We start from the raw sequence: 72,089 nt of genomic DNA, 5'->3' as shown, positions 1-72,089 counted from the left end.
TCTATTTGCAGATGACATGATCTTACACACAGAAAACCCTACAGAATCCTCAACAAAACTACTGAAACTAATAGAAGACTTCAGCAGAGATCAGGATACAAGATAAACATACAAAAGTCAGTTGGAGTCCTCTACACCAACAAAAAGAACACTGAGGAGGAAATCACCAAATCAATACCATTTACAGTAGCCCCCAAGAAGATAAAATACTTAGGAGTTAATCTTACCAGAGACATAGAAGACTTATACAAAGAAAACTACAAGACACTACTGCAAGAAACCAAAAGACACCTACAGAAGTAGAAAAATATACCTTGCTCATGGATAGGAAGATTTAACATTGTAAAAATGTCTGTTCTACCAAAAACCATATATAGATACAACACAATTCCGATCCAAAATCTAACAGCATTTTTTAATGAGCTGGAGAAACAAATCACCAACTTCATATGGAAGGGAAAGAGGCCCCGGATAAATAAAACATTACTGAAAAAGAAGAACAAAGTGAAAGGCCTCACTCTACCTGATTTTAGAACCTATTATACCGCCACAGTAGTCAAAACAGCCTGGGACAACAACATACATAGAACGATGGAACAGAATTGAGAATCCAGACATAAATGCACCCACATATGAGCAGCTGATATTTGACAAAGGCCCAAAGTCAGTTAAATGGGGAAAAGACAGCCTTTAACACATGGTGCTGACATAATTGGATATCTATCTACAAACAAATGAAACAAGACCCATACCTCACACCATGCACAAAAAGAACTCAAAATGGATCAAAGACCTAAATATAAAATCTGAAACGATAAAGATCATGGAAGAAAAAACAGGGACAACATTAGGAGCCCTAATACATGGCATAAACAGTATACAAAACTTTACTAATAATGCAGAAGAGAAGCTAGATAACTGTGAGCTCCTAAAAATCAAACACCTATGCTCATCCAAAGACTTCACCAAAAGAGTGAAAGGATTACCTACAGACTGGGAAAAAATTTATAGCTATGACATTTCTGATCAGCAACTGATCTTTAAAATCTACATGGTACTACAAAAACTCAACTACAAAAAGACAAATAACCCAATTAAAAAATGGGCAAAGGATATGCACAGGCATTTCACTAAAGAAGACATTCAGGTAGCTAACAGATACATGAGGAAATGCTCACAATCATTAGCCATTAGAGAAATGCAAATCAAAACTACAATGAGATTCCATCTCACTCCAACAAGACTGGCATTAATCCAAAACACAAAACAATAAATGTTGCAGAGGTTGTGGAGCGATTGGGACACTTATACACTGCTGATGGGAATGTAAAATGGTACAACCACTTTGGAAATCAATTTGGTGCTTCCTTAAAAAGCTAGAAATAGAGCTACCATACAATCCAGCAATCCCAATCCTTGGAATATATCCTAGAGAAATAAGAGCCTTTACACAAACAGATATATGTACACCCATGTTCATTGCAGCACTGTTTACAATAGCAAAAAGATGGAAGCAACCAAGGTGCTTCCTTGAATGGATGAATAAATTACGGTATGTTCACACAATGGAATACTACGCATCGATAAAGAACAATGAGGAGTCCATGAAACATTTCATACCGTGGGGGAATCTGGAAGGCATTATGCTGAGTGAAATTAGTTGCAAAAGGACAAATATTGTATAAGACCACTATTATAAGAACTGGGGAAACAGTTTCAACAGAGAAGAAAATATTCTTTGATGGTTACAAGAGGGAGGAGAGAAGGAGGGAGAGGGATTTTCCCTAATTAGATAGCAGATAAGAACTATTTTAGGTGAAGGGAGAGACAACACACAATACGGGAGAGGTCAGCACAACTGGACTAAACCAAAAGCAAAGAAGTTTCCTGAAAGCTTCCAAACTCAGCGTAGCATGGGCGGGGGTTTGGGGACCATGGTTTCAGGGGACATCTAGGTCAATTGGTATAATAAAATCTATTAAGAAAACACTCTGCATCCCACTTGGAGAGTGGCATCTGGGGTCTTAAACACGAGAAAGTGATGGTCTAAGATGTCTCAATTGGTCTCAACCCACCTGGACCAAAGGAAAATGAAGAACACCAAAGACACTAGGTAATTATGAGCCAAAGAGACAGAAAGGGCCACATAAACTAGAGACTACATCATCCTGAGACCAGAATAACTAGGTGGTGCCTGGCTACAATGGGTGACTGTCCTGACAGGGAACACAACAGAGAACCCCTGAGGGAGCAGGAGACCAATGGGATGAAGACCCCAAATTCTTGTGAAAAGATCGGACTTAATAGTCTGACTGAGACTAGAAAGACCCCAGAGGTCATGGTCCCCAGACCTTCTGTTAGCCCAAGACAGGAACCATTCCCAAAGCCAACTCTTCAGGTAGGAATTGGACTGGACTATGGAATAGAAAATGATACTGATGAAGAGTGAGCATCTTGGATCAAGTAGACACATGAGACTATGTGAGAAGCTCCTGTCTGGAGGGGAGATGAGAAGACAGAGGGGGTCAGAAGATGGCCGAATGGACAAGAAAACAGAGAGTGGAGGGAAGGAGTATGCTGTCTCATTAGAGGGAGAGCAACTAGGAGTATATAGCAAGGTGTAAGTTTTTATATGAGAGACTGACTTGGTTTGTAAACTTTCACTTAAAGTACAATCAAAGAAAAAAAAGAAAATTGTAATTATAAGCATGGTAGCAACAATACAGGAGTCCATACTATAATCAGGAAAAGTTTTTGGGTTTATTCCCTTAACAGAGCCCTCAGTCCCTCAGAGTTGGGTAATAAAACCTCAGAGGATATGTTGATATCCTACAGGATGCAGATGTCACTGATGCCACCCTAAACTAATGACAATCATAAGGTGTTCTGTCCCAATTAGATAGAATCTATAGGTATAAGAATTAAGGAGTGAAAGTTGTTTGATTAGCCACACTTACACCGCTCCCAATGACCCAACTGATGAATTTGTATATCTGTTTACTACATTCTTGAAGAAATTCCCCACTGACAGCTGGTGCTGGTTGGAGGGAACTCTTCCTCCCAACATTTATTACTTAGGACAGGTTAGATTATATTGTGGTAATAAACTACTCCAAAATCTCCATGGCTTGAAACAAAGATTTAGTTCTCATTCCTGTGCCTCTTATTCGTGGCTGAGGCTCTGCTCCTACATTGTCATTCTCACTTCTCTACCCATGCTGACAGATTAGCCACTATCTGGAACATTCAATGGCAACGTGGAAGGAGAGCTCTGGAGTGTCTCATATTGGAAATTGAACACTTGACCTAGAAGCAGCACATGTCACTTCTGCTCACAACATTGGGCAGAACTGATCATGTGGCCTGCCAAGAAATGCAATACTACCATGTGTCTAGAAGCGGGCAAAATATTTAGTGAACGGTACTAATGAATCTCACACTACACAAATCAACTTGATGCCGTATCCAAGCATAACTGTCACAGCCAAAGAGTTAGTGGGGGATTTAGAATTAAAAATAATCATTTTTTCAAGGATAATTACATGATTTTCAAAGCAACCACTATCAGTTGACAAATATCTTAATTTAGCTCAACTTTTTATTGAAGGGATATGTTTGACATTCAAAATTTGGGGATCATTTTTCTCAACTGAACATCATGTAATATTTTTCTTCCTTTTAATATCAGGGAAAATAACTAAATTGAAGTTCTTTTGTAAACAGCTCATTAAATGAGCAAGCTATGTTTGGTCTTTGTTTTGTTTATTGGCTTGTTTGTTTTGCTTTTCTCATGTGAAGTTATTTCAGGAAATAGTTGTCCCTTCAAATAATTTTGCTACTTAAGCATAGTAGATCAGATTGAATAATCTAAATTTAGGGAGGCTAAGTAACAAAGATAAAATGCCAAATGTATAATTCTGCTTGTTTTGTTTAACATTAAACAATTCTCTTACTTTTAAGAGGAATGAGACAGCTGTTAAGACTTGAAAAAGCTTGTCAAGACTTTAAAAGCTTGTCATGCCTGATGATATTACCACACAGGTTTGCCTTTGATTTTTCTGTTTATACCTGTCAAAGGAACCAGCTTAAAAGACTGTTGCCTAAAGTGTCTAAGCTGTCCTGTGCACAGATGGAGCAAGAGAGTCTTTGTCATGCTGGGTAATATGCTTCCCTTTTCTTTTTCTATTGCTAGATTAAAAGGTACTTATTTAGGGGTAGGAAAAGTTCACTAAAATGAATGAAAAGTTCACTAAAATGAATGAAAAGTCCACTAATGTTGGTTTTGAGTGTCTTTATTCTGAGTTGGTTCTGGATCTGATCATAGAACTCCTGAGTAGTGGCATATGGCTTGGATAGTTTGTAAGGGGCCTGAAAGAAATGAGATGAGAGTACAAACCTCCAGAATGAAGTGTATGCTGTAAACTAACAGCCAACACATACAACTGTGTCCCCAATAACTAGAACTCATGTCCCAGAAACCAAGGGATGGGAATATGATTGGCTTCTCTCCTCATCACTCACAGTGACCCAACTTTGGAATTTAAATTTCCTACCCTTGCAGTCTTAGTCTTTGTTGAGTTCACAGAGGTCTGAGTTCACAGAGGTCTTAGTTCACAGGGAGAAATTCTTCTGCCAGAGTCCTAGTAAATGTTCTACTGAACTTGAAGTTGAAATTACCATTTGGTCTTTTTGGGCTCTTCGTGCCAATAGGCTGTTGTTGTTGTTGTGTGCCACCGAGTTTATTCTAACCAATAGCAACCCTATAGGACACAGTAGAACTGCCCCATAGGGTTTCCTGGGCAATCTTTACAGGAGCAGATCACCAGGTCTTTTTTCCCTCCAAGAGGCTGGTAAATTCAGACCTCTTACCTTTCAGTTAGCAGCCAATATACTAGCAGGTTAAAATATGTCTCTCTACTGATAAACTTAATTTACCCTTTTTACGATGATGAGCTAATGTTGCTGCTGCAGAATGGAGGGAGGGATAAATATATCTGGAACCCAGGGGATTAATCAGCATGTCTTTGTGTTTCTATGTTCAGTGGTAATGATGAATGGGTAAATGAAGCAACCATGGCCTGACAAGGGCAAGGCAGGTAACAGTTTAGACTCCTTGGGAATAAAAATCTAGCATACCCAGCATGCAAGCAACCTGGACTAGTCAAAAGTTAGAAAAGAGTTAGAAAACACTACAATGGGTAGTGAAGAGAAGATGAATATCAAATACAACCTTAAAACCAACTGCAACAGGAGAGATTATAGCTTAGTTCACTTATTCTCTGGCCTCAAACTATTGTACAGATTGCGCTAGCCAGTCACTATTTTAAAAGTAAACCCATGAATGACTGAACTTGTACTTCCCTTTTCTGGGATAAAGTGAAGGCATCTCATTTTTACAAAAATACATGTCACATATTCTGGTATGGAACCTAGATGTAACAGAGAGCACGAGTAGATATACATGGTGCAAGGGGTGGAATATATCCATCACTTTTTATACACCACTTTGGAGCCTCTTATCCTCACCTATCTCCTTGACCTCTGTCTACTTATTTCATTCAGTCCCCTGATGTGGCAACTTCTCTGTGTGGAGTATGGTCAGCCTCATGCAGGCACTACCAAGCAGTCCTTCACCCCATGCCTACGTCATTTATCTCTCACCTGTCACCTCTAAGCTTCCTTGTTAACATGAAATCCTAAGTTGCTGTGGAACTTGCTTAACGCCTATGCATGAGCAACACAGAAGTAGCGTCAGTTTGCCCCTGATGCAGCCGGTGTTTATGAATGGGAAATGGGAGCCATCAGATAAATCCTTTCCCCCTCCTCTTCTTAGACAGATTTTTCTAGGATGACATTGTTCATACTCCCTCTGACAGGAACGTGCCAGGATGATGAGCATTGTTACACTCGTTACAAAAATGGTGGCAATTTTGGTAAAACACCTCTGTCTCACTCCCCTTTCCTCATTCGTGCTTCCTTGAATTATATCCCTTAACAAAGTAATAGTATATAAGTTTTTGATTCAGGTTTTCCCTCCTGGGGGAACTTAGGTGAAAATAGTCTGTTTACTGTCTTTAACCTTCCACTCTAGAATGTACATTGATGCAGGCAGGCACTGCGTCTGTTTCCCCCCTTTTCCTCAGCTCAATTCCTGGCATGTAGTACACAGTTAAATATTTGTTGGATAAGTTCAACAAGTACTAACGCTGCATTAATTATATTAATGTAATTGAAAGGAAATGTTCTTTCAAGAATGAAAGAAACCGGAAGCAGAAATATTATTTGGGAATCCCTGGGCACTAATTCTACTTTTTAGGCTTGAATAGGGATGTTTCCTTGTTGACAATGAGTTTGATTCAAGAAGCCAGAGGATCTGATCTTTGTAAACATTCCCTTAAAGAATACACAGAATTATTAAACGTGGAATTTGTGTTTATTTTTAATTTTTTTCTCGAGCAGAAACATAATTCCTCAATCTAAAAGGGCAGATCCAGGGACATTCTAACTATTGCTAGCAGTGTCCCTGGCAGCTGTGACCCCAGTAGGACCCCTTCTGAAATATGCTGCTTCCACTGCTTCTCTGGGTGGGCACCCAAACTCTGATAAGTTTTTGCTTTGTAGGGTAAAAAAATCATGGGTTTAATATAACCATATATTACATATACTTCTATATGTATTAAAGCACAGATGAGATATCTTATTTCTCATCCATGACTGACCAAGATACTTTACAACTTAATTATATACTACCAAACACCTCATGGGATTTTGTTCCTTGGTTTGGAGGTTTAGGGTCACAGCTTCATGGGACATCCCAGTTAATTGGCCTAGTAACATATTTGGTGTTTCTGTTCTGTCTCCTAGTTCATTGCATAGTGCCTGGGCCATCCAAGGTACAACAATTGGTCTCTATTTGCCTGGAGCAACAGAGAAAGAAGGAGAGTCAGAAATAGGAGGAGGAATTGGAATGTGTGGCAAATTGCCTCCATGAACAACTGCCTCCTTTGCCATGAGACCAGAAGAACTAGATGGTGCCTAGTTACAATTAATGAACATTTTAATCAAAGTTTCTTTAGAAGAATCCTGATCATAAGGGGGAAAATGCAGAACAGAATTTCAATTCTCAAGGAATCCATGGAGGCTGGATAGTTCCCTGGAACTATTGCCCTGAGATAACCATTAAAGCTTAAACCAAAAACATCCCCTGAAGTCTTCTTGAAACCAAACAGTAGTTTAGCCTAGCTAGTAAAGAATGTCTGCCTAGAACATTGTGCTCTTTTAAGATCTATCTATATGGGATCAAATTGACAACAGCAACTCCAAAGACTAGATGGGAAACTTAGGAGGCAGTGAGTTTATGTTGGTGGAGGAGGAATAACTCAGAAAAGGAAGGTGAGAATGGTTGTACAACTCAAAGAATGTAATCAGTGTGACTGAGTTGTACTTGTACAAATTGTTGAATGTTCTACTGTGTGTATTCTCAACAACAAAAATAAGTTTATAAAATGAATTACATTAAGAAATGACCTAATTTTAACCTAGTTTTTTTCTTTTTTTTTTTTTTGACTAGAGCCTCTTGGTTATTCTTTATTATTATTACATGTTTGGTTTTTATTTGCTGATTTTTATTTTTTAAAGATTTTGTTCCTTTTGTCATAAGTGAATTGGTATACAATTTTTTCCCTATACTATTATTATCTTAATTGGAGTTCAGGATGTTATGCATATAAAATGAATTGTGAAGTTTTTGTATACATCTTATATTGTACAGTAGGTATGTCATTTGGGTGTCCATCAGAGCTTTTCTATCCTCCCCTATATACCTTTCATCTGTACCCAGGAGAGTTCTTCATACGTCAGAGATGCTTGAGCACCTGCTTCTCATTTTTTTTATGAAATGACGAATTGAACTCACAATGATTCAATGCTGCCGTTGAATTACTTTTCACTTTTATTCATCTCTAGGGAATTAGAGAATCTTAACAAAGAAGCAAAACAGTGCTAGTAGGTAACTATCTTAGTTTCCTCGGTCTGCCATAGCAAAATAAAATACCGCAAAGTGAATAGCTTTAAAAAAACATAAATTTACTGTCTCACAGTTCTGGAGGCTGAAGTCCAGATCAGGGTATTGGTCATGTGGATTCCTTCTGGGGGCTTTGAGAAAAGAACTGTTCTGTACTTCTCTCCTACCTTCTGGTGGCTGCCAGCAGTCCTTGATATATCTTCACACGACATCTTCTGCATGTGCGCCCCTATCTCTCTGTCCTCCCCTTTTTTAAGACAACACTCAGAGGGTATTAGGACAACCCTTCTCCAGGGTGACCTCCTTAACTGATAACATCTGCAAAGAAAAACCGTGTTTTCCCTAACAAGGTCACATTCACAGGTATAAGGGTTAGGATTCCAGCATATCTTTTTGAGGGGCACAATTCAATCCATAACAATAACTTTGGCATTAGTTCAAAGCCTTTATCATGTAGTTTGGGAAATGGAGGTCTATAGTGGAGAAGGGCTTTTCATGCCACATCAGAGAAATGCTTCGGCCTTGGACCCCCCACCCCTAGAATTGTGCTCATATTCTGTGACACCCTTTCCCAGGATTGCCTATACTTTTTGTGAATTCTAGCTCTCCTTCTCATTTCCTTAAGTCCCCAAATTAGTCTGAATCTTACTCTCTAGGTCATGCTATCTTTCAAAGTAAGTGATTCTGTTTAGTGAACTACTGGGAAGTACCATGGACAACAATATAGTGATCAGCAAGCAAGTCATGTTTATCTGTACTTGGCTGGTTATCACGTTTAATTTTGAATGAGTTATTTAATATCAAAAAGACTCAGTTTTTCACCTATTAAAAAAAAAAAAATTGCCGTTGAGTCAATTCCAACTTATAAAAACCCTATACGACAGAGTAGAACTGTCCCATAGGGTTTCCAAGGAATGGCTGGTGGATTCAAACTGCTAACTTTTTGGTTAGCAGCCAAGCTTTCAACCACTGCACCACCTGGGCTCCTTTACCTGTAAAAGAGGTATGAAAATAGCCACCCCACAGGGATTAAATGAGATGGTGAATTGTAAAACCCTCAACCCCTGACACGTGGTGTAATTAGTTCTCTATAAATATTGACTCTGTGGTAGTCCAGAGTCAGCTGGATATACTGGCCTGATGTTAATGGGGAGGTCTGGATCAAAGGGAAAGATTTGGGAATCATCTTCAATTTGCACAAAGACGATGACTAAAACCCGTGAGTGATTAAGGCAGTGGTTATGGACCTTGGCTGTACATTGAAATCACCCAGAGAGCATTAAAAAGCAAAACTTGATGTTTGGACCCTGTCACTGGAGATTCCAACTTAATTGGTTTACAAAGCTGCTGTTGTGTGCCAACGAGTCACATCCGACTCATAACAACCCTATAGGACATATAGGACAGAGTAGAACTGCCCCACAGGGTTTCCTAGGCTGTAATCTTTACAGGAGCAGATCACCAGGTCTTTTCTCCTGAGGAGTGGCTGGTGGGTTCAAACTGCCAACCTTTCTGTTAGCAGCCCAGCACTTAACCATTGAGTCACCAGGGCTCCTCTGTATACATTCAGCACATAGATTTTTCTAAACTTCATCCCTACTCACTGAAGCAATCTCAGTAGGGCTAAGAATTTTTACTTTGAATAAGTTCCTTAAGTAACTCTGCTCAGCGAAGTTCTGGATCTCCTGCTCTGGATGGATTCAAATTATGTACGCATGAACTTTCTCTTGAAACATTTACAGTCACAGCCAAGTAATACAGGGGCTACATCTTAACATATTTTTATTTTCCTTTAGAAAAACAAATAGCAGGGAACACAGTCCAAAAAGGTGTGAGGATACTTAAGCATACCCTACATTATGGACATGGTTTTAATTTTTTTTTTTATTTTTTAAACTTTTCTCTGTAGTGAAGAATGCAGTTAAAGTAGAAGTTTCTTTTTGAATTAGGAAATCTTTTTCTTTTAAATTAATTACTAGTTTTCTGTCAAGAGAACAATTGAGGCCTAGGAGTCACATTTAATTTTTTTTTTTAATTGCAAATTTCTGTCAATAATTCTTGGAGCTCTGGTGGCTCAGTGCTTAAGAGCTTGGTTGTTAACCAAAAGGACGACAGTTCAAATTCTCCAGCTGCTCCTTGAAAACCCTATAGGGCAGTTCTACTCTGCCCTATAGGGTCTCTATGAGTCAGATTTGATTCGATAGCAATAGGTTAGAGATAGAAACATTACTAAGGAAATGGAAAGAACTATAACAGGTATCTTCATTATACAGTAGTATTTTGAACTGCCACCACCTCTAATAGGCTTTGCTTACTTTTAAAAATGCTTAAAGCGAAGATTCCATTGTAAATTTACTAGTGCCACATGAGCTGAAAATTGACCAAAATAAAAGCCAACTACAGAATATTTCTTGCAAATAATTTAGGTTTTCAGACAAACTAAGCATATAGCTTTTCCTTTTGTTGTTGTTGTTGTTAGATGCCATCGAGTTGGTTCCAACTCATAGCCACCCTATGCACAACAGAACGAAACACTGCCTGGTCCTGAGCCATCCTTACAATCGTTGTTATGCTTGAGCTCATTGTTGCAGCCACTGTGTCAATCCACCTAGTTGAGGGTTTTCCTCTTTTCCGCTGACCCTGTACTCTGCCAAGCATGATGTCCTTCTCCAGGGACTGATCCCTCCTGACAACATGTCCAAAGTATGTAAGATGCCGTCTCGCCATTGTTGCTTCTAAGGAGCATTCTGGTTGTACTTCTTCTAAGACAGATTTGTTCGTTCTTTTGGCAGTCCAGGGTATATTCAATATTCTTTCCTTTATGTATTTGGAATATTAAAAAGTCCTTTTGTCTACTTTAGTTGGCTTGGTTAACACTGGTGTATGAACTATAATACTTTACTAAATCTGAAAGATTTAATTTCTTTTTCTCTTCCCAGTTCTCTTAAGCATTCATTACTATTGTCAAAATTCAATGGCCAGCGAGCTGTCTGGTGTAGTCTGTATTGCACAGTGTATAAGACCTGTAACTCTGATGTATATAAATGCATTGTGTGTATTCCTAAGGAGTACAGATGGTAACATGGATGTTAAGTCCTCATGGGAGGCACTTTGTTTACACTTCCACAATTTCTAAGTAACCTGGGGGCAATCAGCAATACACATCTTTGGGAGAAGAATGTTGCACCTCAAGATTACATTTCAATTTGTCATTTTTGTAGCATCTTCGAAAGCCTGGATTATACATTCAGCCAGGTTGGGAGTCAGCCAAAATAACTCCAGTTGTTGGTTGTTTTTTTTTTTCCCAAACCGGAAAACTAACTCAGTGAGGGTGATATTTTTCTGTGAGCTCCAATTAAACATGGACCTACCCTATATCATCCTGAGTCTCTGAATACAGATATTGTGTCCGGAAAACAAAGAGGAACTAGATACAAGTCACAAATTTGTTCTTATGCAACATCCAGAATATTATACAAACCATGAATATTCATAGCTCCTGGCAAGGAATTTCTGCTTAATACTGTGGAAGAAACAGAGTACGATCATTAAACAAGTGACCCAATTACAACGATATTTCCAACAATTCCTTGCAATTCATTATGAAGAATAAAACGGGGCACTGTGGAATACTGGATCAACTGTGGAAGATTTTCTAATATCAGATAAGATCAATCATCCTTGAGAAATAACTTAGCAAGCCTCATTTCAAGCTGGAAAGGATTTCCTATAGTTGAGACTCTTGAATAGTCTGGGAGAGAAATTCTGGTTTTAAGTCAATATCTGAGAGAATCTGGATGAGATACCCAGACATTTAACTAGCATTCTACAGTTAGGATACTAAGGCCTTGTAGTGTCTAGCTCACAATTTGATTCAGCATCCTAACTGGCATTTTTTTCTTCTCAACTCTGTTCCCTATCTGAAACTAACTGCTCAATGACACAGCTTCCTACAGAGGAAATTACATGGCTAGAGGTCATTCCTGCTAAGAAAACTCCCCCGAAGTCTAGCTTTATAACCTGGACAGGAAGATAAATTTATCTAGAGAGTTTTGACTTCATGATGTTCCTGAGTGTCTTTAAAATGCTGTCTGCTAAAAACTCTTTGGCCAGTAAGATGCCCAAAATATATGTGATACCTAAGAGGAATGCCAGCTAGTCTGTACAAAATAGTTCAAGGGCAAAAAAGAAACAGAGACAACATCCAGTCTGCCTAATCTTCTACCATTATTGCACCACAGAGAATTCTTGTTGTTGTTAGTCTTGAACACCTTATGTAAACACAGACCGGGAAGATAAAAAAAACTCCTAGCTGTCAAGTCAATTCCAACTCCTAGCAACCCTATAGGACAGAGTAGAACTGCTCCGTAGGGTTTCCAAGGAGCTGGTAGATTTGAACTGTCCACTTTCTGCTTAGCAGCTGTAGCGCACCACATAGCCCTCAACCACTGTGCCTCCAGGGCTCCAAACATAGACTAAAGTACAGTTCAATTTCAGATGATGTAGGAAGCCAGTGGTAGCAGTAAAAACAACAAGGAAACGCCATGGAAATAGGCCAAACTCCCACGTTGATAATCTTTACAAGGCTGGTCTGTTCTTATCGTAGTTCAAACGAATCAAGCTCTGACTTAGGAAAGGTGTAGCGAAAGAACCATGTTTTTCATTTGTCTAAAATGTATTCCTAAACTAGAACTGAGTGATTTTTGTTTTTGTTTTTTTTTTAACTTTAAAAAGGTGTATCGTGCTGTGTAACCTTTCCGTATTTCTTCACATATTTGAAGATGTGTGTGTGTGTGTGTTGCTGATAATCCATTATGTGACAATATTTTAGCTTATTCATTTTCTTATCAATGGGTGTTTGGGTTGTTTCTAGGGCTTTGCTATTATGAAAGTGCTGCTGTGAATACTCATACATGTTTCCTGTTGTAAGCTTTCTGTTGGCATACTTAGAGTAAAACCTAAATTGCAGGGAATACAAATATTCAGGTTTCAGAGACAACGCCAAACTTTCATCCAAAGTCATGGTATTGATTTTGTACCATAAGAGAAGCTGTGAACTAACATCCTCTCTAAAACGTGTCAGATCTTTTCTGAAAAGTAAAGGGTCTAAAATGATCTCATTGTGGTTTTGATTTGTATTTCTCTGATCACTAAATATGATGAACATCTCTTCCTGTGTATGTTTGAAAATGTTTCCTTTTCTATGAGAGAACTGTGTCTTTTTATCCAGTTTTCTCTTGGTACTTGGGCTTTTCTTACTGATTTTACAGGAATTCCTTAGACCTTCTTGGTGCCGATCCTTTGTTTATATCATGAATCTCTTTCCATTTGTAACTTTTCATTTTAAGGCACTTCTGGAAGAAAATCTGACTTAGTCAAATTTTCTAACTTTCCTCAGAGTGGACAGCTTTGTTTGGTTTTAAAAATCTCTGTTTAACCCAAGGCCTAAAATTTATTTACCCATAATTGCATTCCTACCTTAATCGACATATAGAAATTAACTAGAAGTATAAAGGACTTAAATGGGAAACAAGAGTTCTAAAGTTTTGCTTCACATTTAAGTCCTTAATACTTCCAGAGTTAATTTCTATATATGGATTAAGGTAGGAATCCAATTATCTTCCATGCACATAGTGATATTTTTTTCTAGCTTGACTTATGAACAGGCCCTTCTCTTAGTAAGTTATCTTGCTGAGTGTAGATAAATTTTGAAGGCTGTGTAGAGGAACTACCACACAGGATAGGGGTCCTAACAACTCAGGCTGGTAATCCTCATTATAATTAAAACTCATTTGAGTGACTAAACATAACCTCTATCCTGAAGCTCCACTAGGAGTATTTGCAGTCAGTCATATATCCCTTATGCCCTCTCTTTTCCCATCTGTTTTCTGGGTCCAAGAGTTGGGAGGCGGTTCTCTACCCATAATCATATTTGATATAAAAATAAGATGCTGCAGAGGAAAATTGAGGAACCTGGGCTATAGCAGTGTCAGTCTGCTAGTCCAGAGCAGTCCAAGAGGCTGTCTTATAGCTGTGTTTTTCTGCCCTGGGACATTCTTAGTTTTGTGGAATGCCTATGGTAATGTCAACGGACCTACTGTACCTTTAGGCTACACCTTGAATTCAGTTTCAAAGGGCACTTTAATGAAGCTAAATCCTTCACATTCATATCTGCACTAGAACTGCCCTCTTGTATTCTGTCCTGGAATGAGGAAGAGAAAGCATTGCTGAGCTTCATTTACATGTTTTTTTGTTTCTTTTTAAATAGCTTTGAGAGAGTCATATGAAAAAAGACCTCAAAGGGCTCTATATTTGTAAGAGGTATTAACTCTTCCAACAGGGACTAACTTTTAAAAAAAAAATTAGGGGAATAAAATTGAACATTTTGCGGTAAGACTCTCTTCATAATTGCATTAGAACGGTTTCTTCAAGAAGATGTCATGATGGAATTGGACATGTAAGGTTAACTGGTTGGTAGGGGTTGGGAGGGATGTCTGTGAGGTCAACTGCTTGGTGAGGTATGTGGTACTATCAGTGGATCCTGTTGTCATGAGCCCTATCCTGTGTACATCTTTTGCTGTTTTAAACTGGTCCCCTGGTCAGATGCTGTGTCATGTGGGATTCATGCCTGTAGATTAGCCATGCCCAACTATGCAGTAGACCCTAAAAGAATGATGCTGGCCAAGGCTATGTGGGCAAGAAAGGCAAACAGACACCAATAAGTATGTATCACTATGAACCACTGGCCTTGCCAGGAGAGAAGCAGCCCAATGTAAAGTAGACCACCAAGTGCCTCCTGGAGGAATAGTATCAGATCTGGGGTTCTGCACAGGAGTTTATTGCTGATAGACTGGATATAAGAGGCAGCAGTAGCTAGTCAGCCTCAGTCAGTTGGATCTTACATGTTAGTCTCCATTTCTCCTACTCCACTCGGGTATCCATTATGCCAATTCTAAGGTGACAACCAATGAAGGCTAGCTAATGTCAACTAGCAGAATCATTTGTCTGCTTAGTCGCTCAATACCTGTTTTGTGGCAGTTGATTTTGGGTGATACAAAAATGTTCACAACCTGGGCCCACTCGGATATGTCCATCCATTTGCCTCTACCCCAGAACTCCTTGCTTCTGATGTTCCAGTCTTTTTCTTTCTAGGCCACTGACAAGATAGCAGACCACTGGCCACTGCCCAGGAATTTATATTCTCACCTTGGGCCATTTTTTCTTTCACAGAAAGTGAATGATCAGGTGTAGTACTTGCAGTTCCACCCATCCGGAAGTCTTTACTTCTCTGCTCTTTCAATGCCATTCCTTTATTTGGCTACAGTGCAACTGCCGTCCATTTTAGGTCATGCCTAGCCAACCCATCTGTAAGTCAAGCTCTGGCTTTCTCCTCCTTTAGTTGGTTGTATGGGACCATTTCATGTGTCCATTGATGTGATCTGGAGAAGGAGAACTACACAAATGGCATGGTTGACATGAGAGTCAAGGCTACCTGCTTATGCAACTTACTTAGGGTCCTCCGGTCCTACTATATTTGATCCTAGATGAACAATTTCCATATTACAATGACAGATGCTAGGCCTAATTTTATGATTTGGTGGGTCTGACAGAACCCAGCTCATACTGGGCAGGATGCATGATCACTTCGTTCCCCATGACCAAATGTTCTGTTTCTACTACCCGTTGCTGTCAAGTCAATTTCAACTTAACCAAAACCAACCCAGTGCCATCGAGTCGAAGCGACCCTATAGGACAGAGTAGAACTGCCCCATAGGGTTTCCAAGGCTGTAATCTTTACAGAAGCAGACTGCCACATCTTTATCCCATGGAGTGGCTGGTAGGTTCCAATCGCCAACCTTTCAGTTAGCAGCTTAGTGCTTAACCACTGTGCCACCAGGGCTCTTTTTTGTCTCTATTAGGGCCTGATAAAACACCAGGAGCTATTTCTCAAAAGTTGTCAGTTTTCTGCTGTAGATGACATAACCTTGTTCCAAAATACCAGGTGCTCACATAGTGATTCTTCCACTGGGGCTTTTCCATAAGGTCCATCTTTTCCTCATCATGGACACCTCCAGGACCTCATTCCGCTGGATCCTAAGGCCTAAGTAGCAGGGCTGCTTGCACCACAGCCTGGACATGCTACAGAGCTCTTTCCTGTTCTGTCCACTCAAAGTTGGAAGCCCTCTTTCACAGCCAAGGAAAAAGAAGATCAGAGAGGGTAGGAGCCTCAGGGTTAAAAACAAACAAAATTGGGCTTAATTCCTGCCTCCTGGCTTTATCTCTTATAAGCTGAATGACCTTGGACTGTTTCTTACCACTTCTAGAAATCTCAGTTTCCTCACCTGCAAAGTGGGATTACTATCATTACTACCTTAAGGCGTGATTGTGAGAGTTACATCAGTAGCTTTCAATCAACCTTAAGTGCTTTATGTCAATTAACCATTTTTTTTTAGGTATTGAGCAAATAATTAATCTGGATAGTAAAGTCAATGTTAGTTTCCATAAATTCTAGAATTTGGAACTTTACCTTATTTTGAGCTGATCCATTTTAGGAACACAGTACATCATGAACAAGGGTCCTACAGATGGATCAGGGTTCAGAGGGGATTTCTATGGGAAGGGGAAGGTTTTCCTTTCCACGGAGCCCTCACATCCTTCAGGCTGCTTGGTGGGAGCAGGCCTGCAGGAAAACACAACAAGGGCAATTTTGAGATATAGTCATCTTGTCTCATTTCCCTTCATTGAGCTGATATTTTTTTCTAGGCCACTTTCTATTTTCATGATTGGTATCGTCATACCTTGCTAGGCATACAGCTCAATATTTATCTAGAATTATTAGTACAAGCAGTTTTAGCCACATTCCAGTTGCTAAAAGCTTAACTTGTAAGTTTCTCAGCCAAGGCCACTTCCATGAAATGATCAGTTTTTAGGATTTGCTTATTAAAATATGCACAGAAAACAGACTCTAAGTAGAAAGTGTAATACATTATCAGGTTAAAAATACTAATAAACTTCAACCAAAGCGTTCAAGCTAGGCAGCATAAACAACTTTTTATGCAGCTTATAAATCAAGATTGTTCTATTTCCTGATGTATAAAATATGCACAATAATACCTACCTCACAAGATGTCAGGATATTCATAAGAAGTATGCAATTATGTATATATACATATTTGTATCAAACCAAAAAACCAAACCCCTTACCATCAATTCAATTCCAACTCATGACGACCCTGTAGGACACAGTAGAACTGCCCCATAGGGTTTCCAAGGCTGTAAATCTTTCTCCCCTGGTGTGGCTGGTGGGTTTGAATCTCTGACCTTTTTGCTTAACAGCCAAGCACTTAGCCACTGTGCCACCAGGGATTTTATATCAAACATTAGCTGTTATTTGTGTTATTGATGTTGCTATCATTTTTGTTGATTTACCTCCCTTGGGGCTCAAATATCCTTTAATCATAAAAAGATTAGATATAATCTTCCATTCATAGAAATGAGAATTGTACACTCTTTCTTACCATTCCTTTGGAACTACAAAAAATTTGAGACCACAGGGCCTAACATCTCAGACTGCTTGAGAAGTTCCCAAATGGAGAAGCAGGCTTCTTTCTAAATAAAGATGTAACAGCCTTCTTCTCCATGAGCATTTTTGGAAAGGAAGAAGGAAGCAACAGTCATCTGTTCCTCATCTCTCTCTTCAGGATTTGGAGAAGCCTCTCTCGGATCTGCTTGGTACGGACAGCATAGACAATAGGATTGAGGATTGGAGGAATGAGAAGATAGAAGTTGGCCAGCAGGGTGTGGATTGGAGGAGACACATGGTGACCAAACCGGTGAATGAGAGAAGAAACAGCAATGGGAACATAGAAGATCAGGATGGCACAGATGTGAGAACCGCATGTCCCCAGGGTTTTAAGCCTGGCCTCAGGGGTGGCTAGCCCCATCACAGCCCTGAAAATCATTACATAGGAGGCAGCAATGGCTGCTGAGTCCAGGATTAGCACCAGAAACCAATGCTCAGCCCATGGACATTGTTGACCCTACTGTCACCACATGCCAAAGTAACTACAGCCATATGTTCACAGTAGGAGTGGGAGATTATCCGGGACTTGTAAATGGGCAGCTGCAGACGGATCATCAGAGGCAAGGGTCCAATGTAGAGTACCCCACGAAGGAGGGCAGCCAGTCCCAGACGACCCACCACCTCATGGGTAAGCACTGTGGTATGATGTAAGGGGTCGCGGATGGCCACATAGCGATCAAAAGCCATGGCAAGGAAGATGCCTGACTCGACAGTGGCGAAGCAGCGGATGAGGAACATTTGGGCCAAGCAGGCAGCCAGACCAATGTCACCAGCACCAAACCAGAAGATTCCCAGTAATTTAGGCATAGTAGAAGTGGACAGAACCAAGTCAATGACAGCCAACATGCACAGGAAAAAGTACATGGGCTGTTGCAAGCTGCACTCCACCCTTACCACTGCCAGAATGGTCACATTCCCCACTACAGCTACCAGGTACATGGAGCCAAAAGGAATGGAGAGCCAGAGGTGCTGAGACTCCAGCCCTGGGATGCCAGTGAGCTGGAAGGAGCTGGGTGCCCAACAGATATTATGAAAAGTGAGCATGGGTATACGCAAATGAATGTTCTCACTTATGCCCAAAAATGCAGCAGAACTTTTTTTTCTCTAGAAATAAAAGAGAAGCATATTTTACTGTTAGGTCCTATAATAAAGAATAGGATTATTGGATAGTTAAGATATTATGCAATGAGCCTTACTTTCTTGGTAGTAATTGCAAAAATAAAATAATAAAATAATAGCATAGTGTAAATTACTACGTTATAAAAAAATCAGAAAACCGAACCCGTTGCCATCGAGTCAATTCCCACTCATAGTAACCCTATAGAACAGAGTAGAACTGCCCCATAGAGCTTCCAAGGAGCGCCTGGTGGATTCGAACTGCTGAACCTTTGGTTAGTAGCCATAGGACTTAACCACTATGCAACCAGGATTTCTGAAATGTCCACAAAATTTCCCAAGCACAAGCCAAAATAAATATTTGAATGAATAAATGGATAAGTATCTTTTTGTAGTATGGCCCTCGAGGAATAACATTCTTGCATCAATGAGTGAATTAACCTAAGGCAGACAGATACCTATTTGGTTATTTACCTCCACAGGTAGGCTATGAGGTGGCTCTCACCATTGCATTGGAAGGTGTCAGAGTGTGGGCTCCTGGAGAGAAAAGGGGACACACTGAATCTGAGAGATAACAGGGTCAAAAGGACTCTTGGATGCTATGTAGACTCTATGGTAAATCGAAGGTTAAGCTTAGGGCCAGTATTAGCTATTGGATGAGCTGAAATAATGTCTAAACTGCAGACAAAAATCTCAAGGTAGAGGTGTGGGTTGGTGAAGATAGGACTTCACCAGCCAACATCAAGGTGATTTCTGAAAGGCTAAAGCTGATGACTGGAGCTCAGTTTATGCATGTCTGTTACCCAAAAGCAGTATCTCACAAGGATCTTCTCTCTTCATGGAGGTTCAGTATGAAGGTAAGATTCTAGAAATGGAGAGGTCCACGCCCAGCAGGAAAGGAGAGACATTCAGTGCAGAGTGGCATGAAGCCTAGGAGATACATATTTGGTCAAAGAAGAAATGACCTTGCTTACTCAGGGTCCAGAGCAACCAGCTAGAAGGGGATGCATATTAGAGAAAAGACACAAACAGGTTTTTTTGTTTTTTTTTTTTTCGTTATCTAAAAGATCACACCAGCATATGCTCCTAAGTATATTGTGGGAATATATATGAGGGCAGGAGTACATAAGTAGCTTTCTCTTCTACGTTTTAAACCTAATTAGGTTGAGTATAACAGAGTAGTCATTAGTTTGGGCTCTGGAATTCTCTAGTTTCAGATCCTGGCAATGGGGGAGGGGAGGTTAGGCAAATTGCTTTATCCCATTAGCCAAATACAACTAGCCTCACTTCACAAAAAACGTAACTGCTCTAGACTACAACTAATTTTTTTTTCTTTTTTTGGTCGTGGGATTAAATGAGAATGCAATGCCTGATACAAGGTAACACTAAGTGTTAGCTCTCATTATTCAATTGTTGAGGCTAATGTGTAAAACCAAAAATACATTCAGTAAACCTCAAAGAACTTTGGAATATCTATTTCTGTAGGGTGCCATGGTAGGGGAGAATGACTGCCCATGTAAGCCTGCTGTAGTGACTTTATCCCTCAGAATTTCTCTCCACGAGCTGGGCTCCCTTTCCATCTTAAGATTCTCACTGACTACTACAAATGGATATAGAAAGACCTTTGGTGGGAGATGTAAAAAGGGAAGATAAAAAGGCTGAATCATTGGGACTGGGAAAGAAAGGACTGCACAATATCCAGCCTGTAATAGAAAAGACCAGGCGAGGTCGGGTGGGAGGCTTAGCTGGTGGAAGCCTGACTTGGCTTCCTTGTCCTCTGTGCTGGTTACTCTCCATTTGCCCTTCTAGGTCCTTGCTCTGTGCCCCGAAAGCTGACTTTTACAGGCTACATCACCCATATTCCTGTTTTTCTCTGGTTCCCAGCTGAGTTCAACTAATGTGAAGCACAGCAGGAGATGACAGAGGTGGAAAAGACATATCAGGCATTTAGTCCCCAGTTCTATTCCTGCCATTTTCTACAAAAGTCTGCTGCTCGTAAAGAGTGACTCCTCCTGTGTTGTGGTAACTACACCTTCCCTTGCCTGAGATAGGTAGTGGCTACTCACTCATGTTCATCCCAGGTGCTTCATCATCCTTTGATTGTTTCCTTAACTTTGCCCATGCCTCTGTAGATAGTCCTTCCGTTAAAGCCTCTCCAATTGCCCCCTTGACTGTGCCATTTGTCCTTTCATGTGTATATCAGACAGGGCCCCATCAGTATACGTCTTTACCCAATATTGCTTTTTGCCAAGCTGACTGCTTCCTCAGCCCACATTCTTTGAGGTACCCATAATCTAAAAGGTGACAACTTCACAGAACTAATTTTAAAGTCAAAGAGCTATAGTGGCATGACAATCAAGGGCAGGATGGTCTTTTCCCTGATTATGGATTTCCAATTACAGGAAACTTGTCTACCTCACCTCTGCCTGTAATCAAATGGCTCTTGTAATTTGAGGAAGATGTTATACTAATCAAAATGTAATGAAGTAATCATATGGAGAATAATAATTTTGCTTTATTCCAGAAAGGAAAGAGTCCTTCAATGCAAAGATCAGCAGGACTTGCCAAATGGATTTTTCTTCTGTTCCCATGATTCTCCATGATCAGTTATCCTCTTCATCTGCTAAACTACTGAAATAGTTTCCACACTATCTTCCCTTCTGATGCCATTTGAGACCCAGTGGTCTCTTTCTAGGTTTGGGCAGAGAAGTCACATTGTAGGAAGAGTTCACAAGACCCAAATGTACAGATGAGGCTAAATGTATACCTACTTAATTATGGGCATTAGAGAAAGTGATTTCTCTGGTAGGCCAGCAGTCCTCTGATCCATCACAGCCTTTGTTAGATCCAAGCCAATTTCCTCTGTCCTCTCAACTGGCCTGGAACCCCGGAGAGGATGGATTTAATTTTGATTTCCTCTCCCTTGCTTTCTTTCCCTGTACCTGCCAATAGACAGAGCCGTTTTCCTGATGGATGTTTCATTTCCATCTCATCTCTTCCTCTTCCCATCCATCTCCAGGAAAATGTCACAAAACTGGAAAGGACTCCCAGGACTGAAGAGATGCGCTTCAGCTGCTAGATGTAGGTGGATGGAACTGAGCCCCATTCCTGCCCTCAGATCGTAACACTGTGAAAATATCTCCTTGATGTACATCTCCCTAGTCAGAAGCAGCTCCTTAAATATAATTGAAGGAGGCTGCTTCAGCTCCTATTTGGCAGCAGTGTAAGGGTGTAAAGACCCACTGTAAAACAACTCCCACCTGAGCTCTCTTTTCAAATACCTATGCCATGACTTCCCACAGCTTTTGCCATCTCTCACCCTGCTCACTACCTTCCAAAGAGTCTATTTTTCCATTTCCCAACTGCACCATGTTCTTTTGTCTCCAAGAATGAACCCTGTTCTTTCTTGGGATTGTAATGGCACACCATGTTCCTGTCTTCCACACCTGGCTCATCCAAGAAAAGTCTGCCTTGACCATTCATCTGTGTTCAGCACCCTCCCTTACTCTGCACATGTATCATGGTCTGAATTGCCTGCTTAATATATGTTTCCCCAAGGAGAATATAAGTTCCACGAGAGTAGGATTCATACTGTCTTGTTCTCTACTCTAAGTTCTATGTTAGCACAGTGCCTGCTTTGTTGAATGAGTTTAAAATATCGTGCCTATTTGAAGGACCTGGAGGTGTTTTGGAAACCCTGGTGGCATAGTGGTTAAGAGCTATGGCTGCTAACCAAAAGGTCGGCAGTTTGAATCCACGAGGTGCTCCTTGGAAACCCTATGAGGCAGTTCTACTCTGTCCTATAGGGTCGCTATGAGTCGGAATCGACTTGACAGCAATGGGTTTGGTTTTTTTGGTTTGGGAGGTGTTTTAGATGCGCTTTTTAGGCGTCGGTTAACTAGAGGCCTCTTCAGCTTCCTTGCTTGTAGATCTGTGGGGACTTCATCCTTTCTAACTTCTAAGAGAATTCCTTCTAAGATTGTCTTAGATTTATATAGGAGCAAGATCTAAAGTGGGCTCCCCCAGAGTCCCAGGTCTGTTCATCCTAATAGGCTGGGGATTCTTTCTGATGACCGCTGCTCCTTTTATAGATTCCCCTTTATAAGATGTCCTTACCTGGGCTGGATAATGTCATGGAGAAAGTGCCTGGGGCTACGAAAATGCTTCTAAGGCCAAGCACTTATAAGCATTCTGCTCAGGAGTCTAGGGAGTTCATCTGGACTCTCCACCTCCCTAATTCCCTCAATTAAAAAAAAAAAAAAATCCCTCAATAGAGAAAGAAAATAGCAGACTTTGTGCCAGAAGCTTGGGCACAAAATCTAACACTGAGCATAACTATTTCTGGCATGTCAGGGTTAGTCCAGAGTGGACTAAGGGAAAGTACAGACCTTTTAATTTAGTCATAATCCCTAGGGTCTGGACCCTGTGCTTTTTTCTTATAACCGACCTCCCAGAGGTTCGTATCTATTTTGAGGGCACCAAGTAGAAATCAGAAAGACCTTCCTAAGAAAGGGATGAAGAACCGCTTGGGCATCAGACACAAAGGACTAGAGCTCAGCCTGGTTGTAAATCTCTAACAAAGTTTGGTCTCTTTACACCATTTAGAGATGATGGTCAAGAGTCCTGAATTAACTTTAAGACAACCAATGATTGTTCCTTAAAAATTAGATACTCTGGTTTACATTGTATGGGAAGGACTCATGGACTTGTGAATAGAACACTGCATATCCTTTACATCTTTCCAAACTCTAGTTCCTTCACAACCTAACATCTCATTCCTCAAGAAGGAGAGAAGGCAAAACTGAGGAGATATATTTTATCTCTTAGTGTATCTTAATGGGATGTTCATGAGTCAGTGGGACATCAACATCAGGACATGTAGTAAGACATGGTTTTTGGAACTCCAAAGGCTTGAGTTTGAAAGCCAGTTTAATTACATACTCACTGCATGGTCTTGAGCAAGTTATTTCATCTCTATTACAATTGTTTCTTCAAATGTAAAACAGGAATGATAATACCTATCCCTTTGGAGAGTTGTTGTTTAACTGAGATACTGTATGTAAAGGGGCTAGTAGTAAGACTGAAACACATCAGGTGTTTAGTAAGTAGCATCATTATCAGCAGCATTCCAGCGTTATTTCTGTGCTATCAGGATTAGTTCTATCCTAAGCCTGGAAGACATATCCTGAACCATTCCTTTAGACCAGGGCCCAATATGGTCAGAACAGGGCTTAATGTAGTAGAATCAATATAGAAAGAATCTCTGTTTATCATGTACTCCTTTCAGCTGAACCTACTTCTTTGGAATCTCAGGAGAACCTGGAAACTTCCAGAAGTTTTCTACCTGCTCTCCAACTTAAAGTTTACATTCTGTGTAAAATTGCTGGTAGTTGCCAAAATAAACAGGACTCTTGCTTGCTTCCATGCCTGTGCACGTGCCATACCCTCAGCCAAGTGGAAAAAAGGAGGAAGGTCTTTCCACACAGATCCATACCTAGCTTTTGAAACTCAGTTTACTATTCACAGCATCCAGTTGACGGTTTCTGCCTTTGATAAACTTAAATAGGTGAGATATGTCTCTTTTTGTACCCGGTTGTTTTTCATAATATTAATAATTTATAAGTATTCAAGAAACCAATACACTTGTTGAATCAAATCCTGTTGTTTAAGGTTATAGTAAGGCCTTTCCTCTCAATAATTTGACTTTATGGACCAACTCTCTAAACAACTTTTTCTTCATTTTTTCCAATTTATGGATAAGTACACATATAAGAGGTACATAAGAACATTAAAGAAATACGTTCTCTAATGGAGAAAGTTAGTACTTTTAAACATATTAAATTAGCCAGAAGAGAAACAAGAAAGGAGAAGTAGAAGCAAACATTATCAGTGTCCATTCTAACACTGTCCAGAAGAGGGCGTCCTGGACCAAAGATGAGATGACAACCAATGGCAGACCAGGGTCTATAACACAGGAAAACATCCAGCTTCATGGTATTGGTGGAAACCCTGGTGACGTAGTGGTTAAGTGCTATGGCTGATAACCTAAATGGTCAGTAGTTCGAATCTGCCAGGCACTGCTTGGAAACTATGGGGCAGTTCTACTCTGTCCTAAAGGTTTTATTTTGTTTTGATGGCATTAAAATTTTTTTTTTATTAACTTTTATTGAGCTTCAAGTGAATGTTTACAAATCAAGTCAGACTGTCACATATAAGTTTATATACACCTTACTCCGTACTCCCACTTGCTCTCCCCCTAATGAGTCAGCCCTTCCACTCTCTCCTTTCGTAACAATTTTGACAGCTTCCAACTCTCTCCATCCTCCCATCCCCCCTCCAGACAGGAGATGCCAACACAGTCTCAAGTGACCACCTGATATAATTAGCTCACTCTTCATCAGCATCTCTCACCTACCCACTGTCCAGTCCCTTTCATGTCTGATGAGTTGTTTTCAGGGATGGTTCCTGTCCTGGGCCAACAGAAGGTTTGGGGACCATGACCGTCGGGATTCCTCTAGTCTCAGTCAGATCATTAAGTATGGTCTGTTTATGAGAATTTGGGGTCTGCATCCCACTGATCTCCTGCTCCCTCAGGGGTTCTCTGTTGTGCTCCCTGTCAGGGCAGTCATCGATTGTGGCTGGGCACCAACTAGTTCTTCTGGTCTCAGGGTGATGTAGGTCTCTGGTTCATGTGGCCCATTCTGTCTCTTGGGCTCTTAGTTGTTGTGTGTCCTTGGTGTTCTTCATTCTCCTTTGCTCCAGGTGGGTTGAGACCAATTGATGCATCTTAGATGGCCGCTTGTTAGCATTTAAGACCCCAGACGCCACATTTCAAAGTGGGATGCAGAATGTTTTCATAATAGAATTATTTTGCCAATTGACTTAGAAGTCCCCTTAAACCATGGTCCCCAAACCCCCGGCCTTGCTCCGCTGACCTTTGAAGCATTCAGTTTATCCCAGAAACTTCTTTGCTTTTGGTCCAGTCCAGTTGAGCTGACCTTCCAAGTATTGACTATTGTCCTTCCCTTCACCTAAAGCAGTTCTTATCTACTAACTAATCAGTAAAAAAACCCTCTCCCACCCTCCCTCCCTCTCCCCCCACAACCACAAAAGTGTGTGTTCTTCTCAGTTTCTACTATTTCTCAAGATCTTATAATAGTGGTCTTATACAATATTTGTCCTTTTGCCTCTGACTCATTTCGCGCAGCATAATGCCTTCCAGGTTCCTCCATGTTATGAAATGTTTCACAGATTCGTCACTGTTCTTTATCGATGCGTAGTATTCCATTGTGTGAATATACCACAATTTATTTAACCATTCATCCGTTGATGGACACCTTGGTTGCTTCCAGCTTTTTGCTATTGTAAACAGAGCTGCAATAAACATGGGTGTGCATGTATCTGTTTGTGTGAAGGCTCTTATTTCTCTAGGGTATATTCCGAGGAGTGGGATTTCTGGGTTGTGTGGTAGTTCTATTTCTAACTGTTTAAGATAACGCCAGATAGATTTCCAAAGTGGTTGTACCATTTTACATTCCCTCCAGCAGTGTATAAGAGTTCCAATCTCTCTGCAGCCTCTCCAACATTTATTATTTTGTGTTTTTTGGATTAATGCCAGCCTTGTTGGAGTGAGATGGAATCTCATCATGGTTTTAATTTGCATTTCTCTAATGGCTAATGATCGAGAGCATTTTCTCATGTATCTGTTAGCTGCCTGAATATCTTCTTTAGTGAAGTGTGTGTTCATATCCTTTGCCCACTTCTTGATTGGGTTGTTTGTCTTTTTGTGGTTGAGTTTTGACAGAATCATATAGATTTTAGTGATCAGGCGCTGGTCGGAGATGTCCTGGCTGAAAATTCTTTCCCAATCTGTAGGTGGTCTTTTTACTCTTTTGGTGAAGTCTTTAGATGAGCATAGGTGTTTGATTTTTAGGAGCTCCCAGTTATCGGGTTTCTCTTCGTCATTTTTGGTAATGTTTTGTATTCTGTTTATCCCTTGTATTAGGGCTCCTAAGGTCGTCCCTATTTTTTCTTCCATGATCTTTATCGTTTTAGTCTTTATGTTTAGGTCTTTGATCCACTTGGAGTTAGTTTTTGTGCATGGTGTGAGGTATGGGTCCTGTTTCCTTTTTTTGCAAATGGATATCCAGTTATGCCAGCACCATTTGTTAAAAAGACTATCTTTTCCCCAACTGACTGACACTGGGCCTTTGTCAAATATCAGCTGCTCATATGTGGATGGATTTATATCTGGGTTCTCAATTCTCTTCCACTGGTCTATGTGTCTGTTGTTGTACCAGTACCAGGCTGTTTTGACTACTGTGGTTGTATAATAGGTTCTGAAGTCAGGTAAGGTGAGGCCTCCCACTTTCTTCTTCTTTTTCAGTAATGCTTTGCTTATCCAAGGCTTCTTTCCCTTCCATATGAAGCTGGTGATTTGTTTCTCTATCACCTTAAAAAATGACATTGGAATTTGGATCGGAAGTGCATTGTATGTATAGATGGCTTTTGGTAGAATAGACATTTTTACTATGTTAAGTCTTCCTATCCATGAGCAAGGTATGTTTTTCCACTTAACTATGTCCTATTTAATTTCTTGTAGTAGAGCTTTGTAGTTTTCTTTGTATAGGTCTTTTACATCCTTGGTAAGATTTATTCCTAAGTATTTTATCTTCTTGGGGGCTACTGTGAATGGTATTGATTTGGTTATTTCCTCTTTGATGTTCTTTTTGTTGATGTACAGGAATCCAAGTGATTTTTGTATGTTTATCTTATAACCTGAGACTCTGCCAAACTCATCTATTAGTTTCAGTAGTTTTCTGGAGGATTCGTTGGGGTTTTCTGTGTATAAGATCATGTCATCTGCAAATAGAGATAATTTTACTTCCTCTTTGCCAATCCGGATGCCCTTTATTTCTTTGTCTAGCCTAATTGCTTTGGCTAGGACTTCTAGCACAATGTTGAATAAGAGCGGTGATAAAGGGCATCCTTGTCTGGTTCCCGTTCCCCAGGGAAATGCTTTCAGGCTCTCTCCATTTAGAGTGATGTTGGCTGTTGGCTTTGCATAGATGCCCTTTATTATGTTGAGGAATTTTCCTTCAATTCCTATTTTGGTGAGAGTTTTTATCATAAACGGGTGTTGGACTTTGTCAAATGCCTTTTCTGCATCAATTGATAAGATCATGCGCTTTTTGTCTTTTGTTTTATTTATATGGTGGATTACATTAATGGTTTTTCTGCATACCTGGTATAAATCCCACTTGGTTTCGGTGAATTATTTTTTTGATATGTTGTTGAATTCTATTGGCTAGAATTTTGTTGAGGATTTTTGCATCTATGTTCATGAGGGATATAGGTCTGTAATTTTCTTTTTTTTGTGATGTCTTTACCTGGTTTTGGTATCAGGGAGATGGTGGCTTCATAGAATGAGTTAGGTAGTATTCCGTCATTTTCTATGCTTTGAAGTACCTGTAGTAGTAGTGGTGTTAACTCTTCTCTGAAAGTTTGGTAGAACTCTGCAGTGAAGCCGTCCGGGCCAGGGCTTTTTTTTGTTGGGAGTTTTTTGATTACCATTTCAATATCTTTTTTGTTATGAGTCTATTTAGTTGTTCTACTTCTGAATGTGTTAGTTTAGGTAGGTAGTGCTTTTCCAGGAATTCATCCATTTCTTCTAGGTTTGCAAATTTGTTAGAGCACAATTTTTCGTAATAATCTGATATGATTCTTTTAATTTCTTTTGGGTCTGTTGTGATGTGGCCCTTCTCGTTTCTTATTCGGGTTATTTGTTTCCTGTGTTTCTTTAGTCATTCTAGCCAACGGTTTATCAATTTTGTTAATTTTTTCAAAGAACCAGCTTTTGGCTTTGCTAATTCTTTCAATTGTTTTTCTGTTCTCTAATTCATTTAGTTCAGCTCTAATTTTTATTATTTGTGTTCTTCTGGTGTCTGATGGATTCTTTTGTTGCTCACTTTCTATTTGTTCAAGTTGTAGGGACAGTTCTCTTATTTTGGCTCTTTCTTCTTTTTGTGTGTGTGCATTTGTCAATATAAATTGGCCTCTGAGCACTGCTTTTGCTGTGTCCCAGAGGTTTTGATAGGAAGTATTTTCATTCTCGTTGCATTCTACGAATTTCCTTATTCCCTCCTTAATGTCTTCTATAACCCAGTATTTTTTCAGAAGGGTATTGTTGAGTTTCCAAGTATTTGATTTCTTTTCCCTAGTTTTTCTGTTATTGATTTCTAGTTTCATTGCCTTGTGGTCTGAGAAGATGCTTTGTAATATTTCGATGTTTTGGATTCTGCAAAGGTTTGTTTTATGACCTAATGTGTGGTCTATTCTAGAGAATGTTCCATGTGTGCTAGAAAAAAAAGTATACTTTGCAGAAGTTGGGTGGAGAGTTCTGTATAAGTCAATGAGGTCAAGTTAGTTGATTGTTGTAATTAGGTCTTCCGTGTCTCTATTGAGCTTCTTACTGGATGTCCTGTCCTTCTCCGAAAGTGGTGTGTTGAAGTCTCCTACTATAATTGTGGAGGTGTCTATCTCACTTTTCAATTCTGTTAAAATTTGATTTATGTATCTTGCAGCCCTGTCATTGGGTCCATAAATATTTAATATGGTTATGTCTTCCTGATCAATTGTCCCTTTTATCGTTATGTAGTGTCCTTCTTTATCCTTTGTGGTGGATTTAAGTTTAAAGTCTATTTTGTCAGAAATTAATATTGCTACTCCTCTTCTTTTTTGCTTATTGTTTGCTTGATATATTTTTTTCCATCCTTTGAGTTTTAGTTTGTTTGTGTCTCTAAGTCGAAGGTGTGTCTCTTGTAGGCAGCATATAGACAGATCGTGTTTCTTTATCCAGTCCGAGACTCTCTGTCTCTTTATTGGTGCATTTAGTCCATTTACATTCAGCGTAATTATAGATAAATGTTTAGTGTTGTCATTTTGATGCCTTTTTATGTGTGTTGTTGACAATTTCATTTTTCCACTTACTTTTTTGTGCTGAGATGTTTTTCTTTGTAAATTGTGAGATCCTCATTTTCATAGTATTTGACTTTATGTTTGTTGAGTCGTTACGTTTTTCTTGGCTTTTATCTTGAGTTCTGGAGTTGTTATACCTCTTTGTGGTTACCTTAATATTTACCCCTATTTTTCTAAGTAAAAACCTAACTTGTATTGTCCTGTATCACCTTCTATCCCTCTCCATATGGCATTTCTATGCCACCTGTATTTAGTCCCTCTTTTTGATTATTGTGATCTTTTACATATTGACTTCAATGATTCCCTGTTATGAGCATTTTTTTTTTTAATTAATCTTAATTTGTTTTTGTGATTTCCCTATTTGAGTTGATATCAGGATGTTCTGTTTTGTGACCTTGTGTTGTGCTGGTATCTGATATCATTGGTTTTCTGACCAATTTCCTTTAGTATTTCTTGTAGTTTTGGTTTGGTTTTTGCAAATTCTCTAAGCTTGTGTTTATCTGTAAATATCTTAATTTCGCCTTCATATTTCAGAGAGAGTTTTGCTGGATATATGATCCTTGGCTGGCAGTTTTTCTCATTCAGTGCTCTGTATATGTCATCCCATTGCCTTCTTGCCTGCATGGTTTCTGCTGAGTAGTCTGAACTTATTCTTATTGATTCTCCCTTGAAGGAGACCTTTCTTTTCTCCCTGGCTGCTTTTAAAATTTTCTGTTTATCTTTGGTTTTGGCAGGTTTGATGATAATATGTCTTGGTGTTTTTCTTTTTGGATCAATCTTAAATGGGGTTCGATGAGCATCTTGGATAGATATCCTTTCGTCTTTCATGATGTCAGGGAAGTTTTCTGTCAGCAGATCTTCAACTATTTTTTCTGTGTTTTCTGTCCTCCCTCCCTGTTCTGGGACTCCAATCACCCGCAAGTTATCCTTCTTGATAGAGTCCCACATGATTCTTAAGGTTTCTTCATTTTTTTAAATTCTTTTATCTGATTTTTTTTCAGCTATGTTGGTGTTAATTCCCTGGTCCTCCAGATTTCCCAGTCTGCATTCTAATTGCTCGAGTCTGCTCCTTTGACTTCCTATTGCATTCTCCAATTCTGTAATTTTATTGTTAATCTTTTGGATTTCTGCATGCTGTCTCTCTATGGATTCTTGCAACTTATTAATTTTTCCACTATGTTCTTAAATAATCTTTTTGAGTTCTTCAACTGTTTTATCAGTGTGTTCCTTGGCTTTTTCAGCAGTTTGCGTTATTTCATTTCTGAGGTCATCCCTCATGTCTTGAAACATTCTGTAAATTAGTTTTTTACATTCTGTATCTGATACTTCCAGGATTGTATCTTCTTTTGGGAAAGATTTTGATTCTTTTGTTTGGGGGGTTGTAGAAGCTGTCATGGTCTGCTTCTTTATGTGGTTTGATATCGACTGCTGTCTCCGAGCCATCACTAAGATATAGTAGTGGTTTATTCTATAATTGCTCACTAAGTCTTATCTTGTTTTGTTTTCTTTCAATATATGTGAATGGGCTACTAGATTGTGCTGTCTTGTTTGTTGTAGCCCTTGACTTACTTATGACCTATTACCAGCTGGTTTGGGCTGTTGCCAGATATATATGCTTGAGTCTATTCACTATTCTTGAGTAGAATCTGATTTTGGGTCATCAAGTGTGTACTGCACCCTAACACCTATCCACCTCAAAAAGTAATGGTGATAGTTGTGTGCACCAGATTCTATTAGCAGCTGGGGTTCACACTCCAGTGGGGGCAGGATGCTGACAGGCTTCCCCCAAGTGTCAGTGAGGTAGGTGTGTCTCTATTGCTATAGCACCTGGGTGGGAGGGCACTGCAGCTGTACCTTAGGCCCTCAATGCAAGTACCTCTACTGATTGGTAGGTGTCACCCTCCTTAGACCCCTAAGGCAAGAGGCTAGGTGGTCTGAGGGGAGCTTCAGCCCTCAGTTCCCTGTTGTGGGTCAGTTAGGTCTCTGTTGAAGAAGCAGAGATATCAAACCTGGAAAACTTGTTTTTCCAGTAAATCCCCTAAAAAAAAATGCAGTCAGATCCCTATCAGAACTGCCTTTGAATTATAACCGCCACCTTGTTCCCTGTAAGGATGAAAGCCCGAGATTTGGATCATATATGCTTGGCTGGAGCTGCTTCCGTGTTTTTAGTCCAATTAGGGAAGGATTTTTGGTCACTGGGTTTTTTGTGGTGGTTTCTCTCAGGCCGGAAGAATGGGTTAGGAAAAGACCAAAAAAAAAAAAGTGAAAAGCAAAGCCGCCATGGAGCCGGAGCCGTTCTCCCTCTGGCTCAGGAAATTCCAATGTTAATGAAGCTACCTGGGAAGGGGAGGGGAGGGTTCAGAAAAACAGGAGAGTAGCACCCCGGAATATAGCCAAAGTTGCTTATCTTGCTTGGGATGACTATTTTATCTGAGATTCCCGAGGGGTGTGTCGCCTATGTGTGCTGGCTGTGTGGAGATTGCCCCCGAGGGTCTGGCCTGCTGAAGCCACGGTCACATCCTCCGCTGCCAGTCCAAAGCCCAGCATCAAGGTTCCCCTGCTGTGACGCTGCACTCCTGGCTCCAAAATCAGTCGCTGCCTCCCGGGGACTTCTCCTCCCGCCAGCCCCGTCACCGCGCCGCCCCCGCGGACCGGCTGGGCCCCCTCCCGGGGTTAGTTTAGGGGAGTAGGGCTGCACCCGTGTTTTCGCCGTGTCCAGATGCCGTGTTCAGCTCCCCTGCACCCAGTCCAAAGCCCGGCGCCAAGGTTCCATGGCTGGGTCGCTGCACTCCTGGCTCCAAAACCAGTCACTGCCTCCTGGGGACTTCTCCCACCAGCGGCATCGCCGCGCCACCCGTGCTGACCGGCTGGACCCCCTCCCGGGGTCAGTTCAGGGGGGTAGGGCTGCGCCCCTTGTTTGCGCCGTGACAAGATTTTGTGTTCAGCTCCCCTGGGCCCAATCCTAAGCCTGGTGCCAAGGTTACCTGACTGGGATGCTGGCTCAAGGCTCCGAAAACAGTCACTGCTTCCCTGTATTTGTTCGTTCTCTGTCTCTGTCACTCAGGTCAACTCTTTAAATCTGTGTTTGTTGTTCAGGGTTCGTAGATTGTTATGTATGTGATCGATTCACTTGTCTTTGTTGCAAGAGGGATCCGAAGTAGCATCTACCTAGTCAGCCATCTTGGCCCTGCCTCTGATGGCATTAAATATTTTAATCTTTTATGTGAATGTACCGGTTCGTCCAAGCAATCCTGTCACTACAATTTAGCTTCCCATGTAGGTCAATCAAAGGTGAAGAGAATATGCTGGTCAGGCCAACACAATAATACCAATGGCCAAAACAATTCTATTTCTGTTTACAATTCAATATTGGATTTCCAGTTTATAACTTTCTTAATGAGTTTGGTATTGCTGTCTCTCTGAAGTAATCCATTGTTTATGTGAGATTCTAAAGAAAGAATTTTTAACTTACTAGGTCAGATGCTGAATAGGAGAATATGGGAATAAATACCATTTGAGTGACTTGTATAAATCATCTCTGAAGTTTTGAAGATTAATTCCTTGGTCTATAAATGAGAATACTAATTCTCAGGACAAGTAAGACATTTTCCCCTAATCCACCTAACTTATAAGTGGTAGAGCCAGGATTTGGGCTTTGAGATCAGACAAATGTAAGTTCATGGTGTTTTGTTTTGTTTCCTATGAGGGAAGTGGTGTATATACCACAGTGGTTAAGTGCATGGACATGGGCCCACAGCTTTCTGATTCTGCATGCCAGTTCTTCCACTTACTGTATGTGTATCCCTGACCAAGTTTTCCCTAAACCTCAGTTTTCCTTATCCTCACTGCATCCTTGACACCCGCCTGTGAGTTTCACGCCTTTTGTAAGTTTTATCACATCCTTCATCCCATTCTGAACTCCCCATATCCCAAGTCCCACCCATAAACTTCATCAACCCACAACCCATCCAATCTCTAGGACCCCACTAAATCCACTCCTCACTGGGCCATTGACAGTCTATAGTTTTCTGTGCTTTCCAACTCATGGGAGGTTTCTGTAAGAGCCTCAAGGATCTGTGGGTGTACAAGTAGCTGAGAGAATCCCCTTCAGATACAAATCCTCATCTTCACTCTGAGATGTGGCTACATACCGCTTGGAAATCTCAGCCAATTTAGGTGTCAGATTGACTTGCAAAATGTTGGGTTGTTTGACGCTGTCATGGATTGAATTGTGTCCCCCCCAAAATATCTATCAATTTAGCTGGGCCATGAGTCTCAGTATTGTGTGATTGTCCACCATTTTATGTGATTTCCGTATGTGTTGTAAATCCTATCATTGTGATGAAACGAGATGGATTAGTGGCAGTTATAACGATGAGATGTACAAGATCAGGTAGTGTCCTAAGCCAATCTCTTTGAGCTATAAAAGAGAGAATCGAGCAGAGAGGCGGGGGACCTCATACCACTAAGAATGCAGCACTGGGAGCACAGAACGTCCTTTGGACCTGAGGTTCTTGTACTGAGATACTGCCAGACCTGATGCATCACAAGGACCTTGCTCCAGAGCCAACAGAGAGAAAAAGCCTTCCCCTGTAGCTGACACCCTGAATTTGGACTTGTAGCCTACTAGACTGTAAGAGAATAAATTTCTCTTTTTTAAAGCCATCTTCTTGTGGTATTTCTGTTATAGCAGCAGTAGATAACTAAGACAGACCCCAATCAATATTTAAAACCAAATCTTATCCCCTCTAATTTTCAGTCATTGAATGAAATTCCTATCCAGCACCTCTAAGGACTCCTATCTTATCTCATGTTCTCATCTCATTATTGCCTCTCGCTGCCCTACTGTGGCTCTTCTGGCTATTCAGTCCTCCCTGCATATTTTTTCTCCTCCTTTATCACCAAAATAAATCTTTGAGATATGGATTTTTATAATGCCCACTTTTCAGATTAGAAAACTAAGGCACAGAAGGGCTAAGTAATTTGCCTAAAATTTATAAACTGTTAAAAGCAAATGTTTTGGGTTCAGATGCCTTAGGTTTAAATTCTACATCTTCCATATACTAAGTATATTGTATCCTCAAGTTTTTGGAGCTCTTATCCTGTATAAATAAATAATCCTAAATTGTCAGACTTTCCAAGAAAACTACTCTCCCAGATCTTTAGCTTATGACTAAAAAAGGCTGTCTTCCGAGGGCGCTGTTTACTTTAGCCCTCAGTAATGGTGGCTAACCATTCTTCATGCCCCATGCACTTCAAAGCAAAGCAGACAAATTTGGAGTTACCCATTAGTATTTCCAGGGTTTATTCTTTCAGCTTGTCAGAGACTCACGACCAGATGTTATAAGCTGCAAATAAAGGTAACACCATCTCTCTATCCCTCCTTCTCACTTGAAGGACCTATTGAGGCTGTGTGTGGACAGAAATAATTTATTGAGGGTTTTTCAACCTCCATCAATCTGCCACTTTACCCCAGCTCCTGACATCAATGGTGGAGGTTTTATTTCTATGAAGACAAGCCACTCAACTCCCTGTCTGATTCCTGGACTTTCTCAAATCCACTGTCTTTCATTTTCATCTCCATTACATTTCACTATAAAATTTCACTATCTGACTAGGAGTTACAATCTTTCCTGCTTTCTCACTCCCTCATTTCCTCTGTCTCTACATCCATTAATTTCAATTTTCTCAGTCAGATTTAGTTACCTATCTGAGTCAAGTATGGCTAATTGTCTGAATTGCTTTGACATTAACACCCTCATTTCCCCTGTGCCTCATAATTTCATATTCTCCAGCCTCACATTGCTCATTGGCTCTACCTTGAAACACTTTTTTTTATCCTTGGCCTGCAACTTTCAGAGAAGGTATGCCTCTGGCTCTCCCCTAAATACTGCTCCACAAAGAATGAGCTGTCACAAAAAGACCATACTTAATGGTCTGACTGAGACTAGAGGAATCCCGGCGGTCATGGTCCCCAAACTTTCTGTTGGCCCAGGACAGGAACCATTCCCGAAGACAACTCATCAGACATGAAAGGGACTGGACAGTGGGTAGGAGAGAGATGCTGATGAAGAGTGAGCTATTTGTATCAGGTGGACACTTGAGGCTGTGTTGGCATCTCCTGTCTGGAGGGAGGATGGGAGGATAGAGAGAGTTGGAAGCTGGCAAAATTGTCACGAAAGGAGAAACTGGAAGGGCTGACTCATTAGGGGGAGAGCAAGTGGGAGTATGGAGTAAGGTGTATATAAACTTATATGTGACAGTCTGACTTGATTTGTAAACGTTCACTTGAAGCTCAATAAATGTTAAAAAAAAAAAAAAAGAATGAGCTGTGTTGCAACATTCCTTAAGTTCTGAAATATATGGGCTAGCCAATTTTCAAATATAATCACTTCAGTCGAGTCAACCTTACTAGATTTCTAAGGCAACCCATCTTTGCCAGACTACAGACCTTGAGCTGATCTGATTCATGTTACTTTTCCCTTCTTCAGGAGCAAGCATATTAGACGTAAAGAATTTTCTTGTTACTGGTGTCATAATGGAATCATGACTAAAAAAACAAACTCATTGTCATCGAGTCACTTTTAACTCATGGAGACTCTATGGGACAGAGTAGAACTGCCCCCATAGGGTTTCAAAGGAGTGGCTGTTGGATTTGAACCACTGACCTTTTGGTTAGCATTGGAGCTCTTAACCACTGCACTACAGTGACTAAGCCAAAAAAAAAAAAAAAACAAACCTGTTGCCATGGAGTCGATTCTGACTGATAGTGACCCTATAGGACAGAGTAGAACTGCCCCATAGGGGTTTCCAAGAAGCACCTGGTGGATCCGAACCGCCGACCTTTTTGTTAGCAGCCATAGCTCTTAACCACAGTGCCACCAGGGTTTCCTACTACTGTGACTACTGCCTAATAATGCATGACTACCATATAGTCTTGATATGTGTTGCCTGTGTGTTTCTAGTCCTGGATAGAATGTGAGTCAATATCAGGCCTCTGTGTGACTATAGAGAACAAAAGATCAATGCTTTTATTTAAAGATAAAAATATTGAAATCTGAGAAGATAAAGAACAGGCCCAAAGTTACCACTCTTAATGGTAGACTTACAGCAGGCATGAACATCTTTTAAACTCCTGATCGTGATCCTCACCAGCCTCAGCGGGCCTTTTGCTGTCCAAGATCTTGAGGTTAGAGGAAGGCTAATTCATCTGGTTTCTTACTTTCCTTTGCTTACATATTGACCTAGTCTTACCATATTTGTATCCATCCTGCATGGGAAAATTAGAATACGCTGAAATCCTGGGCATTACTCTGATACAGGCATAGGGAAGAGAAGCAAGGACAACAATAACAGGGAAGGACAACTTGAGTGTTTCTCACCCAGGAACTTATTTCAGAGATGCGCAGCCTGTGAATTGTCAGTAACCCTGACCCAAGATGTCATTTTGAGTTACATCTCAACTAAAACATGAAAAGTGAGAGATTCAGGTAAGAGGGTAGCAGCAGAATATATTCCATAAAGGGGAAGCAGAATATTTAAAACCCCAGAGAGTAGAGAGTGAGAAGTAGTTGTGAGCAATGAAATATTATGCAAGCATGGCGCAGATGCTGAAGGCCTATTCCAGCATCTTGAAGAGTTTTGATTTTATCTTGAAGACAGTGAAGGGCATTGAAGGACTGCACACATAGGATAGGATAAGAATGTGGGACACTGGAGGCAGAAAAAGAGGTGACAAAAATATAAGGCTTTACGATTGTGCACATTTTACTCTTGCAATGTCATGGATTGAATTGTGTCCCACAAAAACTATGTGTATCAATTTGGCTAGGCCATGATTCCCGGTATTGTGTGGTTGTCCACCATTTTGTCATCTGATGTGATTTTCCTATGTATTATAAATTCTCTCACCATGATGTTAATGAGATGAGTTAGCAGCAGTTATGTTGATGAGATCTACAAGATTAGATTTTGTCTTAAGTCAATCTCTTTTGAGATGTAAAAGAGAGAAGTGAGCAGAGAGACATGGGGGGACTTCATACCACCAAGAAAGAAGCACTGGGAGCATAGCACGTCCTTTGGACGTCGGCCTGGGGTGCCCTGAGAGTTCTGGGGTTTCTACTGATCTCACCATCCCTCACAGTTCAGGGAGTCAGCCTCTTCTAGTTTGTGTTGTGCAGACCTGGGGCATCAGCTCAGCCTCCAGCAGCAGCCACCTAGTGGCCTCCCAGGCCTCCCTCACAGCATGCTGCCTTATTATCAGTATTGTACTTGCTGTTTTCTTTCACGTGAATTTTTTTGCATGATTTTCCTATCCCCCACCCCCACCCCAGACTATGTGCGCCTGTGGGGCTGAGACCTCTTCAATCATTTTTAGTCATTTTCTACATCCAGAGCCTAATGTAGCTTCTGTCATAGGATGTTTGGAGCATAGTTTTTGAAAGAATAAATGGGGTGATCTCAGAGTCCCCCTTTTCTCCTCTGACCATCTCAGATTATCAGATGGGTGCTAAAAAAGGGAAGTGCAAGTCTGAGGCAGGTGGGAAACCATAATGACCTCTGGATGACTCTTCCCTGGTTCTTCTTGCACCAGTAAAGCTTAGTGGTCACCAATGAAGAATAGGCTGCTGTCCACCCTTGTGGCCCAAAGTAGCACTGACACTCCACGCAGGAAAACCAAAAAAAAACAAAGAATATTTGTTTAGGTGCCATCAAGGGCTCTCCCAGTCTCAAGGCACGTAAAGGAGCAGAACCTGCAGGTTACATCACCAGTGTGAGACACCTTGGAAACTTTGCTCACCTTTGCCTCCACTGGCCCTGTCATGCCCAATTCACTCTGGAGGTATCCTCACCACAGCCAGGAGAATGATTCCAGCCCCACTCCCAGAGGAGAAGCCCATGGCGCCCACAAAAACTGGTCTTACCCATTGACCCCGGATTTATGTCCCAGTGTTCTGTCATGCTCTGCCCTACCCCAAGTCCTCAGCACCCCAAGCCCCAAGGCTCTTTTCCCAGACGGACCTCCAGGGAGTGGAAAACACTTTCTAAGGGCCGTGGAGTATGATTCATCGATGGAGGACTGTAGCCAATAGACACTCCTCTGAGCCTGTGGAAACCTTGGGATCATCCACTCCAAGACCCCCAATTTGTAGAGTAGGAAACTGGACTTTTTTCCCTACAGCCCCACCTCCATTACGCTGGGGGCCAGGGGAGGCCTTGCCCTAGTTCCTGATGCCCTGAGTAGTGTAATACAGGAGCCCAGACCCTGTCCTTTGAGGTTGCCCTGAGAATGGCTGCTTGGTACTCTACGAGGATGTAATAGTACACCCAGTATACTACAGAAAGAACATCTCTGCTGATTTCAGGAAGTGCTGGTAAAGCTCTTTGCCTTCAAGTCTACTTTTTCAGGCTTCTTTTTGTTAGTGTTTGTGTGGTGTATCTTTTTCCATCATTTTACTTTCAAGCTCTTTGTATACTCATATTTTAGCTCTGTCATTTGTAAACAGAATTTAATTTTTGTATTCTTAAAACCCAGTTTGATTTTCTTTTTTGGCATTTGTTTTTTTTGTTGCTGTCTTTTTGGTGTTGTTTGTTTTTGCTTTTAATAGGAGGGTTTTTTTTATATTTGATGTATTTACTGATATATTTAAGTTTCAGTTTACCATTTAATATGTGCTTTTTTGCCTAGTGTTCTATGACACTTTTCCCATCTTGTCTCTTGTTTTTTATTAATTTTTATTTATTTACTTATTTTGTATTACTCATTTTTCTTTTTTCACTTCAAAATATCTTACTTTTATCTTCTCTCCGGAGAGTATGAGCTCAATTTACTCCCTTCATGATGATATGTACACACACTCCACAAAAATTACATACGTTTTAAACCTCATGTTAAAATTAATCTATACAGTTGATATTTAGATTTGCCCACGTTTGTTCTTTTCATTACTCTTTATTCCTTCCTGCTTCCCTGAACTTCTATCTCAGGTCATTTTTCTTCCACCTGAAGAACACTGTTTAGTATCTTATTTAGTGTAGGTGTTGTTGTTGTTGTTAGGTGCTGTGGAGGCAGATCGGACTCATAGCAACCTTATGTACAACAGAATGAAATGCTGCCTGGTCCCTGCACCACCCTCAGAATCGTTACTATGTTTGAGCCTATTGTTGCAGCCATGGTGTCAATCCATCTTGTGGAGGGCCTTCCTCATTTTTTGCTGACCTTCTACTTTACCAAGCATGATGTCCTTCTGAGGAACTGGTACCCCCTGAAACCATGTCCAAAATACATGAGATGAAGTCTCGCCATCCTCGCTTCTAAGAGCGTTCTGGCTACCCTTGTTCCAAGACAGATTGGTTCTTTCTTCTGGCAGTCCATGGTATATTCAATATTCTTTGCCAGCACCGTAATTCAAAGGCATCAGTCCTCCTTTGGTCTTCCTTATTCTTTGTCCAGCTTTCTCCTGCTTATGAGGTGATTGAAAATACTGTGGCTTGAGTCAGGTGCACTTTAGTCCTCAAAGTGACGTCTTTGCTTTTTAACACTTAAGAGAGGTCTTTTGCAGCAGATTTGCCAAATGCAATACGTTGTTTGATTTCTTTCTTCTTTTTTTTTTTTTGCCCTTTTATTTTTTTATTATACTTTAAGTGGGAGTTTACAGTTTAAGTTAGTTTCTCATACAAAAACTTATATACACATTATTATGCGACCCTAGTTGCTCTCCCTATAATATGACAGGGCACTCCTCCTTTCCACTCCAGATTTCCCGTGTCCATTCAACCAGCTCTCTTCCTTTCTGCCTTCTCATCTCACATCTGAACAAGAGCTGCCCATTTAGTCTCATTTTTTTTTTTTTTAATCTACTTAAACTAAGAAGCACACTGTTCACGAGTGTTATTTTATGTCTTATAGTCCAGTCTAATCTTTGTCTGAAGAGGTGGCTTCAGGAATAGCTTTAGTTTTGGGCTAACATAGAGTCCATAGCCATGTCATCCAGGGTCCCTCCAGTGTCAATGTTATTTGATTTCTTGACTGCTGCTTCCCCGGACATTGATTGTGGATCTAAGTACAAGGAAGTCCTTGGCAACTTCAATATTTTTTCTGTTTATCATGATGTTGCATATTGGCCCAGTTGTGAGGAGTTTTATTTTCTTTATGTTGAGGTGTAATCTATCCTAAGGCTGTAGTCTTTGATCTTCATCAGTAAGTGCTTCAAGTCCTCTTCCCTTTCAGAAAGCAAGGTTGTGTCATCTGCATAACAGAATTGTTAATGAGTCTTCCACCAATTCTGTTGCCACATTCCTCTTCATACAGTTCAGCTTCTTGCATTATTTGCTCAGCATACAGATTGAATAATTATAACAAAAGATACAATCCTTATGCATACCTTTCCTGATTTTAAACCACACAGTATCCCCTTGTTCTGCTCGAACAACTGCCTCTTGGTCTATGTACAGGTTCCTCATGAGGACAATTAAATGTTCTGAAATTCCCATTCTTTGCAATTTTATCCATAATTTTTTATGATCCACACAGTCAAATGGTTTGCATATCAATAAAACACAAGTAAATATCTTTCTGGTAATCTCAGCTTTCAGCCAAGATATCAACAGTGATATCCCTCTTTCCATGTCCTTTTCTGAATCCAGCTTGAATTTCTGGCAGTTCCCTGTCGATGTACTGCTGCAACCATTTTTGAATGATCTTCAGCAAAATTTTACTTACATGTGATATTAATGATATTGTACAATAATTTCCATATTCTGTTGGGTCACCTTTCTTTGGAATGGGCACAAATAGCGTAGGTGTGCTGATGTTGAATTCTCTTAGTGTTTGTTTTAAAGAAAGATATTTTACCTGAGTTTAGAATTTGGCTGTTATCATTCAGCCGTTTGAAGATATGGTTCCATTATCTCCTGGCTTCCATTGTTTCTTTTGAAAATACTGCTGCTGTCAGTCTAAATGTTGCTCCTTTTTCAGTAGTTTTTTGTCCTCTGGCTTCTTTTAAGATCTTTTCTGCCTTATGTTTGGTATTCATCAATTCTACAATGATAGGTGTAGGTGTGGAAATTTACTTTTTCTTTTTTTTTAATTTACCTAGTTTGGTTTTCATAGGATGTCTTGAATCTGTAGCTTTATATCTTGAGTCATTTTTTAAATTCTCAGACAGTCTCTCACAATAATGCTTCTGCCTTACCTTCTCCTCCTCTCTTTCTAGGACACCATTTAATTGCATGTTAGTCCTTCTCATTTTATCCTCTATTTCAGAATATTTTTTCCTTTATTTTTCTTCATTTTTATCTGTCCATGCTTTTTTTTTTTTTAACATATTTTGAGCTAATTTTTGTGTTACTAACTCTTTTTTCAGTTTGCCTAACTTGCTACCAAATCTATCCATTGAGTTCTTAATATAAATTAGTGTTCCTTTTCATATCTACTAATCCTTGTGCATAGTTTCCAGTTCTGTGCTGGAATTCTAAATCTTTTCATTTACCTATGTGAAATAGTACTACTAGTAATCTTAAATTCTCTTCCTGATAACTTCAGTTTGTGGGGCCTCTGCAGATATGTTCATAACTAGTTCTCATTCATGTTGCCTTTTCTCCTCTGTACTTGCTTATTTTTTCTGTGTACCAGATATTTTGTTTAAAAAAAATTTTTTTAAATGATCTAACGTCTAAGATAACGTAATTTTCCTTCAGATATGACTTAGTTTGGTTTCTGCCAGGTACCAAAGGATATTAGTAATCTCAATCAGGGATTAAGGAGATGTGAAGCTGAGCTTCAATCCCTGCAAATTTTGGTCTATTTCCAGTTTACCCTTATGCCCACTATGCAGCCTTTAAGAATCCAAACTTAAAGTGTGTGAAGGAATGGGGTTTGGCATATCTTTACCAAGGCCACTTTCTCTTCAACAAGCTCTGGGCTGCAAATTCTTTTTCCCTAGCCTGTCTTGACTGTCAAAATTATAGCTCAGCCTCCCAGCTACCTCTTCAGAATTAACAAATGCCATCAGGTGAAATGTGCTCCCAAATGCCAGTTTTACCACTCTGGATTTCTCTTGTCTCAGATCTCAGCCTAATAATTCACTATTAAATTAACTCTCCAATGCTTCAAGAAGATGTTTAAAGCCCATCTTTTCTAGGTCTCCATATCCTGCCGTTACCCCACAGCAGAAACCCTATAGACCCTGCGGATGGCTTTTATGGCCATTGTTTGGACTGGAGCTGTCGATATTCTTGTGATAATTTTTGTCCAATTTCTCTCCCAAACCCTACTCTACTTTTTCCAATATTTCTGTATCAGAGGAGGAACTGAAGCGATAGCTCCCATCATTCAAAGATCAAAGTAAACAGGGATGATGAGCTTCTAAGATCCCTCCAGTTTAAGTACTCCATTTGGCCCTTAGGAGCTGATGTGTGTAGGGTAAGGGTGAGAGTGTCACGAAGTCTTGCAAAGCAAGAATCTGAATACAAGAGAACAGCTATTCGTTTGAAAGTTAAGCAAAAAAAAAAAAAAAAAAAAGCAGCAACTGGAGACCAGGATTCACTTCTCCAAACATTTCCTGAGTACCGGCCGTGGCCCAAGTCCTTTACTGTCCATTGGGGATGGGATCTCTGCTCTCACAGTCTCTAGTATAGAAGATAAATGTGAAAACAGATACTTCCAACATTAAGGCTCTGATTTATGAAGTACTTGCTGTGTCTAAATTGACTCGACAGCAACAGGCTTGGGTTTGTTTTTTTTTTTTTTTTTGGTTTTACTATGTGTCAGATAAGGAACCTCCTGGAGCAATGGTTAGAGCACATGGCTACTAGCCAAAAGATCAGCAGTTCCAACTCACCAGCCGCTGCATGGGAGAAAAGACATGGTAATCTGCTCCAGTAAAGATTATACTCCAGGAAACCCTCTGGGGGCAGTTTTACTCTGTCATATAGGGTCTCTGTGAGTAGGAATGAACTCAACGGCACATAACAACAACATGTGTCAGATTTTTTTTAATGTGTTTTCAAAACCGGCTGTAGAAACAAATATTTGGAGATTAAGGACCTTATTCCAAGTCACACATCTATATGGAAAATGAATACAATTATTCTTAAATTTTTTTTTTTGTAACTTGAGACGTGACACACACAAATTTATTTACTTGTTATACTGTCTAACATTATTTTGATGTTATAAGTAGAACAGAAATTGTAACCCTGTTTTCTAACAAAACCCAAACAGAAAGGGTGACTGATCCAAAAAATTACTTGTAAATAGAAGAATCAAGACTCAGATTTCAAGAGATTCATGCTGAATTTTCTAAAAATGTCCATGAAGGGAAATAATGGGGAGCTTTGAAGAAGCTGTGGTAAAGGCTAAGACCAAAGCTAAGGATTCACAAAAGAAAGAACAAGCTGCCCCAACTTATTTATCATTTGCCCTTTATGGAAATGTGCCAAGCTGATCACCCAGACAGAGAGAATAAAGACTGATTTATTAGGCTAGGACAAGTAACTAGGACACCCACAGATCAGTTTTGATTCAAATATTGACTAGAGCTCAGTATGAGACAATGATGGATGAAACAGAGAAACTATTTGGGGGCAGCCTTCTTACTATTTTTGTTATTAACGTTGACACTTATTAGGCAATTATTATTTGTCAATGTGCTAACTCTTAAAAAAAATTCTAAAAAATAGGTCCATTTTTCACAATAAGTATTTTATGGACTAGAAAGATAGATCAATTTCACATGGTCATATGATTCTTAACCATTCTAACTAGTTAGTTCCAAAGCAAGGATTATAACTTAAGAGCAGGAGTTTTACAGTCAGATTCAACTCTTCTATCCTGAATCTAAATTTCTATATCCCTACAGTTTTACTTAAGGTGTTGACAACTCTTTTAGCTTGAGCCTGCGCCAGGGAGAGAGCAATAATCTTCCAGAATTACCTGAGGATGTTAATTTGTGTTAAGGCAGCTGTTTCCCAGAGATGGTGGGAAAATAAATATATAGCTAGATGGAAAAAGTGGTCACAAAAATCAACATTTGGGGAGTGAAACAATCAAATGTTACGCTTTCAAAATGGCACTTCAGCAGTAGAGAGGAGAATGAATAGGAGGAAAGTAAGACAATGACAGTAACTTACAGATGAGAGAAAATATTCTGTGAATAATTAAGAAATCTAATTGAGGGAACTCATAATCAAGATAGAATATTATGAGTCATGCAAAGTGATTTTAAATGTATCTCCCTGTACATATTTCAGAACTTCCTATAGAAAACATTAAAATCTTTGACATAGTTCCTGAAATTTTTCTTCCCACTTTCATTTAAGAATTTTTTTTTTTTTTTTCAGCACAGTGGTTAAGAGCTACAGCTGCTAACCAGAAGGTTGACAGTTCGAATCCACCAGGAGCTCCTTGGAAACCCTATGGGGCAGTTCTACCCTGTCTTATAGGGTTGCTACAACAGCAGCTGGTGTGGTTCTTTTAGTAGGGAAAATGGGGAAATAAGTTGTTAAAAATAAATAAATACAATTGGCTACAAATTGTTCAAATGTAAAAAGTGTTCATACAAGATCCTTTTTTTTTTTTTTTTCCAATCCACATAATGAATATTTTTAAAATTACAACACAGAAATTTGGCAAACTAACTCACTTATTGCTGGGTTAAAACAAACTGGAAAAATGCTTTGGGAAAACAATTTGATAACAGAATTACTGAGCCTACAGAACGGTTGATAATTTCCCTCCTGGGAGCCTAACCAAAGGTCGGGTAGGAAAAGAATACTGACAAATATGTCTGTGCCACTTTGCTCTGAGGGAAAACTCAAACTAGGCTTCCCACTACTCTGGGATTTTTAGGTAAAGTAAACCACAGGAATGGACAAACAGCTACTGTGATTTGTGGTTATAAATAATTATTTTTAAGCAAACATGAGTAGGAAAAAAAGCAGAAACAGAATGAAAAATTACAGTACTGATAAAGGTTATATTTAAGTAATTGTCTTCTTTCTCCTTCTTTGTATAGCCTAGTTTTATACTAAGTTTTGAGTATATACATATATGTATAATACAAAAAAAAAAAAAAGAAGCAATGATTAACCCCCCTCCAAAAAAACAGTGTCTATATTGGTCATACCAATATCTGATTTTTTTTTTTTTTCCACATTTCTCTTGTGAACTCTATCCTGATATTCTCTTTGGAGCCATTGAGTACCTCAGGCCCAGAGGTGGGTAGACAGAGACCTGGGCCAGCCAACAGCCACACAAGGGAGTAGGAATGAATTCTGGGTTCTAGTTCTGAGAGGTAGAGTGGAATAGACAGTGAAGGCTCCTCCTAAGGGGGTAACTAAACATCCAGAGGGAAGGAGGCAGGTTTCTCTGTGCAACCCTTGGGAAATAACTAGCTATTTTCAGGACTGGATAAGGAGGGGGCATAGAAGAAAGTGGTGAAGAGACCAACATCCTAGCCTTCTTTGACTATGAGCTGAAAGTGTCTGAGCCTCCAAAGAGTTGACCCCTGTAAAGAACTGAGCCTAGATATCTGTAAACAGCACCCCAAGGGGTAAGTACGTTCCAGAGAGGTGGCCAAAGTCACTGGAAGCAGTTTTCAATTTCCAGAAGCTACATTTTTCCTTTGATCCATGCAGGACTGATCTTCAAAGATCTAGTCAAACGTATAGGAAACAAGCTCAATATAAGTGGGTTTCATCACATCTTTTCTGTAGTGAAAATCGTGACATTGTTCACTACCAGTAAGTAAGCACAAGTAAGCCTGTGCATACCTTGCTGTCAAGGGCTGTATTTGAAAAGTGGCTTTGATCCTGTAGGAAGGTGCTGTGGGGTTGGGAGAGAGACAGATGCCAGCCACACCTACAAGCACAATCTTTCATGTGGTGAAAAAATACGAAATCGTTCACTACAGCTGATCTGGTAAGCGTGATAAGCACCGTGCTTACTTTGTGTATTAGATAATCCATCCCTGATTGTGCGTCTGTGTTGTGTGAAAGAAGGCAAAGAACAGAGGAGAGGAGTAGGTGAGGAAGTGAAACTGTGCCTTTTCCAGAAGCCAGGCATCGGAACATTTGGCCTTCTGTGTATACACACACACAAACACACACATTTATATACAGTTTGCTTAATACACGAAACAACCCTAAGGTGCTATTACTCCTCTCATTTCACAGACTAGGAAACTGAATAAAAAATGGAGGCTGAGAGATTAAGTTGCCTAAAGTCGCAGAGCTGGAAATGGCGGAGTTAGTATTTGCACCTCTGTCTGTCTTGCTTCTAATCCATGCTTATTTGACCATAACGAAAAGTCTATTCCTGGAGCCTCAAACCCACCTTCAGAATGTCTCTCCCAGGACAAGTAGGCATGTCACCAGCGTTCAGGTAAGGATCCCCTTTAGTAGGTTGATGCAGAAAATGTTTCTCTGACATTCAAACCACCACTTAAGGTGCCAATTGTCAACTTGGTGGATATTATTTGTATACATATGCTCACATTCTCTTCATTCCAGCCTACAACTTAATCATAGTATAATTGGCTTAACTGGGGCTAACACAAATCAAAGTTAGGCTCCTGGGTTTAAGGCTATCCTCTGGACACTGACTTTTTTGTGGTGAGTAGCTACTACCTTGGTTTGTCCCAATATTGAGTAATTAAACCCCTTTCTGCTTTAAGATTATGATCCATCACAATATTTTTACAGAAAACTTCAGACATCCCCCCTGATGTGTGATCAAATTGTTTATTGACCAGTGTTCACCTTAAACCCCTGCCCCATTCCTATAATTCCTGGACTTTTGATGTATCCTCTAAGATGGCCCATGTAACAAATACAAGGAAACTATTTCAATTTGTAGATTGTACATTTTTGGTCTAATCTTCATACTTAACACTAAGAATTCAGGAAAGGGAAGCTACTGCCATGTGATAAGAGTTCCACATTTATCTCATACAGTCATTATTCTACTCCTTTGCAGTACCTTTATCCCCATTTTATATATGAAAAAGGCTGAGACTTCAAGAGGTTAAACACTTTGCCAAAACTCACAGAGCAATATGAAGATCTGAAATAGGAAATCTTGATTTGTTAGACCACAAAGTTAGTGCCCTGAATTGTCTTGTGGTGCTGCCTCCCAAGACCTTTATTTCTTTGCCATCTTTATCTGACAGATTCAGCATAACCTTATGTTTGACTCCTGAGGAACTGACTTTACAGAAGTTATCACTTATTTGCATAGTAAAGTACCCTATTCATGGAATTTCTGAAGAGTCAGTGAGAGTTAACGTAAAAAAGCACTTATGAACCATTTTAAAGTTTATAAAACTTTTATTCCTTTTCAGTACCTAGTCAATACCTGACCAAGAAGTAAGCAAACTCATAAAAACATGAACTGTGTTTTGAAGCCTGAATTAAGGACCTCCTTTGAGGCTACACTGGTGCAATGGTTAAGAGCTTGCCTGCTAACCAAAAGGTCAGCAGTTCGAATCCATCCCCCGCTCCTTGGAAACCCAATGGGGCAGTTCTCAGTTCTGCTCTGTCCTGTAGGGTTGCTGTGAGTTGGAATCAACTCGACGGCAATGGGTTTGTTTGTTTTGAGGCTACATTAGGGTATCTGTTATGCTTACATGATATGGAAATATATTTCCTACTTATAATTTAGATAAAAAAAAAATTGAAATGTCATGGGCTTGTTTAAGACAATTTAGGAGGATTTTGTGATTATGTTCTCTTGCCTCCTTAACTATGGTATAGACTAGAGATAACACAGAAGGCTTTCTGGAAGAGTTATCTAGAATAGGCTTATCTAGAAGGGTTATCTAGAATGGGCCTTGAAAAATGGGGGAAATTTGCCTGGGTGAAAAGCAAGGAAGTGGAGAAGCCTTTCAACAAAAACATGTCTGTGTGAAGAAAGTCACTATGGCAAGTATGGGGTTTCTGAGACTTGCTGACCCTGCAGAAACCAGATGGGAGAGATCAGGAAGGTAGGCCTGAGGCGGGGAGGGCCTCAATCATGCTATGTTGTGTGTTCTTAGATTTTAAATGCTGAAGGAGTGAAGCCATAGGAGTCATTGCTAGAGTCTTAGTTGGCGGTATCTGAAGGGCAGAAGGGCAAGAAGGTGCTGATCCACCCCCACGCCCACATCCTTTCCCCAACCCTCCCCATCTCTTTAAAGAGTAGAAACCAAGATGGTTGTGGTTAATAAGATCTCGTTGACTTTTATAGCAGTCCCTTCTTTTGAATCCCTGCTACCAGACAATGGGCAAAATGTCCAGAGATTTGCTCATAAAACAATGTACTTAATGTATGACTTCTCTCAATTGCAGGTGATTCTCAAGCTCTCAGCAAAAAAGTTTAATAATATTTCCTTAGAGTAAACTTTTCTGAAGGAACTTCATTTATTCTTCCTCATTCTGTTTATCCATGAAACCTGGGTTTTCTTTGAGACATTAGGACCTACGCCAAATGTGGTCATCTTTGAAGAAGTCAATTCATTTGACAATCTTAGCAAACTGGTACAAACCCAGTTAGAGAAAGGGGAAATTGTACTTCACCAACATGATATTCAAGGAGCCCTGGTGGTACAGGGGTTAAAGCGCTGGACTGCTAATCAAAAGTTGGCAGTTTGAAACCACCAGCTGCTCCTTGGAAACCGTGGGGCAATTCTGCTCTGTCCTATATGGTCGCTATGAGTCCGAATTGACTCAACGGCAGTGAGTTTGGGTTTTGGTTGGTGGTGCAGTGGTTAAACACTCCACCACTAACCTAAAGTTCAGCAGTTTGAACCCGCTCTGTGGGAAAAAGATGTGGCAGTCTGCTTCTATAAAGGTTTACAGAATCTTTATAGGCTCTTTCTTCACACAGCCATATTTCTGCTGAGAACCTTCCCTACCTCCTAGGTTTTTACCTAGGCAATTTTTCCCCATTCTTCAAGGCCCATCTTAGATCACCCTAGTGGATAGATAAGGAGGGAAAGAACATAATCACAAAATCCCCCCAAATTGTCTTAAACAAGCCCATGCACATTTCTTTCTTTCTCTCTTTTTTTTTTTTTTTTGGTCTAAAAAAAATTGGGGGTGGAGGCAGTTCTCTGTCCTACAGGGTCACTATGAGTAAGAATCAACTTGATGGGAACAGGTTTTTTTTTTTGGTTTTAATATTTTCCTTAGTAAATTGTCCCCTTACATGTTTTTGACTAGACTTTATTATTTATATGCTTATTTTTAAAACTCTTGGTCATTACTAAATGATAGAATATACATGTATAATAAAGGAAAAAAGTTAAAAGCACCAATGAGCATACCTACCCAAAATCAACAAATACTAACTTGGTACAAATCTTTCTTTTTCTATTTAAGGGTGTTTTTTAATTTTTTTTATCTATGTGACACATACTTATATATTTTAATGGAATTATATCATAGCTTAATCTGCCTCCTGCCATCTCCTTACTTACCATAATATGATCTAAGCATTATTCCAGGTAAACACATAACTCTAAAAAAGTTATCAATAGTTATAATTCAATGAATGGATGTACTAGAATTTAAGCAATGATTTTTTAACACATCTCGTTTCCAACTTTTTATTGCTATAAAAATCAGCAGTTGCAAATAGCTAATCAGTGTTTGTTATCAATGTTATTATTATTGTTATTCATACAGTGAAAAGAGCAGTATATGCACATCCTGGGATAAGCACATTATATGGGTTTGAGTTTAATCATTGAACATAGAACTTGTATGTATTTACAATTTCCTTTAAGAAAAGTTCCCCAAAGCAAATCAACTAGGTCAATGGGGATAAACATTTTGGGGGACTTCTACAGTGTAGCAGGACAATTTCACAGTAGAAATAACGAGAAGGCCTGTTTCTACATTTAACAAGGGGGTGATTTAACAAGGGGGTGATATCATGGACAGTTTCTTTTCCAAATATTTAATATATTGATTTTCAAGTTGGCGTTCAGAAATCTTCTTCATTATAGGTTCCACCACTTGCCCAGGATAGAAATGAGAAGCTAGTCTACAGTTGCCAGAGGCAGTGTCTTACACAGGCGTAGAAGTCTAAAACTAAGACCTCCTGCCTCCTGGATACATCACATTCCCAAACATGTTTACCTCTAATAATGTCTGCTCAATGCCTACCTCCTTCTTGCTAACTGGCATCCCAGGGCTGGAATCCTTGCACATCTGGTTCTCCATTCCCTTTGGCTCCATGTACCTTGTGGCCGTGTTGGGGAATGTGACCATTCTACTGGTGGTAAGGGTGGAACGAAGCCTGCACCAGCCCATGTACTTCTTCCTGTGCATGTTGGCCATCATTGACCTGGTCCTGTCAAACTCTACCATGCCCAAACTACTGGCCATCTTCTGGTTTGGTGCCTGCAACATTGGCCTGGACGCCTGCTTGACACAGATGTTCTTCGTCCACTGTTTCGCCACTATTGAGTCAGGCATCTTCCTTGCCATGGCTTTTGATTGCTATGTGGCCATATGTGACCCACTACATCACACATCAGTGCTCACCCATGAGGTAGTGGGCTGTTTGGGGCTGTTTGTACTCCTCCGGGGGGTACTTTACATTGGACCCGTGCCCCTGATGATCCACCTTAGGCTGTCCCTTTATCAGACTCAAATAATTGCCCATTCTTATTGTGAGCACATGGCAGTGGTTACCTTGGCGTGTGGTGACACAACAGTCAACAACTTATATGGAATGGGAATTGGATTCCTGATATTGACACTGGATTCAATAGCCATCACTGCCTCCTATGTGATGATTTTCAGGGCTGTGATGGGTCTGGAAACCCCTGAAGCCAAGCTTAAAGCCCTGGGGACATGTGGTTCGCACATCTGCGCCATCCTTGTTTTCTATATCCCCATTGCTGTTTCCTCTCTCACCCACCGCTTTGGCCATCATGTGCCTCCCCATATCCATATCCTTCCGGCCAACTTTTATCTCCTCATCCCACCTATCCTTAACCCAGTTGTATATGCTGTCCATTCCAAGCAGATCCGAGAGAGACTTGTACACATTCTTAAGGCAGGGGCTCGACCCAGGTGACTGTTCTGCATCTATGGCACATATAAATGTTTAGTAATGGCAGAAAAGGCTTGACTGTGGAAGCCTCTGCAATCCCCGGGTCTTATCTGATCTGTGGGGATAAGAGTTTAAGTGAAATGCTAGAGCCTATTTTGTTTGATCATGAGTTTTCTGTGTGGTGTAGACCCAACTTCAGGAAATGGAGAGGGAAAATTAGGGCATGAGTTTTGTACTAGAATATCCCTTTCCGTACCCATTTAACTTCATAAAACTAAGCACAATAAGCACAAGCATACAGACCACAAGAAGTAAAATTTCAATCCTCCACCCTTTTGGCAGATAATTTCTAATGTCTCTTTGACAGTGTCATAAAGCACAATTTCCAGAAATTATGTTATACTCTAACACCTTCTTGAAGACAGTCTACAATTCTGTTAGTAAAGGTCTAGAAAATTTCGATTGCGTTGGCAAGCTTTTCCAGTCCTTTTACTTTCCCAGAAAAAGATGGAGGCAATATGTGATAAATCTTAATCTAATGAGTCTTGAAATGAGACCTTACTGTCCACTGGAATTGAAGTCCTCAAACCAGGTTATACCCCAATTTAAATAGACAAATGGTTGTCCAATATCCCATATCTCCTTCTAATAATAGGGTTAACAGGGAGCAGGAAGGAGGAGACAAGGGAACGACTTTAGGAAATTTCATTTCAGAGGATCTGAATGGCATACGTGAAACTCAGGGAAGAAGGTAACCATAAAATATTGATACTAAGGAGATTGGGTAAAGGATTGAAAATCAGGGGGCAGTGATTGTTCACTTTTTTTAAATTCTGGCCTTCCATGCAGGACACTCACAGTTGATTCCCGGCCAATGCACCCCACGCACAGCCACCACCTGTCTGCCACTGGAGGCTCGCATATTGCTATGACGCTGAACAGGTTTCAACAGAGATTCCAGACTAAGACAGGCTAGGAAGAAAGGCAGAAGACTTGATGATCCACTTCCAAAAATCAGCCAAAGAAAACCCTATGGCTCACAACAGTCTGATCCATGTGCGTTCATGGCAATGGCACCGGACTGGGCAGTGGTTCATTCTGTTGTGCATGAGGCCACCATAAGTCGAGGGCTGACTAGACGGTAGCTAACAACTATGCTTATATGTTGTTAGTATGTAAAGGTTTTATAAGCTTCCAACCTGCCCCAGCTATGCACAGAAGAAACAAGCAAGGGATTGTGACTACAAAGGAGCTAGAAGTAGAGTATCATTACCCTGGAGTATTTGTGTTAGTGTCAGAGGAAATCATGAGAACAGAGGTGGGAAACAAGGGAAAGGAGAAGTTTAGGTTCTTGCCACTCCCTTCACCTCCTAAGCTTCCACAGCTCCCAAATTTCTACACCCCAGCTGACACGGGCTTAGAGATCATCTTTCAAGGCTAAATAAGATAGAGAGGTGATATAGATGTACATATGGACATAGACATAAGTTTATAACTTATAAACAGTAGTCTCTGTGGAAAGAAAAAGGTCACAAGATAAATGTAGAAGAATGCACTTGCGGAAGATGGTGTGTGAGGGCTTGTGTGAGCAGTAAAGCTGCACTTGTCAGCATTAACATTAAGAATTCTCTAGTATCTGGTTTTGCATGAGAAAGAGAAAAACACATGTCAATATTCCCATCTCCCATTTGCTTTTCCATAACATTTCTTCCACTATGCTGGGCCCCTGGGTGGGAAGTTCAGAGATCACAATGCGTTGTGATTATCATTTCTTTCTCTGTCTCAGAACAGAAACATAGGTGTGGCATCCCTGCCTTAGCAGCCTGTGTGTCACCTATACTGAGCAAGGAATTAGCACATTCTTAATGCTCAATATTTAGTGGAGAATTAGTAACTGAGGAACTCACATCCTTGTTAAAGGTATAAAATATGTCTATGTGCAAAAAAAGAGTTGTATGATGTACAAAGAGATGTCAAGGACATGTCTTATCCAAAGTGCTTAATGAGAAGGATTATCCGTGAACATGGAGAGCTCAAAAGAAGAAATCAAAAAATCTGTAGGTTGGTTCAAGTGAAGAAATAATTTTCCAACAAGCAGAGTTGTCTGACTTGGAATCGGTAGCACTGGAAGGTTGTAAACTCCCCAACACAGGAGTGTTTAGGCAAAAGTTGAACATCAACTGTCAGAGTGACTAAGGAGAGATTCCTGCATCAGATGTAATGCTGGTCCTCTCTCAGGTGGTGAGTTCACCAAGTTCCCAGTTACTTGGGATAGAAACTCAGATTCTCACAGTCTTCTCTTAAATAAATGAACTTGGAAATATTTTTGTGTCTCTAGGTGAGCTCGCCAGAAGATATTGGGTCAAGAATCTGACAAGAGGGAGGGTTCTGTAAAGAGACAGCAAAATCACCAACTCGAGTCCAGAGGCTATGAAGGGACACAAACCTGTGAGTCCTGATTAGAAAATTGTGAGTTTCAGGACACCATTTATTTTTTTCATTATACTGGGAAATAAGTAAACATGGAGATTCTGGCAACCCTCCACTTGCTATTATGCAACATTGGAACTGTCCTATACCGCTCCACACAGCCCATGCCCTCCATTTACACATCCTTTCTTAGGAATAGTCCTATGACTTGCTCACGAATCTGCTTCGTCTTGACACCATAGATGATAGGGTTGACCATGGGTGGGAAAAGCAGATAGAAGTTAGCAAGAAGAATGTGGACATGGGGAGGAGCCCGGCGGGCCACACAATGCATGACTGATGAGATGGCCACAGGTGTGTAGAAGGCTAGAATGGCACCTATGTGAGAGACACATGTCCCAAATGCCTTATAGCGAGCCTCCTGAGAAGCAAGCTGTAGAACTGCCCGAAGGATAAAGATGTAAGATAAGATAACAAACAGCAGATCCAATACCACAATAAACATGGCCACAGCAATGCCATAGATATTGTTGAAGCATGTGTCTCCACAGGCCAGCCTTACCACAGCCATGTGTTCACAGTAGCAGTGGGCAATCACTGGGCCTCGGCAATAGTGGAAGAGTTTGAGCAGGAAAGGGGTCATTAGTGTCACAGCTCGGAGTACAGCAGCCATGCCAATCCTGGTGATTAGGTGCCCAGTCAACACCATGGTGTAGTGCAGGGGCTTGCAGATGGCCATATAGCGATCAAAGGCCATGGCCAGCAACACTGCTGACTCCATGATGGAGAAGGAGTGAAGAAAGAACATCTGAACCAGGCAGGCATAGAAGTTGATCTCCCTATCCCTGAACCAGAATATGGCAAGCATTTTGGGCACTGTTGTAGAGGACAGGACCAGGTCAATGGCTACCAACATGGCCAGGAAGAGGTACATGGGCTCATGGAGGGCTGCATCAGAGCGGATGATGAAGAGCAGGGTGCAGTTGCCTAGCAAGGACAGTGTATACGCTGAGCAGAAGGGGATGGATATCCCGATGTGCAGGTGCTCCAGGCCTGGGATCCCCATCAACGAGAAGGCAGCTGGATGAGTTGAGGTCATATTGGAGGCTGACATATCCACTGGGAATTCTCTTCTTTCTTGCCTACTTCCACAGGATTCCTAGAGAGTATCTAGGGTCAGCAGAAGCACAGGGTTCAAGTTCAAACTCTCATCACCCATGTGGAAGTATTAGCACTTGTTCCCATTTCTAGACCGTAAAAGAAATTGGAAAATAATCCCAATGTCCATGGAGAAACGTAATAAGTCATGTTTCCTGCCCTCTAGGTACTTATGAAGTCATTTGGTGACTAAGATATTAAATCCCAATAAAGCTAGAACCACAATACAATAGAATGGAGGGAGAGCTTTCTGTTTTCTTCATGATGCCAAAGGCAGCCTTATAAAAGATGTAAATTTTGGCTTAAGTTAAATTTTTATCCAAAAATATTCATGGTCTCCCTATTGCCTCCCAACTCAACGTATAGTCCAAATTTTGAAAGGAGGCGTGTGTTTTCAGGCAGGGGGGTTGTCCTGAAATGTCAAGCTGTACGTAAAAATAAATACGCTTTAAAAAAAGAAAAAACTATTGCCGTTGAGTCGATTCCAACTCATAGCAAACCTAGAGGACAGAGTTGAACTACCCCATAGAGTTTCCAAGGAGCACCTGGTAGATTCCAACTGCCGACCTTTTGGTTAGCAGCCATAGCACTTAACCACTATGCCACACACTGATTAGAATGGCTAAAATTCAAAATACTGACAACACCAAATGCAGGCAAGGATATGAAGCAACAGGAACTCTGATTCGCTCCTAGTGGGAATGTACACAAAAAGGAATTCTCTGATGGGAATATGAAATGGTACAGTCCCTGTGGAAAACAATCTGGTATTTTCTTACAAAGTTAAACATAGACCTACCATAAGATCCAGAAACCATACTTCTAGGTAGTTACCCAATTGAGTTGAAAATGTATGTCCACATAAATACTTGAACACGAATGTTTATAACAGCTTTATTCATAATTGCCCAAAATTGGAAGCAACTGAGATGTCCTTCAGAAGGTGAATGGATAAACAAACTCTGGAGCATCCGTGCAATGGAGTATTATTCAGCTACAAAAAGACACAGGCTATGAAAGTACCAAAAGACACAGAATAACCTTAAATACATATTGTAAGTGAAAGAAGCCAAACTGTAAAGGCTATGTACTATACGATTGCAATATATGATATTCTGGAAAAGACAAAATGATAGAGACAGTAAAAAGATCAGAGTTCAGGGGAGAAGTTGGGAGGGATGAACAGGTGAAGCACAGGCACTTTGGAGGCACTGAAACTATTCAGTGTGACACTGTAATGGTGGACACATGACATTATACTTCAGTATAAATCCTTAGGACTGTACACCCCTAAGAGCGAACCCTAATATAAACTATGGATTTTATTTAATAGTAACACATTGAAATTGGTTCATTAATTACAACAAATCTACCACAGGAATGCAAGATAACAACAGGAGAAACAGAGTTCAGGAGACAGAAGGGATAGATGGAAATTTGCTATACTTTCTGCACAATTTTTCTGTAAACTTAAAACTGCTCTAAAAATAATGGCTGTGAACAAAAACTTAGGACAAATCTTGGGACATAGAAAGTACTTAGTAAATGCTGGGCCCTTTTCTGAATTGGGATAACTACAGGTTAAGTGACTTACTGACAATCACATGACTGGTAAAGTAAATATCACAGATTAGATTTGAACCCTGAGAACTCTGATTTCCTGCCTTAATGTCATAAATCATACACCTGCTGCCTCAATCTTGTAGTTTCACAGACAATTCGTGTCCAACATGTTCAAGTTAGAAGAAAGAAAGTTCAAATTCATTTCTCTGTGTAGAAACTGACATGAGCCATTTATATGTTTAAGGTCTGAACTTCCTTGTCTATAGATATAATCAATAAAGACATCTCCCATGCCCATCTTACAGAGTTTTAGTGAGGAAAGATAAAACATGTGAGAAGGACTTAGCAAACGGTAAAGCATAGTATAAATGCTATTTGTCATTACTATCACCCTCCTCCCATGCAAATCTGTCTCTTTTTCTAAAAAGTCCATCTTTTTTTGTGTCTGTGTATGTGTGTGTGCTTTAGATAAAAGTTTATAGAGTAAATTAGTTTCTCATTAAACAATACACATGTTGTTTTGAGACATTGGTTGCTAACCCCACAGCATGTCAACACTCTGGCCTTCTTGACCTTTGATTCCCTGTTGCCAGGTTACCTATCCCCTCCTGCCTTCTTGTCATCGCCCCTGGGCTGGGGCGCCCATTTAGTCTCATTTTGTTTTATGGGTCTGTCTAATCTTTGGCCGAAGGGTGAACCTCAGGAGTGACTTTATTACTGAGCTATACGGATGTCCAGGAGCCATACTCTCTGGGTTTCATCCCTCTCTCTCAGACCAGTAAGTCTGGTCTTTGTGTGTGTGTGTGCGCGCGTGTGTGTATGTGTTAGAATTTTCTCCTACATTTTTCTCCACTCCGTCTGGGACCCTCTATTCTGATTCCTGTCAGAGCAGTTGGTGTAAAAATTTATGCTGATTAACATTAGCACAGTCCTTCATTCCTTGGCCTTATCTATTCCTCTAGCTAACACCCCTTAAACTCACAAACTGTTTCATCGCCTGCCTTTCCCATCTCAAATATTACTGCCACCCATTGGAAACCTGAGAGTAATCCTTGATTTCATTCTTTCCCTCATTCTTCACATCCATTCATTAATAAATCCTCTCAAGCTACAAAATATGTTTCACTCCCCTTTCTATTCCTGTCCGCTGCCACTGCTCTTAATTAGGTCCTCATCATCTTTCATCTCAACTACTAAAAAAAAAAAAACCAAACCTCTTGCCATCAAGTCAATTCTGTCTCATAGCGACCCTATAGGGCAGAGTAGAACTGCCCCATAGGGTTTCCAAGGAGCAGCTGGTGGATTTAAACTGCCGACCTTTGGATTAGCAGCCAAGTTCTTAACCATTGCACAGCCAGGGTACAGTGCCTCGTAATTGGTCTCCGTGGCCTGAATCTTGGTCCTATAATCAATTCTCTATACTGCAGCCAAAGAGACCATTTTATTTTTATTTTCTTTTTTATTGTGGTGAAAATAAACATACCAAAACATTCACCAACACAATAACTTCCACATTTACAATCAAAGAGGCCATTTTAAAAAGCAAATTATACCATGCCAGGCCTTGTTTAAAATCTTCATGGACTTAGCATTGCACTTAGAATGGAACGCACACTCCCAACACTGGCTTAGAAAATCTCGTCCAGTATAGGTCCTGCTCACTTCTTCAGCCTCATCTTCCACCTTCCTTCTTCACTCTGCTGCAGCCAAACCGCCCTCTGACAGATGCTAGAGCTTGAGGAGCTCCTTTCTAGTCAATGATGATGCCCCTTGATCCTGTCTCTGAATTGTCTCTCACACTTCTCTTGTGCCCTTTGTGCCTTCCCTAATTCACATCTTATCATCTCTTGCCTGTGTCACTGTTAAAACTTCAGCTTTAGTTTTTCACCAACAACCCCCCCGAACTTCAGTATGACAGAACACATATTTTACTTCTCTGCTAAAAACTATTTATGAGATACTATTGCTACAAGAAAAATGAAAACCACTAAACATGTTTGCAGACTTCTTCCTGACTAAATGTTAGCTTCACTTCCTGCCATCCCCCTAAATATGCATCATAGGTTGAACCACACTGGGTTGCCTGCCATTTCTTGAAATAGCCATGCTTGTAGCTATTTCTCTGGAATGCTTTCCTCTGCCCCTTTCTTACCTAGCCAAGATCCTGTCACCTTCTTGGTGAAGCTCTCTCAGAATCCTCCTGGCAGATTTTCTCATTCATCTCAATGAAGAGTCACTAATTCTTTACACTCAGTAACACAATGAGAGTAGATCTGTGTTACCTACCAATGCATGTGTTTGTCCATTCACTGGCCTGTGGGCGCTTTGAATACAAAGGCTGAGTTTATTCGTTTCTGTATTCACAGACTTCACTTAATGTGGTTGGCAATCAATAGGTGCTTTTTTAAATGAATGCCTGAATGACTTCCATTCTGGAGAAATGTGCTCATCCCCTGCCTTTGCACAATATACCACCTGGAGAGCAGTAACGGGTTTCTTCTAATCATGGTGGAATGGGAAGATGTGAAGTTTAGAGAAGATGAAGTATTTGCAGAAGATTGGAGATAGAAAAAAAGGCCTCCTGTTAAATAAGGACATCCAAAGATTAGAAGGAAAGAAGAATCAAGAGTGAAGCAATGCCTAAGACCAGGATAAGTAGTTTTTTGGGGCATGAGAGGTACATGAGAGCTGGACTCTGCCTTGTGCACTCTGTGGCTTATGCCCCAACCTACCCTATGCCTTCAGAATTAAACACCCTTCCCCCCTCAGGTCTCTGCTCAGCATTGGGGTATTCTCCACAGCAATTACTATTTTCAACTTGTTCTCTGCTACTATTCCGGTTATGCCAGTTTTCTCTGCCAGCCCTTATCTCTTTCCGTTGATCTGTGCCACTATGTTACCTTTTACAGTCGTCATAAGTTTGGATCCATGCAGCAGACAAAGCGTTTGTTTTTTTTTTTTGCTTGTTTGTAGGAGCCATTGGATCCCAGCATCAGTACTTCTGGTTTGCTTGTCCCTCTCCCATCTGTGTCAACTCCCCTACCACTCTTGGCCCAAGGTATTCTCACCCCTCGACGTAAGGCTTAATTCTTGACATGCTCAGTAGGTTTCAGGAAAAAAAGAATGCACTGTACCTCTCTTAGTGAGAGAAGGGTGGGAGAGAGTTGAAAAGAGAGGCCTGATTTATTATCATATTCGTTTCCCAAAACAAAAAGAAAACAGCAGTGTCTGTCCCTGAAGAACATCCTGAAGGGCCTGGTTTCTTCTCTAGGGGTGACTCCAGGGGACTTCTCTGCCCCAGTCTTCAGTCTTCTGGGGTTCCAGCCCCTGACTTCCTGCAGACCCTACTCTCTCCCCATTGTGTGCCTTTCAGTCATGCCGCCCTTGAGGCAGAATGTATTCTGGTTTCAGTAATCTTTGTGCCTCTCCCCATCCTCACCTTCCTTTCTTGCAGTGCCAACCGAGAAATAGAGTTTCCTTAGAGATGCCTATTGTGTGTACTTTTTCATTGTGACATAAAGGTGAATTTCAATCATAACTAGTCAAGGCTATCTATAATCTATTTTTGTTTTGATTTTTGGTGTTTTGCTTCATTTTATGTTCTGATAGGTGTGTGGCATACTAGACAGAGCTGTGGCTAGAGCTATGGGTGGGAATCTAGATTGAGTACCATTTGTGACCTTGGTGAGGCATTTAACCTCTGATTCCTTGGACTGTTTCCTTATCTACTCAGTGTGGTCAGTAATACTGGTCCTGCCCACCTCACAGGACTTAGGGGAGGATCTAAGGAGATAATTGAGGAACAATGACATTATTATTTACTCAGAAATTATCAACTATTAATAATAATAGCAAAGAGGGATGCTTTCCTCCTACGACTAATCTCAGCACCTATTCTGCCAAGGTCCTGAGAAGGGAAGTTGGTTTTCACAGGAACCCCTGTGTCCTTTAACCTGAACTAACTCTTCATGACACATCCCAACAGCTCCTGTTGAGCCTGTCTCTGGTCACTTCCACCTGTCTTCCCATAGAGATACCCAGATCCTGCAATAGACATTCTAGCTCTTGCCTCTCAGGGATAAGAACTCACCTCTCTTGCCTGAAGTGTAACACATTGGATTCAGGGGGGGTTCTACACAGGGCTTGCTTTATTAAAGTTTGAGTTAGGCTAAGGAGACAGAACATGTGAAGGTGGTAATTCTTACTTGAGGTACCACAAACTGGTTTTGGGAATAGTCAAGGAGGAAGATATCCAAGCTGGGTTAGGGAAAGACCATGACAAATGTTGAGAAAACACATGCTGAGTTAAGCAGTTTGTGGTTAACATTAAAAGAGACCCAAGTTTAGATCACATGACCAAGTAGTAGGGTAAGGTGACATAGGCTAAGGTTGTGAGAACCCAGACAGGACTGAAAGACAGAGTTGGGAAGAATAACCAAAAGTTACAGTGCAGGGGAAAAATATATACATATAGCAGCCCTATAGGACAGAATAGAACTACCCCATACGGTTTCCAAGTAGTGACTGGTGGACTCGAAATGCCAACTTTTTGGTTAGCAGCCCTTAGCTCTTAACCACTGCACCACCAGGGCAATACTTAGAGGTAAAAGGGAACACAGTGGCACAGGTCAATGGAAAGAGATAAGGGCAGGCAGAGAAAACTGGCATAACCAGAATAATGGCAGAGAACAAATTGAAAATAGTAATTGCTGCGGAGAATACCCCAAGGCTCAGCAGAGATTGATGGGGGAAGAGTGTTTAATTTTTGAGGGCATAGGGTAGGTTGGGGCATAAGCTACAGAGTGCACAAGGCAGAATCCAGCTCTCATGTACCTTTCATGCCCAAAGAAACCAGTTATCCTGGTCTCAGGCAGTACTTCCCTCTCGATTCTTCTATCTTTCTAATTTTTGATGTCCCTGTTTAACAGGAGACCTTCTTTCTATCTGTCTCCAAACTTTTTCAAAATACATCATCTACTCCAAACTTTAGATCTTCCCATTCCACCATTATTTGAAGAAACCCTTTCTTGCTCTCCAGGTGGTATATTGTTTTTAAATATATAATTGCTGATGTCAGATGGGTCTTGGCTAAAAGCAGAAAATACCAGAAAGATGTTTACCTGTGTTTTATTGACTATGCAAAGGTATTTAACTGTGTGAATCATAACAAATGATGGATAACAATTCTAAGAATAGAAACTTCGGAACACTTACTTGTGCTCCTGCGGAACCTATACATAGACCAAGAGGCAGTTGTTTGAAGAGAAAAAGGGAATACGTCATGGTTCAAAATCAGGAAAGGTGTGCATCAGGGTTGTATCCTTCACCATACTTATTCAACCCATATGCTGAGCAAATAATCTGAGAAGCTGGACTATATGACAAGAACATGGCATCAGGATTGATGGAAGACTCATTAACAACCTGCAATATGCAGATAACATGAACTTGTATGCTGAAAGTGAAGAGGACTTAAAGCACTTACTGATGAAGATCAAAGACTACAGCCTTCAGTATGGATTACACTGGTCAACATAAAGAAAAAAAATCCTCACAACTAGACCAATAAGCAACATCATTCTATGTGGAGAAAATATTGAAGTTCTCGAAGACTTCATTTTACTTGGATCCACAATCAATACCCATTGAAGAAGCAGTCAAGAAATCAAATGATGCATTACATTGAGCAAATCTGCTGCAAAAGACATCTTAAAGTGTTGAGGACTAAGCCATGATATTTTCAATTGCCTCATGCATACGAAAGCTGGACAACGAATAGGGAAGACTGAAGAAGAATTGATGTCTTTGAATGATGGTGCTGGTGAAGAATATGGAATATACCATGGACTTCAAAAGAACAAAAAATCTGTCTTGGAAGCAGTACAGCCAGAGTTCTTCTTGGAAGCAAGGATGGCAAGACTTCATCTCTCATACTTTGGATATGTTATCAGAAGGGACCAGTCCCTGGCGAAGGACATTATGCTTGGTAAAGTAGAGGGTCATTGAAAAAGAGGAAAACCCTCAATGAGATGGATTGACATAGTGGCTGCAACAATCGGCGCAAACATAGCAATGATTGTGAGGATGGCACAGGACCAGGCAGTGTTTCGTTCTGTTGTACATAGGGTCGCTATGAGTCTGAACTGACTGGACTGCACCTAACAACAACAAGTACATTTTGTAGACTAACCTTTTTAGAAAATTGGGAGCTTTGCAATCTTAGAGGCAATATATGCATGACTTCGTCCCCTTTAATAGTTTTAATTCAGCCTTCTGCTTCTACTGTTTATGGACAGACAGCCTACCTGTAACTTTCACTGGCTTCTTCAACCTTTTATCAAATTCCACATTTCCTCAGGCTTGTGGCCAACCCTGCTTTTAAGTCTATTTTTTTTTTTTTTTTTTTGCTTTAGCACACTAAGCTTTTGAAAAAAAAAAAAAAAGCTTTTAAGAAGGAGGCAAATTCTTTCATGTCATTCTTCATTTTTGTCCTATTCCATGGAGGTAGAAATGCTGGAATCTGATTGTGGTCTTTGTTTTGTTCTCTACTATCTACTTATGTGATTGCATACACTTAAATCTTACTTCCAATTTTATACAGGTAGTACCCCAAACAAAATCTCAATCTATCCTGGGGAGTGATCTAGATGAAAAAATGAGAAGAGGTTGAAAGCCCAGCCTAAATAACAGGGAGTCATGATTAGTGGTGTAAGATCCAGAGGGAGAGGACATGTCAGAACTTCATGTAGAGGGCTGCTTTCCTTGAGGTATTGGGATAGCCAGTCCATTTCAGGGCCATTTACTCAATTTTGATGATAACCCCACTCATTTGTTTACATGTTCATGACCTTCTGTAGGAGTTAAAACATTTATCACTGCTTTAGAAATTTTAAGATTTTATGAACCATTATAAATTTGTCTCTCAGTATATCATTTTTCCCTTTATTTGGTTTTAATGGCCAAACCAGCACTGACAATTTTGGTAAACAAAAAGAGTCCTGTAATTATTGCTACTGGGTAAAGAGTTCAATATCCTTAATAATATGATATATAACCTGATCAAATATTTGAATTATCCTGCTGGATGGATAAATTTGTCAACTAGTTGTCATGGATTGAATTGTGTCCCCCCAAAATATGTGTCAACTTCTTTAGGCCATGATTCCCAGTATTGTATGATTGTCTACCATTTTGTCATCTGATGTGATTTCCCCATGTGTTGTAAATTCTATCACTATGATGTAATGAGATGGATTAGTGGCAGTTATAATGATTAGATAGCATCTTAAGCCAAACTCTTTTCAGATATAAAAGAGAGAAGTGAGCAGAGAGACATGGGGACCTCATACCACCAAGAAACGAGAGCCAAGAGAACAACACAGCATTTGGACCTAGGGTTCCTGGGCTGAGAAACTCTTTGACCAGGGGAAGATTGATGACAAGGGCTGTCCTCCAGAGCCAATAGAGAGACAAAACCTTCCCCTGGGGCTGAATTTGGACTTGTAGACTGTGAGAGAATAAACTCCTGTTTGTTGAAGCCATCTGTTTGTGGTATTTCTATTAAAGCATCCCTTGATAACTAAGACACTAATTAAAATAAAATACTTCTACATGGAAATGACAGCCACGAAACAAATTAGAAGGGTGTCAGAAAAAGTTGAAATGGAAAGATGGGAATACTATATAAGAAAATTTACCTGCAAAGCTTAAATCTGTCTTTATTAACTGTGACAATCTGTAAAGCCCATAACTACTAAGATCTTCAATACTAACAAGGTTATAAATGACATTACTGCAAAAGAAATACAAACTGAAGAAACTCAGAAATTTTTGAAAAAAAACACAAAAAAATAAATCTTCAACTATCCAGATGCCAAAACTAAGATGATATAATAATCTAGGATAGAAATAAAATGAGCCTTATTACAGAATCAGTCATAATTCAGTAATAATCAAGTCATGCATGATGATTTTACATCTGAGAATTCTGTTGATTGCAATTTTTTTTTATCGTTAGAAGTAATTCAACTATGATACAGAATATGGCAGGAAAATAGTTTATAACATTGAAAGCTCATGTATTTGGCTTTAAAATATTATGCTTATTATAAACATCATACGTAAAATAGAAAAAAAAAATGGATATAATAGCCAGGGGTATGTCTGCCAAACGTCTCACAATATATTTATTTCATTTTCTCATACAGTGTGATAAAAGTAAATTTTACCAAATCTTAGCAATACCGCACCTTTGTAATATGGCCTCTGGGTGAGCATTAAAAAAAAAAAAAATTAGTTCCCAAAAATGTCTGCACTTTAGAATTACCTGAGAATCTTCTATAAATTGCAGATCCTGTTACACCCTAGAACAATGGAGTCAAAACTTCTTTTTTAAGCTAGTGCATGCAGTTATCCTGAGCAAAGCACCCACGAAATGTTCATCAAGCTGAGGGTGTCCTAGCTAAAATGAGTATCTCTGTCAATCAGGGATCCATGTTCAGGCACTGGCTAAGCAATGTGTTCACTGAAGATTACTCAGACTCCGGGCCATGCAAAACTAGAGTGCACAAGTGGCTGGACATTTTACAATTAAGCTTGAATTACTGCACACACATAGTCTTGTATTGTTTATGTAAGTGTTGAACTTCCAGTTCAAAAATAACATGCATGTATTATCTGTGTTTGTTTTCATGGGTGCTATATTTCATTTAAGCACACAATGTTGATAAAAGATGGGACATAACTCATTATTTTTAAGTAAAGCTAACAATGTGTATTTTTATTACAAGTTAATGGAGTTTATATACTGTTAGCCTTGTATGGGGGGCAAAATCACTCTCTATGGGAGTGTATGAGTATCACCTAATAGGCAAGGTTATTCTGGCACCAAACATAAGGGAAAAGAAAATTTTGCAGCCCGGAAACCTTTGTCTAATGAATTATACTGTTTTAAATTTACTAAATAATAATGATAGATTAATAATTAACTTCTAAATGTAAGAGTCAGTTATCACTGTGGAACAAATAACCACAAAACCTCAGTGGCACACAACAATAAGCCTTTATTTCTCATACATCTGGAGATTGCCTGAAATGACTGCTGATCTCAGCTGGGTTCACTTCAGCATCTGCAGATTGGCTGAGTATTGGCTGATTGAAGCTGGGCTTGGCTGTGAGGCTCTGCTTCAAGCTGCGAGTCGTCCAGGCAGCTCTGCACCACATGACTCTCACCCTCCTTGGACAAGCGGGATAAGCAGGGCACATTGTTCTCATGGTGACTGTAGAGTCAGAAAAGACAAAGCCCAACTGCACAAGCAAGTTTCAAGTCTCTGATTGCACCAAATCTGCTAATACCCCATTGGCCAAACTGGGGCGCCTAGCCAAGCCCATAGTCAATATGTGAGAAAGTATACTGCAGCCACCTCCAGGTAGGGAGGGAAGAGAGTGAAATTTTTAAACAGTAATCTAATCTGTCGCACAAAATATCCCAACTCTGCTGAGGCAAAACAGACAAGAGTTTTGTGTCTCTATATGGGTTAAAAATACAGCAGCATCTCCTCCAGTTTAGCTTCTTGGTGTCAGCTGGAATCATAGAGGGAAAGGCAAAAAAGCAGGGGTGGGTAGGCCTCAGGGCACAAAGTCAGAGGCCCTTTGTCCGTACCACTTTCTTCCTCGCCGTCCAGCACCGTGAACTGGTTGGCAGTAGGACTGACGTCCCCGGGAACCGTCCAGGCATTCACTGAACCCGTCACCTTTCACAGGTGCCTGTGCTGCAAGCTGTGACACAACAACCGAGGTCTGGAGATGCTTTTACAGAGCCTACCAGGTTCTCTCTTCCTTATAATTGCACGAGTTTCTTCAGAATTGTTACGAGGGGCACAATATGGTCATAAAATGAATAGTAGAAGAACATGGTAGCGTAAGTAAGCCTTTAAGAAGGAGTTATATGAAAGCATCTGTGAAAAAGAACTAACTAAAAGAATGCTCAGGTATGAGCGTTTGCATAAGAAGGAGACAAAGAGAAGCAGAAACATGAGGGAAATCCAGCATCATTTGTAGAATAGATTAGAAGAAGGAATAATGCATTTTCTTCATTTTTCTTCAAATACGCAGCCTTGAACTATATTAAGTTGAAGTGCAATATAGAGCTCACAACTCCAGCAATCGGCTTTCCCTGAGTTATGCTGTGAAGCAAACAACCCCAAAATCTCAGTGATTTACAACAACAACAACAAAGCCTTACCTGTGCTGTATGAACACTTTGGGCCATCTGTTCTATACTCCAGGCTGTGAATCAGATTCACATCTGCTCCATGTCTTTTCTCCATCCTGGGTCCATAGTGAAAGAGAAACCCTGATGTGGGACATTCTAATTCTTGTGGCAGAAGACCAAGACAAACTGAGACAAGCTATGCAATCACATTTTAAATTTTCTGTTCACAATGACACATTTCAAGGCCACTAAAATTCTGTTGGCCAAAGCAAGTGACATGACCTGGTTTAACATCAGTGGGGATAGGAAATACTCCTCCCATAATGGGGTGGCGGGGGGAGCAAAAGAACATCTGTAAAAATAATATACCAAAAACCAAACCCATTGCCGTTGAGTCAATTCCAATGCCACATAGGGCTTCCAAGGAGTGGCTGGTGGATTCAAACTGCCCATCTTTCAGTTAGCAGCCGACCTCTCAACCATTGTGCCACCAGGGCCCCAACAATAATATAGTCTACTACAACTACATATTGTAACTATCTATTTTCTTATTTATCTCCATAAGTCTCAATTTCAAAAGAGAAGTGTGTTTCCCAGCCTATAACTCAAAGATGAGAGTTACCTCCTCATTCAAAAATTTATTCTTTCTAGATACTATGAAAAGTTTTGGAGACACAATACATATGCATGTAAACAGTTAGTTAAGTGATCTTATACATTAATATAAAGGGATGTCAGAGGGCTCCTTTGCTAAGTATTCCATAAATAAACTGGCCATGAGCATGGGTAAAGCCAGGAAAGGAAATTAAAAAAGGAACTGACTTAACAGAAGGAATAAGTCTCCTTGTAAGTGAAACTCTAACCGTAGAGCCAATAGTCTTGTGAAGTGGTAGGTTAACAAACAGTGGCTATGTTCAGGCAGACACTGAAGGCCACTTTTCAGAAAATATATACAGGTAATTTCAGTGTTGGCCTTTGGATTACTGAATTTGGGGTTGAATTTCTCACTCACAGCCTAGATGAAGAGCTCACCAAAATCTATGCAGTTGGGCCAGTCTTAGCCAGTATTTCCACTGTCTTTTCACCTAGATGACAATGCCTGCTCAGAGTATATCACTTTGGATGATTCTTTATGCCTTCCTTAATCACTCAAGAAGTCGATGAGTATCGGGAGGTCAAACCTTTGCTATCAGACCAGAGGAAAGGGACAAACCAGGCCTGACCTAACTGGTGGCTCTGTGAGAAATGGGACCTCTTTCCCTATCATATTTGAGAATTGCCAACATGGAAACTCTGCAATTTTCCTACTTTAGATTTTCTCATCTACATCAAACCAGCATCCACATAGTACTGGACATGGGTGTGAGAAAACAGCTATCCATCTACACATCTTTTCTCCGGAATAGACTGAGCACGTGATCCCGAATCTGCTTGGTCTTAACACCATAGATGATGGGGTTGACCATGGGTGGGACAAGCAAATAGAAGATAGCAAGCAGTATGTGGACATGGGGAGCAACGGTGCGGGCCACACGGTGCATGATTGAGGAGATGACCACAGGTGTATAGGTGGACAGGATGGCACCTATGTGAGAGACACATGTCCCAAAAGCCTTGTAGCGAGCTTCCTTAGAAGCAAGATGTAAAACTGCCTGAAGGATAAAGATGTAAGATAGGATAACAAACAGCAGATCCAACACCACAATAAACATGGCCACAGCAATGCCATAGGTATTGTTGAAGCGTGTGTCTCCACAGGCCAGCCTTACCACAGCCATGTGTTCACAGTAGCAGTGGGCAATCACTGGGCCTTGGCAATAGTGGAAGCGTCTGAGCAGAAAGGGAAGTGGAGTCATTAGTGTCACAGCTCGGAGTACAGCAGCCATGCCAATCCTGGTGATCAGGTCCCTGGTCAGCACTGTGGTATAGTGCAGGGGCTTGCAGATGGCCACATAGCGATCAAAGGCCATGGCCAGCAGCACTGCTGACTCCATGATGGAGAAAGAGTGAAGAAAGAACATCTGAACCAGGCAGGCGTAGAAGTTGATCTCCCTATCCCTGAACCAGAATATGGCAAACATTTTAGGCAGTGTTGTAGAGGAGACAACCAGGTCAATGGCTGCCAACATGGCCAGGAAGAGGTACATGAGATCATGGAGGGCTGCATCAGAGCGGATGATGAAGAGCAGGGTGCAGTTGCCCAGCAGAGCCAGTGTATAGGCAAAGCAGAAGGGAATGGAGATCCAGATGTGCAGGTGCTCCAAACCTGGAATCTCTACCAACAAGAAGGCAGCTGGATGGGTTGCTGTGATATTGGAGACTGACATGGCTTCTGGAAATTCTCCTTGTTGATTTTCACAGGGTTCCTTCACCTTCTATGTACACCTTCTAGGCACATAAAATTACAGAATTCAAGCTCTGATATCCCACCTGGGTGGATTAGCTCTTTTTTTGCATTCCTAAACCCTATTTAAAATAAGTTAGGAGTCCTCATAGACATGGAGAAACATAGTCCATGTTTCCTGCACTCAAGGAACTTGTACTCTCATTGAATAAATAGAATACTCAATAGGATTCATACTACAAGACAGCATTCAGAAAGAAATGGAGAAGAGGTAGTATTTTCTGTGTTCTTAGTGATGTCAGGATTACCTTGATAAAAGAAGTAAAAATATGTTTACTGTATTTCTGTCAGACATACACTGGCACCATCCTACATGCCAATCAAACCAAAGTCCCAATCATTTCTGTTCTGAAATCTCAGATTTGAGTGCCTGCCGTTCTCGATTAATCGTACAACCTCTACACTTTCTCTAGAACTATGTTGTCTGATACAGTTCCCATGAGCCACATGTGGCTATTTAAGTTCAAATGTGTATTTATTAAAATTAAATAAAATGAAAAACTTGGTTTCTCACTCACAGAATACACTTCTTAAGTGCTCAATTACTGTAAGTGACTGGTGGCTACCATATTAGACAATGTAGATCCATTATAATTCCATCATAGCAGAAAGTTCTTTTGGAGAGCAGTGCTCTAGAATATACCTTCCAGGTCCTTTCCACACCCACAAATCTCACTAAATACAACCCTGCTGCCAGCTTACTGAGAAAATGAGGAGCTTTTTTTTTTTGATTCTTCATTAATATTCATGTTGATTTTTCTGTTCATATGACTCTTCCTCCACACATCTCTCAACTCCTTAATTTTCATCACAGGAGAACTCTCTCACCTCTTCAGCAATACTGACCTCTGGCTTCCACACCAAATACCCTTTTTCTTAACAATATTTTAATCTTTCCCTCTTCTCTTGTTCATTTTTTTCTTTTCTTCTGTCTAATCCTTCAACATTGAGTTTACCAGTTTTTTCCAGACTCTATTCTCTTTTTTGTTGTTGCTGTTATTAGTTGCCATTGAATTGGCTCCAACTCACAATAACCTTTTATGTAACAGAATGAAACATTGCCCAGTCCTGTACCATCTTCATGATTGTTGGTATGTTTGAGCCCGTTGTTGAAGCTCTTGTGTCAATCTACCTCACTGAGGATGCCCCTCATTTTTGTTGGCCCCTACTTTACAAAAGATGATGTCATTTTCTAGCTGTTGGTTTTTCCTGACGATGTATCCAAAGTAAGTCAGTCAAAATCTCACCATTCTTGCTCCCAAGAAACGTTCTGGTTGTATTTCTTCTAAGACTGACTTGTTCATTCATTTGGCAGTCCACACTATACTTAATATTCTTTGCCAACACCACAGTCAAAATGCATCAATTCTTCCTCTATATTCCTTTTCAGTTATGCAACTTTTTCATGTATATGAGGCTATTGGAGAGAGCATGGCTTGGATCAGTCACACCTTAGTCATCAAACTGACACCATCTTCTCTCATCTGTTACTGCTACAAAAACCACCTAACAAGAGTATAGAGTCACCCTTTTGTTCTCCAATATCTATTCCTTCCCACAAATGCCCACAATATTTTGAAATGAAGGGACTTGAAGTAAAGGGATTGCGCTTTATTCACTTCGATATTCCCAGCCTCTAGCATATACAGTAGGTGTTGAACATTTCACCAACTACCAGACTACTGAAAAATAAACCTTAAGACTTTTTTGCAAAAGACCCTCCCTTCCACCCATCTGTTATGGACTTAGACTGGTTGGTTAGCTCCTAATTCAAAATGTATCCAGGATGGAAGTTCTAAGAAACTCCCCACAAGCCTTGGTTACTTGCATCAGAATAAAATCTTCTTCTCATTGGAAAGTATTTTTGCCGAGTCTTACTAATACTTGTGAATTTTATCCAAGAATGTGAAGTGGATGTATAGCAAACAAACTCTATGACAGTAGTGGCTTTTTTTTTTTTTTTTAACTGTTATATCTCCATTACCTAGAACAGCACCTGGTAGATGACAGGAGCTCTATTAATGACTGTGAAATGATCCCACATATCTGTTTCACCTTTAACATCCTGAATATGCATTTTCCATAAATCAAAACATGTTTCACTTTATCTCTGAATCTCCATGTCCACCAATTTCCTGCATCCTTCTTCTGAACATCACTGACTATCCTGTGACCTGCCAACCCAACCTCACACAAAGAAAAAATTATCTGTTCTAATTCTTCCCACACAAGCACAAAGTATCCATCAGTCTATAAGCTTTATTTCCTTTGAAGTTCATGCAAGATCTTCTGCTCCCGGAATCAGAATCTCAGAGTAAGAGAGTGAATAGAGCCATTCTTCTTCCTCTTATCAATAGAACCCAAGAAACTTCTCTGCAGTAAATGTTTAGTCCAGTGTTTAGGAGTCATTGTCCTGTACCCATATCCCGTTTCCAGAGCCAAGACGCTCACACTTGACGACAGGATTTGTCTTCTGTTTTTTTGCCTCTGCCAAAAGTGTTTAAAAGCAGGCCCCATTCACAGAAAGTACTCAGTCAACACTTGCAGCTCTTTGGTAGCCTACACGTTTATCCTAAGAGG

The 72,089-nt window shown here is 40.3% G+C and overlaps 3 protein-coding genes and 1 pseudogene across 3 annotated transcripts; 1 reads left to right on the top strand and 3 right to left on the bottom strand.

The window, feature by feature from the left end:
* Positions 1 to 17,697: 17,697 nt before the first annotated feature.
* On the bottom strand, positions 17,698 to 18,650 carry LOC126079120 (olfactory receptor 52M1-like; annotated as a pseudogene).
* Positions 18,651 to 50,752: 32,102 nt separating this feature from the next.
* LOC126079115 (olfactory receptor 52M1-like) lies at positions 50,753 to 51,765 on the top strand. The gene has a single exon (XM_049890047.1). It carries the CDS (start codon positions 50,812 to 50,814, stop codon positions 51,763 to 51,765), a length of 954 nt encoding a protein of 317 aa, XP_049746004.1. The 5' UTR covers positions 50,753 to 50,811.
* Positions 51,766 to 54,346: 2,581 nt separating this feature from the next.
* LOC126079147 (olfactory receptor 52K2-like) lies at positions 54,347 to 55,285 on the bottom strand. The gene has a single exon (XM_049890070.1). It carries the CDS (start codon positions 55,283 to 55,285, stop codon positions 54,347 to 54,349), a length of 939 nt encoding a protein of 312 aa, XP_049746027.1.
* Positions 55,286 to 68,487: 13,202 nt separating this feature from the next.
* Positions 68,488 to 69,432, bottom strand: LOC126079136 (olfactory receptor 52K1-like). The gene has a single exon (XM_049890064.1). It carries the CDS (start codon positions 69,430 to 69,432, stop codon positions 68,488 to 68,490), a length of 945 nt encoding a protein of 314 aa, XP_049746021.1.
* Between the last annotated feature and the right edge of the window lie 2,657 nt (positions 69,433 to 72,089).

Source organism: Elephas maximus, chromosome 7 (genome assembly GCF_024166365.1).
Source record: "Elephas maximus indicus isolate mEleMax1 chromosome 7, mEleMax1 primary haplotype, whole genome shotgun sequence".
In the NCBI taxonomy this organism is placed as follows: domain Eukaryota; kingdom Metazoa; phylum Chordata; class Mammalia; order Proboscidea; family Elephantidae; genus Elephas; species Elephas maximus.
This window is presented reverse-complemented; position numbering and strand designations above follow the sequence as displayed.

Excerpts from the sequence above, each read along its gene's own strand:
- LOC126079115 (XM_049890047.1), top strand. The coding sequence starts at position 50,812 with ATGTTTACCTCTAATAATGTCTGCTCAATGCCTACCTCCTTCTTGCTA.
- LOC126079136 (XM_049890064.1), bottom strand. The coding sequence starts at position 69,432 with ATGTCAGTCTCCAATATCACAGCAACCCATCCAGCTGCCTTCTTGTTG.
- LOC126079147 (XM_049890070.1), bottom strand. The coding sequence starts at position 55,285 with ATGTCAGCCTCCAATATGACCTCAACTCATCCAGCTGCCTTCTCGTTG.